Consider the following 72,089-nt stretch of genomic DNA (forward strand, 5'->3'; position numbering starts at 1 on the left):
TGAAATTGACAAATTGGTTACTTTCATCAGTTTCCGCTTCTGTCAATTTCAGCAGCCTGGAATAGTCACACAAACACATCAATTTCAGCCCTAGAAGCTTGTCTCTTTTGAAATTGACAGGAACTAAAATGAAGGAAAGCCAAAATGTCAGGTTCTCTGGAGGCCTTGGGAAGCAGCTGATATTGACTGATCTCTGCAGCAGGCCTGGCGTTCCAGGACCTTGATCCTGCTGGCTTGGTGCACTGGCTCCACACCAAGTTGCTGTCCCTAGGATCCTGCAGTGGGTGTTCCAAAGGGGCCACACATCCTCAAACTTAGGTCTTAAAAGTCAACTGCAGCTCAGGATAAGATTGGCATAGTACAGAGTGTGACGATTTCAGAATTAGAAATACGAGTTCTGGGGCCACCACTTCACAAGCAATGAAATAATTTAAATTTTTGAGGTTCTTTTATGATCTGTAAATTGTAGTTAGTGATATCTGTGCTACTGAATAATAATAACAATAATAGCATTTATTGAGCAAAGTATTTTCCACTCATTATCCTATTTAATTTTAATCAACCTTTTTGGATGGTTTTAGAAGAGAAAACTAAGGAATAGAGAAGTTAAGTTACTTTATGAATGTTGCACGATTAGTAAATCCTCACTTCCAGATTAATTATCCTGTTAAGGGTTAAATAATAGTATAAACTAATTGTGTTAAGGGTTAAATAATAGTATAAACTAATTGTGTTAAGGATTAAATAATGTAATATTACATCATTAAATAATGTAATATTAAATCATTCTGGACACTCAGGTGCTGTGCACTTCAGGTGTTATTATAACTGGTCGTCATAATTTCCAAAGGATTCACTGTATTCACTGCTTTACTTTCACATTAAAAAAATATGTAGTTATTGCCTTGTATAATCCTGCATAGTCAGTATGCTCATACTTGATTTAAGGAGGGATGTGAATAAAAGAATGATCTGATCCAAGTTAAATGTCCTGTACTACCAAATACAGATCCTTATTCCAAACACTTGGGATAAGAACCACAAGACCTACAAGGGTAATTTTAATCTCTCTGGGTATGGCCTCTGAATAGGCTAAAACTCACTCTATTCTGAGATATTTCCATTTTCATTGTCTCTTTTATGAAATTAATTTCAAGACCAAGGATATGCATACTTGTTTATTCAAATGTCCTTGGACATCGTTCAATGATATCCATCCCATTGCTGTCAACAGACGTACACTCTTCCTCCTCATTTTTATTTAGTATATAATTTGTTTAGGCATCTCAATAAATTTAAAGCTTTCATGGAGGCTACTAAAGAAGACATACAGATATAGAAAGGTGCTGAAGATTACTTCTCATCTTCTGGATCCTCTCCTGACCTCTTCCTCCTTTTCTTCCTGCATTATTTATCTTCTTCCTTCCATCTCTTTTTCTTTCTACAGATACTTACTGAGCTACCATGTGGCTGGTATCTTGCTAAGTGCTGAGGCAAGGTGCATCGTTTTTTTCCCTCATGTCACTTAGAATTTAGTGAGGTTTGACAGACATTAAATGAAAATTATTTATAAATGCCAATGTGATGAGTGTGCAGAAAAAATACAAGATGGTTTGAAATAGAATAACATGTCCCTTACTTAGACTAGGGGATGAGGAAGGCTTGAATTGAATCCTTAGATTAATGCCCCTTTGATATGCACATAGTTTCTAAGGTTTTAACATAAATGCAGCCCACACTCATTTCCTGCCTTTGATGACTATACATAATGAGTGACAGCCAGCTTTGGTTTTCCAATGCAGTCATGAAAATGGACAGAAAAAAAAAATAAGGTTTACTATTTCTTAATCTAATAGTTGTCTTAACAGCCAAGGCCAATAAACAATTGTGCAATTCAATTAGTTTATCGGACAAAGATCTGGAAAAAGCTAATCTTATCAATTGCACAAATTTAATTTAAAACTCTGTTTCTGTTTCACTCTGTTTTTGAGGTTTCACAGGTAAGATTTGGAACATAAACTCAGGCTTGGGAAGGGAAGGGAAGGGAAGGGAAAGAAACCAGCCTGACACATGACAAAGCCCCAGAGCATCAGTGTTTACCATGCCTAATGTGCTATGTCTGTCTACGCTGACCTGCCAGTTCAGGTTGCCCCTTCATAATTTGGCATTTTTTCTCTGAAAGCAGAGAGGTGCTTGTACTCTCAGAGCCTTCCTGAGACTCATTTGTTTGAGAGCTAATTTGTTACCTTGAGAATTCTCTTCATCAGTGTCCCCTTCCATTCCCTGCACTGAGAGCCTGTAGCCCTTTGTCACTTTGATGTATGCACAGCATCTATATTCAAGTAATTTATTCACAGACTGAAATCACTAATCCCAGTTTGGGCTGGAGCGTGTTTACTTGGTCACTCACACTCTGTTAAGCTGAGGCATTGAAAGAGGGTCACTCATAGCTGTCCTTCCCTTTACAACTTTTGGAGCCACGTATTGCAAACCATTTTATCAAAGAGCCATGGGTAGCAGTCTGTGAAGATGTATTGGGAATCAGCTAATGGACAGAAAGTACCTGCTCTGACACGTTAATTCCCTTCCCTGTCAGCCTGCATCACTGTAGAGCATGCATGATGGGAAGCAAGGTCCCATCACACCATGGCACCTGCTGCTTTTCCATCTGCCGAGCGCAGTAGCTCCTTTGATTGCCCATTTTTCAGCCTAATGGCTTATTCCTTTTCTCTTTGTAAAGTTTTTACATTTTATTGTGATTTTAATAGTCAGTTAAAAATTTTTCTCATCTGTTTGGCACACCAAGGATGCTGATAAAAGAATAACATAATATTCTAAACTGTACCCAAATTGAGATTGCTCCAAGAGCTGCATTTCAGTGTTTAGTCTGATAAAGTTGTCATGGCAATAATGTCCCCTGAGAATAAAAGTGCCACGTGCATGGTTGATTAAAGGAAATAGCTCAGATGGTACACAAACTGGTAAATATTGAACCTACGAACTATTATACTAGCCACAGTTTTATTTTGCTTTTTTTCTGCTTGGATTTTTTTTTTTTTTTTTTTTTGGTGTGTGGGGGGAATAGTCCAATGATTCACATCTCTATCTTTTTTTACTTGAGGATTTACGTTGTTAAAATCTCTTGGAATAGATATTGGCAGTGCTCCCAAACCGGCCTTTGGATTCTGTGTAAAGCTGTTGATTTGGCTGGATTAGTCAAAGCAGCAGATCATTATTACATATTGAACATCTGTCAAAAATAGCACTAACAATTATCAGATACATTCTCTATCGTGAAGATTTGGTCTTGAGTAGTTAAGAAGAACTTTCTGTAAATCTAAATCAATAGGACTATTTACTCAACACGAGAAAAAATATAGAACTGTCTTTAATTAATGTGAGGATAAAAGAATAGGTATACTGTATTTGGGTATTTAAAATTAGGGTAGGTTGAAGCTACTATTTTCTGAGGGGTCAGAGCCAACCCATCTTCCTAAGTTTCAAGTAAATGAGAGAGAAAAATGGGTGCTTTAGGGGGGGAATGTGAGCCCTGATGTTACCTGGAATCTAGAATTTTTCTTTACTATCTGTAGGAAGAAATGCTTTATGATTTATATGTTTACATATATCACATTCATTGGTGGAGTGAAACATCAGGATGCTGTAATATATGGTAAGAAGATCTCATAGGCTGTGGGAATGAGAGGATAAATAGCATACAAACTTCTGGGAAAACAAGAGTGGGAAGGCACTTCAGAAAATACTTATTTGTGTAGTCATACATTAAAGTTCGAAAAGCTCTCATCTACTAACCACACCCCAGGGAGCTAATCATATAACTATGAACCTAACTAAACCTATGAAGACCAGTAAGATGCCAGACATTTTCAGTAGGATTTGAAAGGAAGTTGGAATATAGCACCCATACTGATGGACAAAATAAAAACAATCTTCAGCTAAAGGGTACCGTAAAGTTCTAGACCCTGAAACTGGAGAATGAAAAAGGGACATTAAAATGGTGAAAGAAATGGAGGAATCTCAGTACAAGCAAGGGGAGAATTCTTCATTTTGAAAATGTTTATCCTTTAGCAGCTCAGGTTTAGACATTGAGCTAAGTACTGTAAGGAGAAGCAGAAAGAAATACAACTTTATCTTTATCCATCAGGAGATTACAATTAAACAGAGAAAGGAGACTATATCTATATCAAGAGAATACATGAAGGAGGAGGCAAGTAGAAGTGCTCTGTGTGTTGAGCCTGGGGCGAGCTAACTCCGAGCTTCTTGTAGTGGAGAGGCCAATGTTAATGAACTATCTTGCAGGTGTTGTCAATCTAAGCAAAGTCTGCCCTGGACTAGATGTGGGAGGGCAGGATCTATGATTAAGTAAAAACCTTAACAGTGTGGAAAGTCAGAGCCCAAGAAACGATGTGACCAAAATTCATAATGACAAGTGGAACAGGTTGAACACAAATTTCTTTCCCAAAGGGAGAAATAGAGAAGTGCTAGAAACAGGGAAGGTCTCCTTTGAGCAATTCATTAGCATCCTTTCCAGATGAAAAGGGAAGAATGAAGGGAGGGAAGGAAAAAGTAGGGAGGGGGCCAGGAAGGAGAAAAGTTCTGCTTTCCACAGTGAAAAGTAATCTTATGGAACTGGTTGCTCTAAGTTGGTATGGATTGATTATGCTGTATGTTCCAGTAGTATAAAAGTGTTTGCATAAATTCACGGGTGGCAGATTCACGGTCATATTTGAGAGAATCCAAAGTACAGAGAGGCAGGATGCTCTAGTTGAAAAGCACTGGGTCGAGAGTCAGAAAATTTAGGATGGAATCTGCCTGCGTCACGAGCTATTTTGTATGATTTGGGGCAAGTTATTATTACCTTAGTTTTCTCATTTGAAAAAAGAACATATAATACCTGTTTCACAGGATGGTTACAGTAAAGGAGACAATGGATGTGAAAGACTTTTAATAAACTTCTTATTAGCAAACACACACATTCCTTGACACTGATGTTAGAAAGGACAACTTTATCTTCCCATTAAATTATTCTTCCTGACTGGTAAATTCTGCTCAAATTTATAAACAGTGCTTTTGGTGAGAAGTAGAAGCAAGCAAAATGGACAAAAAGGTTGTTATTATATCTAATCCTAGCGTGGTACTGTCCTGCCTCCTTTTGAGTCTGTTATGCTTCAGTGAAAATTCACGCCTTATGCAGTGACTCAGGCACAATGCCTGGCAGAAGTCAGAGCACTCAGGCCCAATCCTTTACATGCAGAAGGCAGGCATGCTTTGTGTGCTACAAGGAGACTTGTATAGATTAGCAAGGCCATGCAAAGTATTTTCCTTCTAGTCAGTCAATCATCATTTGTAAAAGCAACTTGGTTTGTGTATAACAATTTGATAAAGTTATATATTATACCAAAAATAGAAATAAAATAAAATCCTGAACTACAGACAGGGACTAGAATTAACTCTACTGAACAAAGACAGCTGTGACCCTACTGCAGTACTGTGATGGAGAGCTACTGGCTTGACAGCTCCAGGCTGTTTCAGATACAATGACATGAGAGACAGCAAATGACTCTCAGCTCTGCCTTTCTCAGGTCGCAGAACAGTGAAAGGAGGAGGCTGAGGTGCTTTTTAGTGGGTACAGGGTTATCCAAGAATAGCAGATACATTTATGTCATTAATTATTTAAAAGAGAATGGCAAAGGGGCTCCCCCTGTCCTTATGTCTACTCTAACATGCTCTTTGACTAAAGGGTGGGAAGCAGGAATGTATAATTTTCCCCTAAAGATCTATGCATGCTCTGGTGTGCAGCTGTATATGAAGGTGGTGTTGAATTGATCAGGGTGCAGTATCCTGACAACCACTGTTTTTTTATCAGAACAGGTTATTCTACCACCAAATATTTTATTAAGTCATCAATTCAAACATTTTATCTGACTGCCTGAAGAGATTTTATACCAGTTCATTTATTTCCCTTGTTTCAGATGATAGGCACTTTGAATTTTCTTAGCTGGCTATCACTCAAGTCCATCTCTTGGTAAGAGTTAGCTATCAGTAGTTTAAGGTATGACCCAGCCATGGCCAAACCCCTTCAGTCTTCTTGGCTGTAACTGAACTCCAAAGTGAGCTATTAGTATATTTGGGGGAAGTATTTTGTTCCTCTTTAACATAGACAACAATTAATTCAGGCTATTGCCCTAAATCTGTTCTTGCAAGGTCACATGAGCCAATTCCTGCTATTAACAGGACAAAAGGGGCAGCTGCTCAGGGCTAACTCTGATAGGGGAAACTACTGCTTTCTGCCTTCTGCTGAGGAGGGGCAGGTAGCTCAATGAATAGGCACTTTTGCAAGAGCCCAAATAAGGGACTGTTTACGCATCCTGAAATCTAATCGTTTTTATACCACATTTTTTTCTGTCATGCTATCCTTTGGGCTGGTCTCCTACGGTCCTCACTCCCTCGATAAGTCAAGGCTATGTCCTCTATACTTGTCTTCATTCTGTTCCCAGTAATAGAACAAATAGTATGTAAGTGACTTTTAAAGGCTAACCTGGAACTGAACTACATCTTACAGGAAACCTCAGAATCTCAAAAATTCTCCTGATGGTTGTAGAAATGCCATTCTAAAACATGAAAGGCAAAAACCTATAGGTTAGCTGGGCTGAGAATTGTGGATAGACAGATGGAATTGAATGCTTAGAGGTTGATAGCCAAAATTTGGCACAAAAAATTAGGTACTTTAAAAATAGTGTGGAAGAAGACATATAGATGGCAAATAAGCTTGCAAAAAAAAAAGATGTTCCATATCCTGTCACAAGGGAAATGCAATTTAAAACAACAATGAGATACAACTACACACCTATTAGAATGGCTCAAATCCAGAATTATGACAACACCAAATGCTGGTCAGGATGTGGAGCAACAGGACTCCCATGCATTGCTGGTGGGAATGCAAAAATGGTATGGTCACTTTGGAAGATAGTTTGGCAACTTCTTACAAAATTAAGCATACTCCTACCATACGATCCAGCAATCACCCTCCTTGGTGTTTACCCAAAGGAGTTGAAAACTATGTCCACACAAAAACTTGCACATGAATGTTTATAGCAGCTTTATTCATAATTGCCAAAACTTGGAAGCAACCACAATGTCCTTGAGCAGGTGAACAAATAAAGAAACTGTGGCATATCTAGATAATGAAATATTATTTAGCGCTAAAAAGAAATGAGTTATCAAGCCATAAAAAGACATGGAGGAAACTTAAATGCATGGGAAGTGGAAGAAGCCAATCTGAGAAGGCTAAATACTGTATAACTCCAACTATATGACATTCTGGAACAGGCAAAACTATGGAGGCAGCAAAATGATCAGTGGTTGCCAGGGATCACAGGGAGGAAAGGGTGAATAGGTGGAGCACAGAGAATTTTTAGGGCAATGAAATTATTCTATATGATGCTATAATGGTAGATATATATTATTAGACCTTTATTCATACCCATAGAATGTACAAGACCAAGAATTAACTGTAATGTAAACTATGGTCTTTGAATGATAATTATGTGTCAGTATAATCCCATTAATTGTAATAAATGTATCACTATGGTGGATGTTATTGATGGTGGGAGAAGCTATACATGTGTGGGGGAATGGAGTAAATGGAAATCTCTGTACCTTCTGCTCAATTTTGCTGTGAATCTAAAATTGCTATAAAAAGTGAAGTCCAATTTAAATAATAGCTTAGAATAAATATTGGTGCTTTTAATACAAAGCAGCAAAGGATAAAGGCCAAAAATGAAAGTTCTAGGAGAGAGAAACTAGTTGAGTTTGGGTTGGTGTAAGAAGAATTTACAGAAAAGGTGGAGTTTAAACTGGTTCTGGAAGAATAGATATGTGGAGAAGAGCTAGTAGGAAATGCACGGCACAGGGATTGGGGTGGAGGGGCACCATGCATGCTTTTGGAATCATTGAATAACTCAAACTATTTTCACAGTTGGGAAGAATCTGTATAAGGGAACATAGCATACTTTCAAGGAGGTGAATGGAAAGACTAACCTGGTCACTCTGAGTAGAATTATTAAGAACCGAGAGGAAGGATGGATGCAGGAGGTATTATGAAAGATGGACTGTCAGACTTCTCACATGGATTGGTTGTGGGGCATGAGTAGCATGGACTCTTAAGGTCAACATTTTGTGGAAAACTAGTAGAGTCATTTACCCTTCAACGGGGAAGGGGTATGCCTCCATCACTGTTGATGTTCAGAAAGGCTACTCAGAGATGCAACTCATTAGGTAATCTCTTATTCTTGCAAACCTTTTTTCATAGTTTGAAAATAAATACATTTTTATAAATGTTAGATTTAGTGACATCATGGCTATAGAATGAAAGAAAACAATCTTTTACTTGTTAATCATAAAATTAGTGGATTCTTATTGAATAAAATTCATTAAAAAATATATTAAGGAAAAACCTCCTACTCAGCCTTATCCCTTAAATGCATTTTTAAAGAATTTTGTCATATTTAATCTTTTCTCTTTACACATTTTTGGTTATATAATTCTAATCAGATTGCATGTGGAATTCTCTATACAATTATATGCCAACAAACTGGACAACCTAGAAGAAATGGACAAATTTCTACAAACATACAACCTGCCAAGACTAAATCAGAAAGAAACATAATCTGAATGGACTGATCATTACTAGTGAAATTGAATTTGTAAAAAACAAAACAAAAACTCCCAGCAAACAAAAGTACAGGAGGAATGGATGGCTTCACAGGGGGAATTCTACCAAATGTATAGAGAAGAGCTAATACCTATTCTTCTCAACTATTCCAAAAAATTAAAGAGGACCGAACACTTCCAAAGTCATTCTGTGAGGCCTCCATTACCCTGACACTAAAACAAGAGAAAGACACTACAAAAAAAGAAAATTACAGGCCAATATTTTTGCTGAACATAGACATAAAAATCCTCAACAAAATATTTGCAAACTGAATCCAGTAGTAAATAAAAAGGATTATACATCAGGATCAAGTGGGATTTATTCCCAGGATGAACGGATGATTCAGTATTCACAAATCAATTGATGTGATACACCACATTAAGAAAGGAAGAATAAAAATCACATGATCATCTCAATAGATGCAGAAAAAGCATTTGATAAAATCCAACATCCACTCATCAAAAAACTCTCTTCAAAGTGGGTATAGAGGGAACATATCACAACATAATAAAGGCTGTTTATGATAAACCCACAGTTAACACCATATTCATCATATTCAATGGTGAAAAGCTGAAAGCTTTCACCATTTTCATGAAAATCTGGAAAAAGACAAGGATGCCCACTCTCACCACTTCTATGTAACATAGTATTGGAAGTCCTAGCTAGAGCAATCATACAAGAAAAATAAATAAAAGGCATCCAAATTGGAAGGGAAGAAATAAAACTGTCACTATTTGCAGATGATACAATACTATATATGCAAAACCCTAAAGTCTTCACTAAAAAGCTACTAGAATAAATGAATTCAGTAACATTGCAGGATACATGACCAATATAAAGAAATCTGTTGCTTTTCTATACACTAATAGTGAAGTACCAGAAAGACAAAACAACAAGACAATCCTATTTACAATTGCATCATAAAGAATAAAATGCCTAGGAATAAACTTAACCAAGGAGGTGAACGACCTGTACTCTGAAAACTATATGACATTGATGAAGGAAACTGAAGATGATACAAAGAAATGGAAAGATATCTTGTGTTCTTGGATTGAAAGCATATTGTTGAAATGTCCATATTACCCAAAGCAATCTATGGATTTAATACAATCCTTATCAAAATACCCATGACATTTTTCACAGAATTAGAACAAACAATTCTAAAATCATATGGAAGCATAAAGAACTCCAAATTGCCAATGCAATCTTGAGAAAAAAGAACAAAGCTGAAGTTGTCACCCTCCAAGACTTCAGACTATACTACAAAGCTATGGTAATCAAAATAGCATGGTACTGGCACAAAAACAGACACAAAGACCAATAGAACAGAATAGAGAGCTCAGTAATAAACCCACACACCTAACAGTCAATTTATCTATGACAAAATAGGCAAGACTATATAATGGAGAAAAGACAGTCTCTTCAGTAAGTGGTGCTGAGAAAATTGAGCAGTTACATGTAGAACAATGAGATTAGAACGTTTCCTCACAACATATGTGAAAATAAACTCAAAATGGATTAAAAAACTAAATTTAAGACTAGAAACCATAAAACTCCTAGAAGAGAACATAGGCAGAACACTCTTTGGCATAAATCGTAGCAAATATTTTTGGATCTGTATCCTAAGGCAAAGGAAACAAAAGAAAAAATATACAAATGGGACCTAGTTAAACTTAAAAGCTTTTGCACAGTAAAGGGAACCACTGACAAAACAAAAAGACAATCTACCGAAAGGGAGAAAATATTTGTAAATGATATGACCAATACGGGTTAATATCCAAAATATACAAACAGCTCATACAACTCAATATTTAAAAATATCCTATTAAAGAATAGGCAGAAGACATGAAAAGATATTTTTCCAAAGAATACATACAGATGGCTAAACAGGCATATGACAAGGTGCTCAATATCACTAATTATTAGAGACTTGTAAATCAAAACCACAATAGGATATCACCTCCCATCTGTCAAAATGGCTATCATCAAAAAGACCACAAATAACAAATGTTGGAGAGGATGTGGAGAAAAGGGAACCCTTGTACACTGTTGGTGGGAATGTAAATTGGTGCAGCCACTATGGAAAATAGTATGAGCTTCCTTAGAAAATAGGATGCATGTATTTTTTCAAATTAGAGTTTTCGTCTTTTTTGGATATATGCCCAGGAGTGGGATTGCTGGATCATATGGTAACTCTATTTTTATTTTTTAAGGGACCTCCATACTGTTCTCCATAGATACATACATCCCAATGTTCATAGCAGCACTATTTACAATAGCCAAGACATGGAAGCAACCTAAATGTCCATCCACAGATGAATGCATAAATAAGTGTATACACACATACACACACACACACACACACACACACACACACACAATGGAATATTACTTGGTCATAAAAATGAATGAAATTTTGCCATTTGCAACAATATGGATGAATCTAGAGAGTATTATGGTTTGTGAAATAAGTCAGACAAAAACAAATAAGGTATGTTATCACTTATGTGTGATATCTAAAAAATAAAACAAACGAATATTTATATAAAATAGAAACAGACTCACAGATATAGAAAACAAACCAGTGGATACCAGTGGGGAAAGGGAAGGGGGGCGGAGCAAGATTGGTGTATGGGATTAAGAGATACAACTACTATGTATAAAATAAATAAGCATAACGATATATTATACAGCACCGGGAAATATAGCCATTATTTTGTAATAATCTTAAATGGAATCTATAAAATTTTTGAATCACTATGCTGTACACCTGAAACTAATAGGATATTGGGAATCAACTATACTTCAATAAAAAATAAAATAAATAAAAATATATATTTCAGAAGCCAAAATAAAAGAAGATATGGGGTGTGTGTGTGTGTGTGTGTGTGTGTGTGTGTAATACAATGGAATACCATTCAGCCCTGAGAAAAGTGGAAATACTGCAATTTGTGAGAACATGAACCTTGAGGACAATATGCTAAGTGAGATATGTCAGACAGAAAATGACAAATACTGTATGATATCCCATACGTGGTAACTAAAAAACAAACTCAAAAAACAGAGTGGAATGGTGGTTCCCAAGGGCTGGGAATGAGGGAATAAGAGAAATGTTGCTTAAGGATACATACTTGCATTTAGTAGATAAATATATCCCGGAGATCTAATACACAGTTTAGTGATTATAGATAATACAACTGTATTATAAATATTAAACTTGCCAAGAGACTAGTTCTGAATTGTTCCCACCACTACAAGAAATGATAATTATGTGATGTAGTAGAGGTGTTAGCTACTGCTATAATGGCAACCGCACTGCAATACTAAACATATAAAATCAATGTTGATTTACTTAAACTTACACTGTTGTTATATGCCAATTATATCTCTATAAAATACCCTACAATAGTTTTATCACACACACACACACAGTCCTCCCTTGGTATCTGCAAGGGATTGTTTCCAGGACTCCTGCAAGGATACCAAAATCTGAGGATACTCAAGTCCCTTATACAAAGTAGTGCATTTGCATATAACCTACGCACATCTTCCCATATACTTTGAACCACCTCTAGATTATTTATATTACCTACTGTAATGTAAATGCTATGTAAATAGTTGACAGCACATGGCAAAATCAAGTTTTGCTCTTTGGAACTTTCTGAAACGTTTTCCAAATATTTTTGAGCCATGATTGATTGAATCTATGCATGTGGAACCTATGGATATGAAAGACCGACTGTACATGTATACATATATTGTGTATAAATGTATGTATATTCCTAATTATAATAGGTTAAGTTTTGCATGGTGATTAGATTCATTTTCTTTTCATTTTGCCTTCTATGAGTTTGGAGGTTGTATTTTCCATATCCATTCTTTTAGTAATTACCACAGATACTTTAACATGGATACTTCAAAAGTCTGATGTTAATCACTATTTTTATCCTCTTCTCAAATGAAAAGACATCAGAATGCTTCAGATCAAATCAATCTTCTCTCAGAGTATATGGTTTTTTTCTTTTCATTTGACAAAATATATATTATTATTTTATATAGCCAATATTTGTTTAGATTTGCCTACATAAGTCTTTGCTCACCATTTCTTTCTGCATCTGTGTCTTTCCATTTGGTATTACTGCTACTTGAAGCTCGCTGTTGAGAATCACCTTTAGTAAGAATCTGTTGGTGGTAAATTCTGGTATCTTTTAGCCTGGATGTGTTATTTTTTTCCCCTCCTATTGTTGAAAGGTAATTTCGCCACGTATTCCATGTAAGTTGATAGTTATTTTTTCTTAGCATTTTAAAATATCATTCATTGTCTTCTGGTTTTCATTATTGTTGTGGGGAAAAAAAATCAATCAAGCTATTTACAATGCCCTTGTAGAAACATCTTTACTTTCTAGATGCTTTACAGATCTTTCTGCCTTTATTGTTTTACAGTTCACTGTAGTTTATATCTAGATGAGAATTTCCTTTTATTGATATTGCCTGGAATTTTTTTGACTTCTCAAATCTGAGGATCAGTTGTTTTTTAAACTTTAGTGTATCTCTTGAACTATTGCTTCTGATACATTCTCTTTATTATTTTCTTATGAAACATTCTCCTTATTATTTCCCTATGAAACTCTAATTAGACATCTTTTAGAACTTCTCATTCTATCTTTAGTGTCTCTTAATCCTGCTTCATATTCTGTCCTTTAAACACTGTACTGCATTATGCATAATTCATTCAGATCTGTATTCCATTTTACTGATTTTTTTTTCCTCAGTCATGTTCAATCAGTTAAGCCATCCATTGAATTTTTTATTTCAATGATTATATTTTTATTTCAGGAAATTCTATTTGGCCTTTTCATATCTGTTTTGTTGCTTTTTATTATTTTGTGTTCCTTTTTCATATTTTTAAGCCTCTCTTATTTCTTTAGATATGTTAAACATGCCTTTTGTATACTCTTTGATAATATCTGAATTCTCTGCAACACTGATTCTGCTGTTGTTTCTGGTTGGCAATTCCTCATGATACATTGTGATACTTGACTGTAAGTACATGTTCCTTGCAACTTTATTTGTAGGAATTATCTGAAAAGTGGTTTAAAGTTGGGTCTCTTCAGATAAGAGTTGTCTTTGCTTCTGATGTTGGCTGGGATACTACCAACCTGCAAATTACTTCTATTTCTCACCTTGAGTTTTTCTGACCATAAACCTGTGTGAAAACTGGCTTGTGGTTATATATTCTCAAGGGAGATTGATTTACCCTCTACCTTGCTATGCTTTTTTCTGCATAGTAAGTTTGTTTCTCATGTACCCTTACAATGAGAATGTCAACCTTTGGGCTCCCAGCTTAATTCTGGAATCTTCCATTAGATTTTCCTCCTTAGGTGTGTCTTAGGCTTTATTTCCTGTATCTCATGCAGGGTGACCCTGAGCAGCTATTAAATCAGAAGCTCAAAGTTACCAGGATTTGGCAAATGCTGTTAGAGCAAATTCTGGGCTACCCATAGGCTTACCTAAGAATGATTGTCTCTTTTACTTGTTTTGGGTATTGGAAGATTCATCAAAACAATACATAGCATTTTTATTGTTTTCAGTGGGAGGGTTATGGAGAAAATCTCAGTACACCATATTGCCAGAATCAGAAGTCAAATCAGAAGTCAGGTTTTTTTAAAATCACTCAATATTATATCAAAAGTATTCCACATAATATTTGTAATCATTATTGTAATAGCAAATGGAGTTTCTTTGCCATTCCCTAATTTTTTACTACTATTTTTTAAAGAGCAATGCTATAAATACATTTAAAAATAACATTTTCTGTATATTTGAAGTTATTTTCGTAGGCTATATTACCAGTGTAGTATTGCTGGACTAAAGGGATGCATATTTTAAGGTTGTTGATATACTTCACAAAAGTGCTTTTCAAAAGCATTGTAACAATTTACATTTTCATTAATTAAAATGAGAGGGCTCTATATCCTCATCATTATTTGGTTTTATTGTTAATACTTTATATTTTCCAATTTGATAAGGGAATTTTCTTTAAAAGCAAAAACATGTTTGTCTTAAAATCTATTTGTGATTAAAAATTTTAAAGTTTAAGAAGTTCCATTTGTTCTGTGTTTACATATTTATACATATGTTTATTATTGGAAGTAAATACAGAACGGCTAACCTCTGAGATGGGTGGTAAAAATAAACATTTGTCAGCTCTAGAATATTTTGGTTCTTATCTCTCTCTTTACTCTTCCTCCACTCCCTTCCTTCTGACATTTAGGGAAATGTTTTTTAAACATATAATATACCCTATCTCTAGAATGCCTTCTTCTGGAGGTGCCCAGAGGCCACCCAGTGTACTCATATAAATCCTGATAAACTCCTTCCTTTTTAATCCACTCTATCCTCAGAATAAACCAGTTCATTTATGGTCACTAGTTTTCCAGCTTAACAATGACAGCAAACAGTAAGAAAACACAAACCTTAGAAACACAAAAACTACATTTTTCCCTTGGGACTTTTTTTTTAATATATAAGGTCAAATAGTTTGTGAATACACAAAATACTTTGTACATGTGGAGGACAGTCAGGGAAGACAGAGCAATCAATATTCCAGATTTTTTTTCCCAGAAAATAAACATATTTTTTCCTACTTAGAATAATTTTTATGTGCAGACAGTGCAAAACATCCCCCTTGAAGGCAAGTCTTCTGTAGCAGTAGCCAAAGGAGGGGGTTGCCTCTGTGCCACCAGCATTTATAGGCTCAGCTTCCTGAGGACCTGCTCCCTCTCAGCATCACCTGAACCTGTCTCCCCACAGCCTCAAAACTTTGTTTCCAATATGGTGCCTCTTGCCTCCCAACTCCCCCCAGGTGACTGGTCACCTCTCTCAAGCAAAGCCCCTGGAGTCCTGATGGGTGCTTCTCTCTGAGAGCTCTCCAGGAAACCTGGCTGCTGATAGCTTTTCAGCTTTCTTTGTTTCCCTGGCGAGACTTGTTTCAAATCAGCAGCTGCCTGCCTGGGCTTGCATTCTTTGTGCCCTAATTGGGACAACCAGGATCTTGAATGATTCTCATGCAAGGTTGCAACACATGCAGAAAGGGTCACCAATTCTCCTAGTGTTGCTCTTTGAAGTAATTATTTTCTATTTAAATTCTTTTTTTTTTTTTTTTTTTACAATATCCTGAAGGTTGTTCAGATTCTGTCTGACAGATTGACTTTAAATAATGGAGAACAATTAGCCAATCATTCTGTTTTTAAAGGTCAGGTTTGACTGATTTTACCCAGAAGGATATCTGCACATCTTCAGAGGGAAATGGTTTGTAGTTTGAGTTGTTTGTAAATGTTCGATTTATTTTCTGACGGCCTGTAGCTCCCTATCCACAGCAACTGGCTGTCTTTTGGTTTTCCTAATTTGTTTCACTTCAGAAGGAAGGAGGTTATTTCAATTCACTCCTTCTGAGACTATGTGAATCATTTAACAACTCCCAGGCATCAGTCATAGGCTTCCCAGTTTAATTCCCAATCCCATATGCTTCAGCCTTTCTATTCCCAACTCCTTTCCCCATGGTTACAGCCAACCAAACATCCTATTTTTTCTTTTTTTTAAGAGAGGAATAGAAGTTTGTTTTCTAAGAAAGTATAGAGCATGGAATAAGGTAATTCAGATTTCTGACATGTTTTAAAACATGCTTCCTATGGGATATGCCACAGAATACTCAGTGTAGTCAGAAAACATTAGTAAAGGGCTTTTACGTGGACAGAGCGGAGTTGAAGTTCGAACTCTGCTACCTCTTAGCTTTGTGACTTTGGGCCTGTTTCTCCATCTGTAAAATGAGATGTGCCTACTGGGTTCTCTGTCACTTTCGTATCCACAAATGTATGGCCACTACTATATGTGTTAGACGATTAAGGTCTTTGGAATGTCTAATGGCAAGAACACTTTAAGATACTTTGTCTTGTAAAGGTAGTTAGAATATTAACTAGCATTCTCAAAGTGCTTCTTATGCATTCGGAGAAACTTTTAGTTAAAACTAACAATTTTTTTTTTTTTTGCATTAAAAAAAGCCTTGAAGTTATGAGCGCTTTCCATTTTTTAAGAGCAATAAAAAGTCCAACTAGAATATTCTGATAAGAAGTGATCTAGGGACTTCCCTGGTGGTGCAGTGGTTAAGAATCCACCTGCCAATACAGGGCACATGGGTTCGATCCCTGGTTCGGGAAGGTCCCACATGCTGCGGAGCAACTAAACCTGTGCGCCACAGCTACCGAGCTTGTGCTTTAGTGAGCACACCATGGAAGCCCCCAAATCCTGTTTTTATCTCTATCTCCCTAGAGTCTAGTCTCAACATTAGAGCTAGCATCTTTCAAAATACTGTCAGTTCATGTCACACCCTTGATTACAATCCTCCAAGAATTTCTAACCCACTCCAAATAAAAGTCAATGTCTTTACAACGACCTTCAAAACCCTATGTGACCTGGGCCCCTGTTAAAAAGATAAAAGACAATTATCTTTTACTGTTCCCAATGTTTAGATCACTTCCCAGCCTCCCAGCCCCCAGGGACCTGCATAGCACCTTCCTCCTCTTCCTTCCTTTGTTGCTTTTTTTTTTTTTTTTGCGGTACGCGGGCCTCTCGCTGCTGCGGCTCGTTGTGGAGCACAGGCTCCGGACGCGCAGGCTCAGGGGCCATGGCTCACGGGCCCAGCCGCTTCGCGGCATGTGGGATCTTCCCGGACCGGGGCACAGACCCGTGTCCCCTGCATCGGCAGGCGGACTCTCAACCACTGCGCCACCAGGGAAGCCCTCCTTTGTTACCTTTATAGTGAGACTGTCTTTTATCATACCAGTTGAAGTGAAGCCCATCCCCCTCCTTCCAGGTTTCATTTGTCCATGTAACTTTGATCACCTTCTGATACACTACATAATTTAATAATTTATCTGTTTTGTTATTTGCCCTTGCCTAGAAGTTTCCTGAAGGCAGAGATTTGGTTAATTTTGTTAATGGATGACTCCACAGCTCCTTGAATCATGCCTGGAGTGCAGTAGGCACTTAATAAATATTTGTTGAATTAATAAAGGAGAAAATTTAAAAGCATACGATGGACTTTAGAAGGTGAACTTATTTCAAACTTTTCAGATAAAATAATTCCTTTGGTAAAACTTCAAAGGGGATTTTACTTAAACTCAAAGGAAAAAGGAAAAAGGAAAAGATGTGGATTAACAGAGAAAATACAAGCAACGCACGAACGGATGAGTTAGTAAGCGAAAGGTTTCTGAAATGATGGAGGCCTAAGATCAGGCATGCTTTTCAATTCAGTTTTCACCATATTTGGAAATATGGTGCCTTCTCAGATTGTAAGTGATGCTCCCTTTGGCTTTTGCCCTCTCTTTTATAGTGAGGGGTTGGGGCAGAAATTGCCGGTAGAAATGCTGGTTCCTTTAAAAATACAACAAAGCCTTCCACATCCTGTGAGTACTATACAATTTCCAACAACCTGAGTTTACAGCTAATATCACATAGAAAATAAGGACCACACACTCTAGGCTTTGCCAACCCCGAGTTTCTGGTTTGAAAGCAGTTCAGTCTGCATGTTTTCTCTTTCTCCCTTTCAACTGCCACTTATAAGACCCACATTTCCTACCTCACAACGTCCCAGTTCCCAGGAGAGAACAGGTGCTCAACTTGCGGAGGCTGCTTCCAAGTCTATGTCACTGTTTTCTAGGAAATGCTGTAAAAGACGCTGCTACTCCTGATCCTGGGAGACTGTTTCTCCTCTTTTAAAAAGTGATCTCAGCTCACAAAATAATTAGCTCCTTACTGCTAATCCATGTGCGTTTGCAAAAGTGCTTTCAGGTTAGGAGAAATAAAGACTTGATTAGGTCTTCATCACTGAGATGTAACACCAGGGAGCTCTCACCTGCTAGTTGCATTGGCATAAGGAGACCCAAGGCTCCTCAGGTTTTCTCACTAACCTGCTCTCTCTCCTTCCCTGCATTTTAAAAATATGAAAAACATGTGGAGCTTGCAGAAAACTCTGGAGCCATGGGTTGATTTCGTCTAGAATGTTATTTACATTACTTTGATTGGGCTTTTGGCATTTCTCCCTTTGTTCTTAGCAGTCCTTTGGGGTACAATCTAACAGCCTCACAATCCCTCTGTATACATTGTGACCAAGACATTTTACTTTGTAATCTAGGCTGCTTCTTTCCAACTCTTCAAATCAAAGAGATTTGGTATGATTCCCAGGCTCTAAGATATTAAAAGAGGAACTGAGAAAGCAGAAATGAAGACAAGAGAGGACAAATTTATGTCAATGAAATCCCGTGACAACTTACTTGCATTTAGAGATCATGCACATTTTTTTCCTTGATGAAAGGTTTCTTTTTTAAAAAAAAAAAAAAACTGTTCTAAAAATGCTAATGAGACAAGTTTCAAGAAATTGACAGTAATGGAAAACTTGAATGTTACAATGATATCTTAAAAGAAAGAAATTATTTCACTCATCTTAATCTTGCTGGAGAGGAGAAAAAAATGTGAGCAGAGAAATGAGACAGCTGGCAACTGAAGCCTCGGGATTCCTAAACCTTCTCTTTTGTGCTCCCAAATGAACAAGGTTTAAGCAGCCTTCAAGAGAAAGTCAGTCGAAAGTCCATGATGACTTTTCAAAATGAAACCTTGGGGGGTTTTTAAAACTACAAGCTTCAGCTCACCAAGGTCACTTTCTAAAGTGAAAATTCTTTTTAGGATAATGATTGTGGGGTTAGAAAAGGAAGGGGATGGGGTGGCCTGGCGAAGTTTGAGTTACAAGCCATGTCAGGAATCTTCACCTGTAGAAACACTGTACTGTCTCCCTCAACAGATCATAGGGAGGGATACTGCCCAGCGGGGTGCTAAGCCCCCTGTGGGCTTCTTTTGCATACCACCTGCTAAGAGCATACACACCTGTTCATTGGTAGTTAATTGGTTAATCTCTATTAGAAGTTAAAACTCTGGTCATTGGGGAGACTGCATTGCTCTGGGACACCAGCAGCCCGAGGAATGCTCAGCTGTCACCAGAATTCCTAGAAAATAACCCAGATTTATGTTTTTTGTTTTTTTTGTTTTTGTTTCTTTACATCTTTATTGGAGTATAATTGCTTTACAATGGTGTGTTAGTTTCTGCTTTATAACAAAGTGAATCAGTTATAAATATTCGTAGTTTCCCATATCTCCTCCCTCTTGCGTCTCCCTCACTTCCACCCTCCCTATCCCACCCCTCTAGGTGGTCACAAAGCACCCAGCTGATCTCCCTGTGCTATGCGGCTGCTTCCCACTAGCTATCTATTTTACGTTTGGTAGTGTATACATATATGTTGAATTCCTTTACACTCTCTGCTGCTTTTTTTTTCAGTCTTTACACCCACTCTGCTTACAGGCTGTCTTGCTGTTGTTATCTATTGTTTCACAAATGTGTGTTTTGAATTCCTGGTTACACTGTGGCATTCTTAGGGCAAGGGAACAACTTTCAGACCCCACATTCTCTGCCCTGCCCTGGAATAGGGAAGGGAGTGTGAGGGAGGAGCAGTGGCCTAGGGCTGGACTGGAGCCTGAGTGAGTGGGCAGCATCAGCATGGCTATCTGGAACCCAGAAAAGTGAGTGGAGGCCACAAACTGAGCTAGCCCTTCTGAGGACTGGGATGGCAGGGAAGGTGGGGGGAAGCTAGGCAGCCCAAGCAAGTCCAAGTTCATAATCAAAGTTAAACTTACAATAAGAACAAGAGAATGCAACAGAGGACTGTATGGAATCCTGCCAGATGTTTGCCACAGCTGCCTGTACCTCAGCCCTCTCCCAGAAGGATGTCCACCTGCTATTCAAAAAAAAAAAAAAAAAAAAAGAGGGAGGCATCAAGAGGCTCCTTCTCTTGTGTTTCTGTTGGTATCAATATCCCAGATGGTGCCTAGATGCTGACTCCATTACTTCCTAACAGAGTCATCTTGGGCACATCCCTTAATTTCTGCCTTTCTATTTCTACAAATAAAACAATGAAACAGCAATCAAAATAAGGATAAACTATGTCATTAAATTTAAGTTAATATTGTAGGTATGCAAAAAGGATTTGTTTCTTTTCTCTTCCATTTCACATGCCCAGAGTAAGTAATGAATACATATTTGTCAAGAAACCGTAAGGTGATCTTGAGAGTACTGTGTAGTAGTAGCTGTAGAACCAGAATATCTGGGCTCAAACTCTTAAAAACTAGCGACGTGACTTTGGACGAGCTATTTAGACTCTGTGATTCAGTTTTCTCAGGATGCAACACTAATAGTGACAATTTGATAAGGTTATGGTGAGAATGAAATGACATAATGTACACAAGATGTTAAAAAGACGATGATGTTGGTGATGATGGTAGCTTTCCCCACCCTCAGGCTTGCTGAGTACAGCTACCATCTCTCCCTCACATACTTGTATTGCTCAAGGCCAGATATGACACATCCCTCCCCCAAACAATTAAATGTACTCTATTTTTCATGGAAAAAAGTCAGAACAGGAAAGAACATTTAAAACAAATGTCATTCGATTTTATAAATGACATAGTTTTAACGTTACCTGGGGAGATGTTGTCAAGGTAAAAAGCTGACACTCTGGAGTGTGGAATTTCTTCCATAATAGCTTTATGGGGAATAGAAAGAGAAGTGTTGAGTTGTGTGCTGCTGAAACCCTCCTTTTTTTGCATCCATAAAATCTACATAAGAACGAGCCACATGCAACCCAAAAACTTCTGGAAGGAAAGTTAAGATCTCAGAATCCCTACTCTGGCTAGGACCCCATTTGGCACCATCCAGCAGCCTCATGCCTCCTCCAGGGCACTGTCCTCGGGCACGCAGTCACGTCCCTGCAGATGTGCCTTCCAAAGCATCCTTTCTGTGGAGGGAACATTCCAAGGAGTGCTCACGGACTGAAAATTGCTGTCTATGATGGCCGTTTTGAGCAACGCTTTACATTTACCCCATGTGTAGCTCTTTCAGCAGCAGGTTTCCCTGTGGGTTATGGAAGCGGTTTAAATTTCCTTTCTAAGAGCTCTGAGCTGCCAGCTCTGGAGGAGGCTCTTTGATTTCTGAAGTTGGATGACATTCACCAAACCAGACTCACTTTTAAGAATGAAGCAGCAGTACATTCTGAACGTTCATGCTGTTCTCAGCAAGGAGTAACCTGGCCAGGGTGATGGAAGGGAAGCCTCACGGGCTGGTGGGAGAGTGGAGAGTGCTGATCTCCAGGCTTAACATTTTCAAACACAGCCGGTCACAGGTCACATAGAAATAGGGTAAAAAGGGGGGTGCGTAAAAGCGAGGAATAGGAAATTCCATTTGGGGTTTCTGTATGTGTGCCTCTTGAAATATAGCTACAGTGTTAGGAAAAAAATGTATAATTGAGTCATACATTCTAAAGAATGCTAAACGTGGACCATTGTTTTCTCCAAAGTGGGAGTTTTAAATTTGTAATCCACAGACCTTTAGGGACAATATGAAATTTTGTGTTTACTTAGGGAAGAAGGTGTGGTTTAGAGCGTGGACTTTAGAACCAGACTGCCTGGGTTGGAATCCCAGCTCTTCTTCTTATTGGACAAATTGCCCAACTTCTCTGAGCCTCATTTTTCCCATCGGTAAAGGAGATGATAACAGTACTTACCATAGAGTTGTGAGGATTAATGATATAACACATGTGAAACCTATATAACAGTGCCTTTCATACAGTTAGCACTAACAGGCAGTCATTATCCTTATTGTTGTTTTCCTTATTATTATTTTCACCTATATCTGTGGGTTGGCCAAAAAGTTCGTTCGGGTTTTTCCACATGATGTCACGGAAAATCGCGAACGAAATTTTTGGCCAACCCAATATAACCGAATGAAGTTCAGATTCACTGCACTAGAGTGTGATGAAACAAAATGTCAACGACGAATTTCTGTAACATCACCAATTAGCAGTTGAACAAACTAGCCTGGTAGTGACGAGGCAAAAACTATCGTACCCTACACTTACACGGTGGTTGAGCGTTTACAAAATGTTTCTGTCTGTATTTTATAGATGAGATTTTCTGGCTCAGGGAGAGTACGTGACTTGCCCAAGGTCGTGCGGACAGTTAGCTGCACGATCCAAGTCTAGTCCATCCCTACACTGATGTGCTTCCCTTCACAGTATACAAGAGGTAAACATCCTCATAATCAGACTATTGGCTGCATATTATGTATAGTGTAACAGCTCATCGAGGAAAAGCTGAAGGATTTAAGAACACCACCGCAGGTCCCGGAAGCAGCATCAGCAAACCTGTACATGACTAACAGTCAATCATTGTTCAGCTTTGCTCTCCAGTCACTCATTAGCTGTAGATTCCACAGAATGCTCCATGCTGAGCCAGACGAACACGAATTGCTGTCTGGAGAGCTTTTAGAAATATATGCTCAGAGACCGCATTCGAAAAATTCATCAAAAATGGGGGATGAGATGACAAACTGCAAATTCAAAGGATTTATTTATGTCTTTATAACCTAAGTATATGGCAATATTGGGCCTTGAACAAATTGCTTTGGCCCAGCCCCCAACTTGACCTTCAGGGTAGTTTTGGAACCCTGCTTGTCTGGAATAAATCCTGTCTAAAGGATTTATTCACTGCTCCCTTAAACCCCACCAATTACCCTTTTTGCCACTTTGCCTATGTTTCGTTGTCCAGGATATATTCTCCAGGCCATTGACTAAATGCTACTCATCTTTCAGACCCTTCTCAAAATTTTACGTCCCCAGATAGAACCCATGTTTGTAATATAATACTTGCTTTTGAACTCCTGGGGAAATGTTTTTCTAAATTACTTAATTTGCCTTTAGCTTTAACTGCTGCACATTTTCTTTTCATATACATGTACCCTGTCTTTCCCACAGAACCATTTTTTCTTGAGGGCCAGGAACACATCCTTTATTTCTTCATATGCCACATAGAACCTCAAATTATGCCCTGTAACTACTAGAAGCACAGCAGACACTCAATTATCAATTGATTACATTAAAAGATCAATTTATACATATCAGCTATGTACCTGATTAAACTTGGACAAAAACAAGAAGATGCATAAATCAGCCCAAAAAACCAATTTTTTTTAAAATTTAAAAGCTCCTATAATGGATAGCATTTTTTCTCCCAAAGTTTCACTGCTTCTGCTGTCACCCAAAATCTGAATCTTGGCTCTTTTCTGAGGATCATACCCAGGATATGAAAGGGGTATGTGAGATATCAGTTAGTTGATGCTGTTATCTAATGGAATAACACCAAAAAGAATGATAAATTTATCTGTAACCCCCACCTCCAAGGGCTATCATTCAAAAAGAAAGCTAAAGGAAAAAGCCAAAAAGGAAATATGATTGTCACTCACAACTTTTTCAAATGCCTCTCCTGGAAAGTAAGTTCTGAGGGGCGGGTTAAGGTGAGAAAGGAGATTAGGAAAGTTGCTAACTAGAAGGAGTGAGAGTCCCATCAGAGGTTCATGTAGTTGGTAGGGGAAGGAGGCATCCCGTGGAGACCCCAGTGTCCTCATAAAGAGGAACTGATAGAGGAGGAGCTAGGGTGGAAGGGAGGTGAGGTGGATTCTCAATAATGAAGGAAAAGTGGGCCTGAGCAATGACTGTCCTTTGTGCGGGGTGGAGGGAAGCTTTGCCAACCTGGGGCACTAGAACACTGACAGGAAGCCTCTGACATCAGCACAAAACACATCCCCAGAACTGTATCTGGGGTTTCAGCCTATCTGAAATTGGTTTATCCTTTTTCTTCCATTAGATGGTACCCACTTCATAGATAGGAATTCTATTTCCTAAGCCTCTGTTTCTGCTTAGCCTGGACCATTGTGTGTGTGTGTGTGTGTGTGTGTGTGTGTGTGTGTGTGTGTATAAATACAATGCCATAATTTTAATTGGCATATGTGTATACCCCTCAAAATTCATTGCTAAAAGACATTTCTGTCAATGAGAATGCATGTGTAGGTGGTTGTGCAGTGGTAGTGGAGATAGCAGAGATTGGTATGTAAAATATAAAATCTCTGGCAGCAAGAAGAAAATACTACTTCAGAGTTGTCTGCTTACAGCAAAGTTGGAAAGCCAAAAAATGTTGGCAGCAGGACTTGCACACCTCACCAGTCCTCCTGGTACTCTACATGAGTGTTTTACACACTGTGGGTAGCAAGCCGTTAGTGACTCATGAAATCAATTAGAGGGCTACATCTAGATTTAAAGAAATAAATTTAATAGTATATTCATTTAAAATATACATTTAAAATGAAATAGAACAGAAAATGTCAGAATATGTTACACACTGTAAGAGTATTATTTAGTGAACTTTTTGTTATATAAAAGTACGTTCTGATTCATGATTTAAAAAAATGTATTACTTAATGAGGGTCATGGTCAAAAAAGTTTAAAACTCACTGCCCTAAAGTATTGCAAGGCTTTCCTTGATTTAATTGGGCAGTCTAGGATGAAGGATATGCTTTAATGGGTTGTGAATGCCACTTTTATCTAGTAGGAAAAGATTTTTAAAAGACATAAAAACTACTAAGCAAGTGAGAAAGAGCTTCCCTCACGGAAAAAAGAAGTGTGCGCAAAGGCAACATCCTGGAGAAGCCATAGGCCATTGGGGGAGACAGTCAAATAATAAGCAATTGCCCTATGAGGTCTATCAATTATAACGTTGCTTATAATAGCTAATGGAAACAGCTTCAATGGCCCACAAACAAAGGCTTGATTAATATATGAGTACATATTTACAATCAAATATATCCAACCATTACACATGAAGGTAAGGATCTGCATTTACTGGCTTAAAAAGATGGGTGTGAAATATTGTTGAGTAAACAATAAAAGCAGGTTATAAAAATAGTACAGTAGGCTCATTAGGAAGGACCTTCAAGATGGCGGAGGAGGAGTAAGACATAGAGATCACCTTCCTCCCCACAGATACATCAGAAATACATCTACATGTGTAACAACTCCTACAGAGCACCTACTGAATGGTGGCAGAAGACCTCAGACCTCCCAAAAGGCAAGAAACTCCCCACGTACCTGGGTAGGGCAAAAGAAAAAAGAAAAAACAGAGACAAAGAATAGGGATGGGACCTGTACCAGTGGGAGGGAGCTGTGAAGGAGGAAAGGTTTCCACACACTAGAAGCCCCTTCGCGGACGGAGACTGTGGGTGGTGGAGGGGGGAGCTTCGGCGACACGGAGGAGAGCGCAGCCACAGGGGTGCGGAGGGTAAAGCGGAGAGGTTCCCACACAGAGGATCGGTGCCGACTGGCACTCACCAGCCTGAGAGGCTTGTCTGCTCACCTGCCAGGGCAGGCGGGGGCTGGGAGCTGAGGCTTGGGCTTCGGTCGGAGCGCAGGGAGAGGACTGGGGTTGGCTGAACACAGCCTGAAGGGGGCTAGTGCACCACAGCTAACCAGGAGGGAGTCCAGGAAAAACCTGGACCTGCTGAAGAGGCAAGAGACCATTGTTTCAGGGTATGTGAGGAGAGGAGATTCCTTGCCTGTCTGCCCACAGAAGGCAGAGAACCGACTGAACAAGCTCCAGAGATGGGCACGAGCCACAGCTATCACCTCGGACACCAGAGACGGGCATGAAATGCTAATGCTGCTTCTGCAGCCACCAAGAAGCCTGTGTGCAAACACAGGTCACTATCCACACCACCCTCCCGGGAGCCTGTGCAGCCCGCCACTGCCAGGGTCCTGTGATCCAGGGACAACTTCCCCAGGAGAAAACACAGCACACCTAAGGCTGGTGCAACGTCACGCCGGCCTGTGCCACCATAGGCTTTCCCCGCATTCTGTACCTATCCCTCCCCACGGCCTGAGTGAGCCAAGCCCCCTAATCAGCTGCTACTTAAACCCCGTCCACTCTGAGTGAAGAACAGATGCTCTCAGACGACTTACGTGCAGAGGCAGGGCCAAATCCAAAGCTGAACCCCAGGAGCTGTGCAGACAAAGAAGAGAAAGGGAAATCTCTCCCAGCAGCCTCAGAAGCAGCAGATTAAATCTCCACAATCAACCTGATGTACCCTGCACCTGTGCAATACCTGAACAGACAATGAATCATCTCAAAATTGAGGCGGTGGACTTTGGGAGCAACTGTAGACTTGAGGTTTGCTTTCTGCATCTAATTTGTTTCTGGTTTTACATTTATTTTAGTTTAGTATTTAGAGCTTATTATCACTGGTAGATTTGTTTATTGAATTCGTTGCTCTCTTCCTTTTTGTAATATATATATATATATATATTTTTCCTTATTCTTTTTTGTGAGTGTGTATGTGTATTCTTCTTTGTGTGACTTTCTCTGTATAGCTTTGCTTTTATCATTTATCCTAGGGTTCTGTCTGTCCAGTCTTTTTTTTTTTTAAGTATAGTTTTTAGCACTTGATATCATTGGTGGATTTGTTTTTTGGTTTGGTTGCTCTCTTCTTTCTTTCTTTTTCTTATTACCTTTCAATTTTTTTATTTTTAATAATTTTTTATTTTAATACCTTTATTTTATTTATTTTTTTCTTTCTTTCTTTCCATTTTTCTCCCATTTCTTCTGAGCTGTGTGGCTGACAGGGACTTGGTGCTCTGGCCGGGCATCAGGCCTGTGACTCTGAGGTGGAGAGCCAAGTTAAGGACATTGGTCCCCAAGAGACCTCCTGGGCCCATGTAATATCAAATGGTGAAAGCACTCCAAGAGATCTCAACTCAATGCTAAGATCCACCCCCACTCAACGAGCAGCAAGCTACAGTGCTAGACACCCTATGCCAAACAACTAACAAGACAGGAACACAACCCCACCCATTAGCAGTGAGGCTGCCTAAAGTCATAACAAGGTCACAAACACCCCAAAACACAACATCAGACGTGGTTTTGCCAACCAGAGAGACATGATCCAGCCTCACCCACCAGAGCACAGGTACCAGTCCCCTCCACCAGGAGGCCTACATAACCCACTGAACCAACTTTAGCCACTGGGGGAAGACACTAAAAATAACGGGAACTACAAACCTGCAGCCTGTGAAAAGGAGACCCCAAACACAGTAAGTTAAGAAAAATGAGAAGACAGAAACACACAGCAGATAAAGGAGCAAGGTAAAAACACACAAGACCAAACAAATGAAGAGGAAATAGGCAGTCTACATGAAAAAGAACTCACAGTAATGATAGTAAAGATGATCCAAAACCTTGGAAATAGAATGGAGAAAATACAGGAAACATTTAACAAGGACCTAGAACTAAAGAGCAAACAAATAATGATGAACAACACAATAAATGAAATTAAAAATTCTCTAGAAGGGATAAATAGCAGAATAACTGAGGCAGAAGAATGGATAAGTGACCTGGAAGATAAAATAGTGGAAATAACTACCAGAGAGCAGAATAAAGAAAAAAGAATGAAAAGAATAGAGGACAGTCCTAGAGACCTCTGGGACAACATTAAATGCACCAACGTTCGAATTATAGGGGTCCTAGAGGAAGAAAATAAAAAGAAAGGGACTGAGAAAATATTTGAAGAGATTATAGGTGAACACTTCCCTAATACGGGAAAGGAAATAGTCAATCAGGTCAAGGAAGCCCAGAGAGACCCATACAGGATAAATCCAAGGAAAAACACGCCAAGACACATATTAATCAAACCATCAAAAATTAAATAAAAACAAAAAATATTAAAAGCAGCAAGGGAAAAACAACAAATAACATACAAGGGAATCCCCATGAGGTCAACAGCTGGTCTTGCAGCAGAATCTCTGCAAGCCAGAAGGGAGTGACAGGACATATGTAAAGCGATGAAAGGGAAAAACATACAACAAAGGTTATTCTACCCAGCAAAGATCTCATTCAGATTTGATGGAGAAATTAAAACCTTTACAGACAAGCAAAAGATAAGAGAATTCAACACCACAAAACCAGCTTTACAATAAATGCTAAAGGAACTTCTCTGGGCAGGTAACACAAGAGAAGGAAAAGACGTACAATAACAAACCCAAAACAATTAAGAAAATGGTAATAGGAACATACATATCTACAATTACCTTAAATGTAAATGGATTAAATGCTCCAACCAAAAGACAAAGACTTGCTGAATGGATACAAAAACAAGACCTGTATACATGCTGTCTACAAGAGACCCACTTCAGACCTAGGAACACATACAGACTGAAAGTGAGGGGATGGAAAAAGATATTCCATGCAAATGGAAATCAAAAGAAAGATGGAGTAGCAACTCTCATATCAGACAAAATAGACATTAAAATAAAGACTATTACAAGAGACAAAGAAGGAGACTACATAATGAACAAGGGATCAATGCAAGAAGAAGATAAAACAATTGTAAATATTTATGCACCCAACATAGGAGCACCTCAATATATAAGGGAAATGCTCACAGCCATAAAAGGGGAAATCAACAGTAACACAATCATAATACGGGACTTTAACACTCCACATTCACCAATGGACAGGTCATCCAAAATGAAAATATATGAGGAAACACCAGCTTTAAGTGATACACTGAACAAGATGGACTTAATTGATAATTATAGCACATTCGTCCAAAAACAACAGAACACACTTTCCCCTCAAGGGCTCATGGAACATTCTCCAGCATAGACCATATCTTGGATCACAAAACAAGACTTAGTAAATTTATGAAAATTGATATCATATCAAGTAATTTTTCGACCACAACACTAGGAGACTAAATATCAATTACAGGAAAGAATCTGTAAAAAATACAAACACATGGAGGCTAAACAATACACTACTAAATAACCAAGAGAGCACTGAAAAAATTAAAGAGGAAATAAAAAAATATATACAAACAAATGACAATGAAACACGACGATACAAAACCTATGGGATGCAGCAAAAGCAATTCTAAGAGGGAAGGTTATAGCAATACAGTCCTTCTTCAAGAAACAAGAAACATCTCAAATAAAAAAAGTAGCCTTAAAGCTAAAGCAATTAGAAAAAGAGGAACAAAAAACCCCCAAACTTAGCAGAAGGAAAGAAATAAAAAAGATCACATCAGAAATGAATGAAGAAGAAATGAAAGAAACGATAGCAAACATCAATAAAACTTAAAGCTGATTCTTTGAGAAGATAACCAATATTGACAAACCATTAGCCAGACTCATCAAGAAAAATGGGAGAAGACTCCAATCAATAGAATTAGAAATGAAAAAGGAGAAGTAACAACTGACTCTGCAGAAATACAAAGGATCATGAGAGATTACTACAAGCAACTCTATGCCAATAAAATGAACAACCTGGAAGAAAGTGACGAATTCTTAGAAAAGCACAACCTTCTGAGACTGAACCAGGAAGAAATAGAAAATATAAACAGACCAATCACAAGCATTGAAATTGAAACTCTGATTAAAAATATTCCAACCAACAAAAGCCCAGGACCGGATGGCTTCACAGGCGAATTCTATCAAACACTTAGAGAAGAGCTAACACCTATCCTTCTCAAACTCTTCCAAGATATAGTAGAGGGAGGAACACTCCCACACTCATTCTACGAGGCCACCATCACCCTGATACCAAAATCAGACAAAGATGTCACACAAAAAAGAAAACTACAGGCCAATATCACTGATGAATATAGATGCAAAAATCCTCAACAAAATACTAGCAAACAGAATCCAACAGCACATTAAAAGGATCATACACCATGATCAAGTGGGGTTTATCCCAGGAATGCAAGGATTCTTCAATATAGGCAAATCAGTCAATGTGATAAAGCATATTAACAAAATGAAAGAGAAAAACCATATGATCATCTCAATAGATGCAGAGAAAGCTTTTGACAAAATTCAACACCCATTTATGATAAAATCCCTCCATAGAGTAGGCATAGAGGGAACTTACCTCAACATAATAAAGGCCATATATGATAAACCCACAGCCAACATCATCCTCAATGGTGAAAAATTGAAACCACTGCCACTAAGATCAGGAACAAGACAAGGTTGCCCACTCTCATCACTATTATTCAACATAGTTTTGGAAGTTTTATCCACAGCAATCAGAGAAAAAGGAATAAAAGGAATCCAAATCAGAAAAAAAGAAAACTGTCACTGTTTGCAGATGACATGATACTATACATACAGTATCCTAAAGATGCTACCAGAAAACTACTAGAGCTAATCAATGAATTTGGTAAAGTAGCAGGATACAAAATTAATGCACAGGAACCTCTTGCATTCCTATACACTAATGATGAAAAATCTGAGAGAACAACTAAGGAAACACTTCCATTTACAATAAAATTTACCCTTCCATTGCAACAAAAAGAATAAAATACCTAGGAATAAACCTACCTAAGGAGACAAAAGACCTGTATGCAGAAAACTATAAGACACTGATGAAAGAAATTAAAAATGATACAAACAGATGGAGAGATATACCATGTTCTTGGATTGGAAGAATCAACATTGTGAAAATGACTATACTACACAAAGCAATCTACAGATTCAATGCAATCCCTGTCAAACTACCACTGGCATTTTTCACAGAAGTAGAACAAAATATTTCACAATTTGTATGGAAACATGAAAGATCCCGATTAGCCAACGCAATCTTGAGAAAGAAAAACTGGGCTGGTGGAATCAGGCTCCTGGACTTCAGACTACACTACAAAGTACAGTAATCAAGACAGTATGGTACTGGCACAAAAACCGAAGTGGGGAAACACTCTGACACTCATTTTACGAGGCCACCATCACCCTGATACCAAAGCCAGAAAAAGATGACAGAAAGACAAAAACAGAGGTGTTCTCTTCTTGTTTTCTCCTCCTCATCATCACTTGCTTGATCTATTTGAACACAGGCTTGGTCTCTCTTGGTTCACATTAGGTGGGTAATTCCAAGAGCAAAACAAAGCATTTTAATAGAACTTCCAGGCCACCATTTTAAAATAAATTTTTTCTTATTTCTGAAAAATAGTCATAAAAAGTATCTTTGAACTTCATATCATCTTTATTTTTTTTTTACCATCTTTATTGGAGTATAATTGCTTTACAATAGTTTATTGGTTTCTGCTGTATAACAACGTAAATCAGTTATACATATACATATATCTCCATATCCCCTCCATCTTGCGTCTTCATCACACCCTCCCTCTCCCACCCCTCTGGGGGGACACAAAGCACCGAGCTGATCTCCCTGTGCTATGTGGCTGCTTCCCACTAGCTATCTATTTTACATTTGGTAGTGTATATATGTCCATGCTACCCTCTCACTTCTTTCCAGTTCACACTTCCCCCTCCCCGTGTCCTCAGGTCCCTTCTCTACGTTTGCTTTTTTATCCCTCTCCTGCCCCTAGGTCATTCAGAAACTTTTAATTTTTTTTAGATTCCATATATATGTGTTAGCATGCGGTATTTGGTTTTCCCTTTCTGACTTATTTCACTCTGTATGATATTCTCTAGTTCCATCCACCTCACTACAAATAACTCAATTGAGTTTCTCTTTATGGCTGACTAATATTCCATTGTATATATGTGCCACATCTTCTTTATCCATTCATCACTTGACGGACACTTAGGGTGCTTCCACGTCTTGGCTATTATAAATAGAGCTGCAATGAACATATTGGTACATGACTCTTTGAATTATGGTTTCCTCCGGGTATATGCCCAGTAGTGGGATTGCTGAGTCATATGGTAGTTCTGTTTTTACTTTTCTAAGGAACCTCCATACTGTTCTCCATAGTGGCTGTATCAGTTTACATTCCACCAACAGTGCAAGAGGGTTCCCTTTTCTCCACACCCTCTCCAGCATTTACTGTTTGTAGATTTTTGGATGATGGCCATTCTGACCGGTGTGAGGTGATACCTCATTGTAGTTTTGATTTGCATTTCTCTAATGATTAGTGATGTTGAGCATCCTTTCATGTGTTTGTCGGCAATCTGTATATCTTCTTTGGAGAAATGTATATTTAGGTCTGCTGCCCATTTTTGGATTGGGTTGTTTGTTTTTTGGTATTGAGCTGCATGAGCTACTTGTATATTTTGGAGGTTAATCCTTTGTCAGTTGCTTCGTTTGTAAATACTTTCTCCCATTCTGAGGGTTCTTTTTCATCTTGTTCATGGTTTCCTTTGCTGTGCAAAAGCTTTTAAATTTCATTAGGTCCCATTTATTTATTTTATTTCTATTTCTCTAGGTGGTGGGTCAAAAAGGATCTTGCTGTGATGTGTGTCATAGAGTGTTCTATTTCCCTCTAAGAATTTTATAGTGTCAGGCCTTACATTTAGGTCTTTAATGCATTTTGAGTTTATTTTTGTGTATGGCGTTTGGGAGTGTTCTAATTTCATTCTTTTATATGTAGCTGTCCAGTTTTCCCAACACCATTTATTGAAGATGCTGTCTTTTCTCCTTTGTATATTCTTGCCTCCTTTATCAAAGATAAGGTGACCATATGTGCATGGGTTTATCTCTGGGCTTTCTATCCTGTTCCATTGATCTGTATTTCTGTTTTTGTGCCAGTACCATACTGTCTTTTTCGTTTTTTCATACTTTCCTGATTACTGTAGCTTTGTAGTATAGTCTGAAATCAGGGAGCCTGATTCCTCCAGCTCCGTTTTTCTTTCTCAATATTGCTTTGGCTAATCGGGATCTTTCATGTTTCCATGCAAATTGTGACATTTTTTGTTCTACTTCTGTGAAAAATGCCAGTGGTAGTTTGATAGGGATTGCATTGAATCTGTAGATTACTTTGGGTAGAATAGTCATTTTCACAATGTTGATTCTTCCAATCCAAGAACATGGTATATCTCTCCATCTGTTTGTATCATTTTTAATTTCTTTCATCAGTGTCTTATAGTTTTCTGCATACAGGTCTTTTGTCTCCTTAGGTAGGTTTATTCCTAGGTATTTTATTCTTTTTGTTGCAATGGAAGGGTAAATTTTATTGTAAATGGAAGTGTTTCCTTAGTTGTTCTCTCAGACTTTTCATCATTAGTGTATAGGAATGCAAGAGGTTCCTGTGCATTAATTTTGTATCCTGCTACTTTACCAAATTCATTGATTAGCTCTAGTAGTTTTCTGGTAGCATCTTTAGAATACTGTATGTATAGTATCATGTCATCTGCAAACAGTGACTATTTTATTTCTTCTTTTCTGATTTGGATTCCTTTCATTTCTTGTTTTTTCTCTGATCGCTGTGACTAAAACTTCCAAAACTATGTTGAATAGTAGTGGTGGGAGTGGGCGGCCGTGTCTTGTTCATGATCGTAGGGGAAATGGTTTCAGTTTTTCACCATTGAGAACAATGCTGGCTGTGGGTTTATCATATATGGCCTTTATTATGTTGAGGTAAGTTCCCTCTATGCCTACTCTATGGAGGGATTTTATCATAAATGGGTGTTGAATTTTGTCAAAAGCTTTCTCTGCATCTATTGAGATGATCATATGGTTTTTCTCTTTCATTTTGTTAATATGCTTTATCACATTGACTGATTTGCCTATATTGAAGAATCCTTGCATTCCTGGGATAAACCCCACTTGATCATGGTGTATGATCCTTTTAATGTGCTGTTGGATTCTGTTTGCTAGTATTTTGTTGAGGATTTTTGCATCTATATTCATCAGTGATATTGGCCTGTAGTTTTCTTTTTTGTGTGACATCTTTGTCTGATTTTGGTATCAGGGTGATGGTGGCCTCGTAGAATGAGTATGGGAGTGTTCCTCCCTCTACTATATCTTGGAAGAGTTTGAGAAGGATAGGTGTTAGCTCTTCTCTAAGTGTTTGATAGAATTCGCCTGTGAAGCCATCCGGTCCTGGGCTTTTGTTGGTTGGAATATTTTTAATCAGAGTTTCAATTTCAATGCTTGTGATTGGTCTGTTTATATTTTCTATTTCTTCCTGGTTCAGTCTCAGAAGGTTGTGCTTTTCTAAGAATTCGTCACTTTCTTCCAGGTTGTTCATTTTATTGGCATAGAGTTGCTTGTAGTAATCTCTCATGATCCTTTGTATTTCTGCAGAGTCAGTTGTTACTTCTCCTTTTTCATTTCTAATTCTATTGTTTTTTTATTTTTTAGGGAGTAATATGTATAATTTATTGAATGGCCGATATGCCTTAATAAAGATGTTTCTGAAACAGCAAATAATTTTGGCCCTTAGGAGCGAACATTTTATTTGTATATTATATTTTTTCATTAATTCATTTATTTATTTATTTTAACACCTTTATTAGAGTATATTTCCTTTACAATGGTGTGTTAGTTTCTGCCTTGTAACAAAGTGAATCAGCTATACATATACATATATCCCCATATCTCCTCCCTCTTGCATCCCCCTCCCACCCTCCCGATCCCACCCCTCTAGGTGACCACAAAGCACTGAACTGATCTCCCTGTGCTATGCAGCTGGTTCCCACTATCTATTTTTTTTTCTTATTAGTTATCCGTTTTATACACAGCAGTGTATACATGTCAATCCCAATCTCCCAATTAATCACACCGCAATCCCCACTCCTTTCCACTTTCCCCACTTTGTGCCCATACGTTTTTTCCCCTACTTCTGTGTCTCAATTTCTGCTTGGCAAACTGGTTCATCTGTGCCATTTTCTAGGTTCCACATATATACGTTAATATACAATATTTGCTTTTCTCTTTCTGACTTACTTCACTCTGTATGACACGCTCTAGATGCATCCACGTCTCCACAAATGACCCAATTTCAATCCTTTTTATGGCCGAGTAATATTCCATTGTATATATGTACCACATCTTCTTTATCCATTCGTCTGTCGATAGGCATTTAGGTTTCTTTCATGTGCCAGCTATTGTAAATAGTGCTGCAATGAACATTGGGGTGCATGTGTCTTTTTGAATTATGGTTTTCCCAGGGTATATGACCAGTAGTGGGATTGCTGGGTCATGTGGTAATTCTATTTTTAGTTCTTTAAGGAACCTCCATACTGCTCTCCATAGTGGCTGTATCAATTCACATTCCCACCAGCAGTGCAAGAGTGTTCCCTTTTCTCCACACCCTCTCCAGCATTTATTTTTTGTAGATTTATGATGATGGCCATTCTGACTGGTGTTAGGTGATACCTCATTGTAGTTTTGATTTGCATTTCTCCAATAATTAGTGATGTTGAACAGCTTTTCATGTGTTTCTTGGCCATCTGTATGTCTTCTTTGTAGAAATGTCTATTTAGGTCTTCTACCCATTTTTGGATTGGGTTGTTTACTTTTTTAATATTGAGCTGCATAAGCTGTTTATATATTTTGGATATTAATCCTTTGTTCAATAGTTTTTTGCAAATATTTTCTCCCATTCTGAGGGTTGTCTTCTCATCTTGTTTATTGTTTCCTTTGCTGTACAAAAGATTTGAAGATTCATTAGGTCCCGTTTGTTTTTGTTTTTATTTCCATTATTCTAGGAGGTGGATCAAAAAAGATCTTGCTGTGATTTATGTCAAAGAGTGTTCTTCCTATGTTTTCTTCTAAGAGTTTTATAGTGTCCAGTCTTACATTTAGGTCTCTAATCCATTTTGAGTTTAATTTTGTGTATGGTGTTAGTGAGTGTTCTAATTTCATCCGTTTATATGTAGCTGTCCAGTTTTCCCAGCACCACTAATTGAAGAGACTGTCTTTTCTCCATTGTATATCCTTGCCTCCTTTGTCATAGATTAGTTTACCATTGGTGCATGGGTTTATCTCTGGGCTGTGTATCCCGTTCCATTGATGTATATTTCTGTTTTTGTGCCAGTACCATATTGTCCTGATTATTGTAGCTTAGTAGCATAGTCTGAAGTCAGGGAGTCTGATTCCTCCAGCTCCATTTTTTTCCCTCAAGACTGCTTTGGATATTCAGGGTTTTATTTGTCTCCTACAAACTTTAAGATTTTTTTGTCCTAGATCTTTAAAAAAATGCCATTGGTAATTTGATAGGGATTGCATTGAATCTGTAGATTGCTTTGGGTAGTACAGTCATTTTCACAATATTGATTCTTCCAATCCAAGAACATGGTATATCTCTCCATCTGTTGGTATCATCTTTAATTTCTTTCATCAGTGTCTTATAGTTTTCTGCATACAGGTCTTTAGTCTCCCTAGGTAGGTTTATTCCTAGGTATGTTATTCTTTTTGTGGCAATGGTAGATGGGAGTGTTTCCTTAATTTCTCTTTCAGATTTTTCATCATTATTGTATAGGAATGCAAGTGATTTCTGTGTATTAATTTTGTATCCTCCAACCTTACCACATTCATTGATTAGCTCTAGTAATTTTCTGGTGGCATCTTTAGGATTCTGTATCTATACTATTATGTCATCTGCAAACCGTGACAGTTTTACTTCTTCTTTTCCAATTTGTATTCCTTTTATTTCTTTTTCTTCTCTGATTGCTGTGGCTAGGACTTCCAAAACTATGTTGAATAATAGTGGTGAGAGTGGACATCCTTGTCTTGTTCCTGATCTTAGAGGAAATGCTTTCAGTTTTCCACCATTGAGAATGATGTTTGCTGTGAATTTCTCGTATATGGCCTTTATTATGTTGAAGTAGGCTCCCTCTATGCCCACTTTCTGTAGAGTTTTTATCATAAATCGGTGTGGAATTTTGTCAAAAGCATTTTCTGCATCTACTGATATGATCATATGTTTTTTATTCTTTAATTTGTTAATATGGTGTATCACATTGATTGATTTGCGTATATTGAAGAATCTTTACATCTCTGGGATAAATCCCACTTGATCATGGTGTACGAACCTTTTAATGTGTTGTTGGATTCTGTTTGCTAGTATTTTGTTGAGGTTTTTGCCTCTATATTCATCAGTGATATTGGTCTGTAATTTTCTTTTTTTGTAGTATCTTTGTCTGGTTTTGGTATCAGGGTGATGGTGGCCTCATAGAATTTGTTTGGTAGTTTTCCTTCCTCTGCAATTTTTTGGAAGAGTTTGAGAAGGATGGGCATTAGCTCTTCCCTAAATGTTTGAGAGAATTCACCTGTGAAGCCACCTGGTCCTGGACTTTTGTTGGAAGATTTTTATCACAGTTTCAATTTCATTACTTGTTACTGGTGTGTTCATATTTTCTGTTTCTTCCTGGTTCAGTCTTAGAAGGTCATACATTTCTAAGAATTTGTCCATTTCTTCCAGGTTGTCTATTTTATTGGCATAGAGTTGCTTGTAGCAGTCTCTCAGGATGATTTGTATTTCTGTGGTGTCTGTTGTAACTTCTCCTTTTTCATTTCTAATTTTATTGATTTGAGTCCTCTCCCTCCTTTTTTTTATGAGTCTGGCTAAAAAACCGCGGTGCGGTGGGGATGGTAGTTGCTGAATTGGGCGATTGGGATTGACATGTATACGCTGATGTGTATAAAATTGATGACTAGTAAGAACCTGCAGTATAAAACACACAAACAAACAACTAATACTAAACTTTCTTTGGGTTATTTGTATGTAAATATGTTAATATAAATGTTTCAGACATTACATGAAATTTCTAAAAATCTTATATGTTCTGGTATAATGTTATAAGTCATAATTCTAGTTATTACTTTAAAATGTATATCTCAGAAATAACTAAATTTCCTTGTCAACTGCATTATTATGAACATTCATCAAATCTTTATCTGTGGTCATTTTTAAGTCTTTTGTTATTTACAGACAGTTCTGGGTGTACTCTGATGCTTTTGCAAATATGTTCCTATAAAAGGGTTTCATCTTCAAGGAATTCATGGAAAAGACTCTGACAAGTACAGGTTTCTGGTAACTGACTATACTGCTAAACTGAATAAATAAGCATTTTCAGAACTCTAATGGAAAACTGATGAATTCATAAAAGTGCTAACAAAAGATCAAGATGAAAAAAATAATTAATTATATGGGACTGAGTGAACTGATGAGGATGATTATAATTCTTGTGATTTTCTGTTTGAATAAAAAAAAAAAAATCCCACAAGGACTCAGAGGCAAAAAATATGCAAATCAATTTTCACTGCAAAGTAAAGGAGTTGTTACAGTGGAGGATTCCTGGACTGAATGTGAATATTATGACATAGTATGGGTGTGTTTCGTGTTTGGTAATTGCAATCATTGTTGCTTTTGTTGTGGTCATCCATTTACAATGCTTGGTGTCAGTTTATCTCTTGTAAAAATAAAATACAGTGTTTGTGTGTGGGGAAAAAAAAAAAAAAGAATAAAGGCAGTCTCTGGGCCTCTGGGAGGAAAGTCAGAGAGGCAAAGATCTGGCTCAGGGCTCGCCCCGTACATGAAGTAGACAATTGCTCTTAATATTTAAGACATTACTATTCCTGGAGGTATATGTTTAGTCCAACATAGTTTAAAAACTACAAAGCCAGAGGAAACAGTTTTGAATTAACATAACTTGAGTGACTTTACAAAATGATTTACTCAGAACACTCAGAAAAATCAATCATTTGAAAAATTGTAAGGGATTGGGGTTTTCTAAATTTGAAGTTACTGCTAATGATTTAACTTAGCTGGAGGGAAAATGAAGTCTTTCTGTCAACTACAGGTTGTTCAGCCAGGGAAGGTCAAAAAAGAGCACACACAAAGAACAAACTCTGATATTCATGAGAAGTGATGGTCTTTTCTAAAATGAAGTTCTAACTGAAATGTAAGAAGTCAGCTAGAGGCAATGATTCCAAGGGTTTTTGAAGAAGGCATCAGAGAAGAGTGATAGAGATGCAAATTTCAAGCTTTCTGTATAGCTTCAGCCCAGCAGAGATCTGGAGTGAAGAGAAACTATTTCCTCAAGACTTCAGTGCCTGTCCATCTGGAAGTTGAAAAAAAAAAAGGAGGCAGGAAAAATAGAGACAGCCCAATCTGGTGTATGGTTTGGTTTATGGCCACAGAAAGTTCAGCTAACTCCATCTTCCCTGTTCACATACAGAGAAGTTTCTCCCTTGTCCCTTACACCCACCTTTGCTTTCTTCCTCAGGTAAGTTAAGTCCTCAGACAGGGCCACCAACACTCTTTGGTTCGTGACACTAGATGTTTTCTAAGGAATTCCGTTTTGGAGCAGACAGTGTGTAAAGTAGATTTAAAAATGTACCACTCTCCTCGCTCTTCCTTTATATGATGCAATAAACATACTATTCCTTTTCTTTTTAAGGAGTTTTTTGTGAAACACTATGAAAAACAGCTAGGGAGTAACAAAAATAACCAAAGTTAATCTTCAAGATATCTTCAAATTGTTATAGTGTCTGTCCCTGTTCTGAAGTAAAAAGCAGGGGGAGGGCTTCCCTGGTGGCGCAGTGGTTGAGAATCTGCCTGCTAATGCAGGGGACACGGGTTCGAGCCCTGGTCTGGGAAGATCCCACATGCCGCGGAGCAACTAGGCCCGTGAGCCACAACTACTGAGCCTGCGTGTCTGGAGCCTGTGCTCCACAACAAGAGAGGCCGCGATAGTGAGAGGCCCGCACACCGCGATGAAGAGGGGCCCCCGCTTGCCACAATTAGAGAAAGCCCTCACACAGAAACGAAGATCCAACACAGCCAAAAATAAATTAAAAAAAAAAAAAAAAAAAGCAGGGGGAGCTAGCCAGCTCTGGGCCATAAGATGCATGCTAAATTTTGCTTTAAGAATCAGTCCCATTAAACCCTACCTGCTAGACAGATGGTTCCCATCCAGTGCTATGCACTGTTGCAACTGCTGATTCACTCTCGTGTTCACCAGTAAGGTGGCCTTACCTGTTGTTTATTAGCTGTTTGATACCTTAGGCAGGTTCTGAGTTACAGTCAAAGGTTAGAGCACTGTCTAGCATGTGAAGAGAGCCCAAAGGAGGAGGTGGGAAGCAAATCTGTTGAGTTGTAGGAGAAAGTCTATGCCATCGTGCGTGTGTGTGTGTGTGTGTGTGTGTGTGTGTGTGTGTGTGTGAAAAGGACAGAAAAGAAAGGAAACTGCAGTTTTCCCCTTTTCTTTCCTTTGGACTTTCCTTTTGTCCAAGGTCACCCGTGGGGCCACCTGCAAGTGTCTATGAATATGTCATCCTACACCCCCGGAACTCTGACCTGCGCTTCTCTCGGACTATTTCCTTTGGTTTCTTAAAAATGTCATCCCAGTGTTATCTACATGTTAAATGATTTGCTGGTGCTGTGACATTTGATCTTCCTTGCTGAGAGAAAACCTGTGTAGATTCACAAGTGGTTAAGTCATTAATATAGCTGGCACGTATTGAGCACTGACTGTATACCAGGCATTCTGCTAAGTGTTTTATCTATAATAATCCATCGAGGTAGGCTTTGTTACTGTCTTCATTTTATAAAGGTTAAGTGCCCGAGGCAGCTCATAATTGGCCAAAACCAGACCGAAATATAGGAAGCCTGAGCCTACAGCTGTGTCTTCAGCACTACATCCGTGCCCTTCCCTCCAAGACTCCCACAGCTTCCTCTCCTGAGCTTCAGTTTGCCCCAACTGTCCAGCACTTTCCTCCCCACACCCCTCAGGACCTTCTGGCTCCAGTCCTGGCCCTGTTTGCTGTGTTCTTTTTATTTTTCCTGTAACATATTCAACACGTGGTTATTTTCCTTGGCTTCAGTTTCTATTATTCTAAGTCAATATCTCAGTCAAGTACAGCACACTGCAATATTTTTAAAAGTGCCCCCATAGCCATCAAATCAATTTTTCCATCTGTAAACCTGGGCTAGGATAGTGTCTATCTCCTGTGGGTATTAAGAGGATTAAAAGGTGAAATATATGTGACATTCAGCACAGCGCCTGGCACAATATGAGTGCTAATTATTTTTGTTACGTGCTTACTAAAATAGTCTAGAGGTATAATTATGCTTACTTTGTGGATGTGAAAAACGGAGACTTGGTGTCTAAATAACCTGGCATACGGAAATAACACGAGTTGCTGGCAGAGCTGGTGGAGCCTGTGCCTTAGAATTCATCTCCCAGCTCAGCTGCCCTGCAGAGGCACGTCCTGCGGACCTTTATCCACTTCTCACATTGTTGGGTATCCCATTGCCTTTATGTTTATGGTTTGGGGTCACTTTACATTTTCAGTTAATTTGAGGAGAAGAGATAATTTGTATTCCATTTCAGATGATCAAATTCTCAGGTTCATTTTAAGATTATTCAGGGGCTGTCAGACTTGGGAGTGGGAAAGCAGAGAGGGGAGAGATGAAGGCTCACTTCTAGTGTTCCTGGTGTGATGTTCCTGTCAGAGAACATGGGAAGAGGGCAACAAAGAGCCTAAATCAGGGGACGGTTAAGGATGTTCACTTGGTTGTGCGGTTCACTTGGATGATAGGGGAAGCCTGACCCTTGGGATGGGGGAACCCTGATGCATAGGAAGTGTAAGGCCAACTGGCCCGAAGCAGGGGAACGCAATCAGACTCACAGGTTGCATCAGACCGAAACCTTCCGGACCACCCAGTTCCAGAAACTGACCTGGAGACTTTCCGGACCACTCAGTTCCAGGAACTGACCTGGGGACTTTCCACCCGGCCCAGCCTTCCCGCCTTTCGAGGGGTGGGACTAACGGTCCCAAGCCTGATGCGACCAGCACCAGATATTGCCACGATACCCGAACAGACCACCAAATAAGGAATACCCTGCGCCCTCCCGGATATGCCACACCCCTTTCCCCTCTTCCCCTATAAATTCTGCCCAAACCCCCGCCCGGGCGCGACTTCTCTGGCCCCTTTCTCTCGGACCAATGAACCTCGCCCCAGAGCGTTCCCAGATAAAGTTTGTTTAAGCTCTCCTCCGTTTCTTGGTGCTGTTCCTTACAGGAAGTAAGATTGTAACAGAAAGCTGGAAGGCATATCAGCTCCATGTAACCATCACAGAGCTCGGGTCTTCCCAGAGTTGGGCAGCTTAGCCAAGATCAGATTTATCCACGTAGAGAGAAAGTAGACACCCTATTCCAGGGTCAAGGACATATTATGATGGACAAGAATTACAGGGGAAGAGCATCACGGAGCTGAGAGGAACAGAGCAAATTAAGTGCACAGCTTCCCTTCCCTCTGGAAGTGTACACTGGGCAAAAGCTGTAACTGAATTTAAATGATGCTTGTTTCTAGAAGGGGCTTAGAATAAGGAGGGTTTTACCCTAGGAGAGCCTTTATTTTCACCTTAAAAATAAATGGTAACGTTTCCATGTAAGGAAGAAAAAGCAATATTGCTTCGTATAAGATTCTCTAAGGCTTAGGGATTTTTTTTTTTTTTTTTTTTTTTTTTTTTTGAGGTACGCAGGCCTCTCACTGTTGTGGCCTCTCCCGTTGCGGAGCACGGGCTCCGGACGCGCAGGCTCAGCGGCCATGGCTCACGGGCCCAGCCGCTCTGCGGCATGTGGGATCTTCCCGGACCGGGGCACAAACCCGCATCCCCCGAATCGGCAGGCGGACTCTCAACCACTGCACCACCAGGGAAGCCCAGGGATGTTTTTTAAAGGTGAAGAAAAGCAAATTACCTTCTTATTTACATTTACGCTGTCACCATACACCAAGTAGTAGCTTAAATGTAAGAGGAACTCTAATAATAGAGTAAAAATCCAATGCAATGCTGATTAAAAATGCAAATTTGAATTTGTCAGTGATCTTCTAGCTAAGCAGAGTAAATACAGGGAAGGAGAAAAGGTAGACTGAGGTTGGTCAGATAATTGAAATGATTGTGTGTGCTGAAGGAGGTAAGAAACGTGGAGTCTGGCTTCTGAAGAGTAAAGGGAGACTGAATAAGCCCTGGTAAATCAGGAGGGGAAATCAAGTCCCCCAGAATGATGCTTAGCAGGGTTTAGATTTTATGTCCATGGACTGAGCCAGTGATGCTTGGAGGAAATACAATCAGCAAATTACAACTGAACATCCACTATGTGCAAGGCAGCCTGCTATGCATTCCCAGTGTAATAAAGAAGTGTAAAGATGAGATAACCTGGGCTTCCCTGGTGGCGCAGTGGTTGAGAGTCCGCCTGCTGATGCAGGGGACACGGGTTTGTGCCCCGGTCTGGGAAGATCCCACATGCCACGGAGCGGCTGGGCCCGGGAGCCATGGCCGCTGGGCCTGCGTGTCCGGAGCCTGTGCTCCGCAATGGGAGAGGCCACAGCAGTGAGAGGCTTGTGTACAGCAAAAAAAAAAAAAAAAAAGATGAGATAACCTTGCAATATAACAGCTAAACATACAAAATGGTAAGTAAGATAGAGAACGTACGCACCTTGAAGAAAAGAAAATTATAGCACGTTAAATGCAAAATAATGGTACATGATAGCAGCACTAGGGGACTTTGAGCAAGAGGTGGGGTGGTCAGGAAAGTCTTTTGGGAAAGTGTGATGATTATATTGCATAAGATAGAAAGGAAAGATGGGAAAGATCATGGCAGAGGTGAGAGACAATCGCTTTTATGGAATCATAACATTACGGGGACAACATTAGTGGTGACAATAGTTCACAGAGCCCCGTTGTGTTGCTCGTTAGTTTAACTCCACTTGTCTCTCTCACCCCAACCTTTCACCCTCTGAGTCTGCCCACAGAGCAGGGCACACTGGCTGAGGGGAGAGGCGTGCTACTTGTATAACATGAAGCTGGACGGGTCTGAGACCGAGTTGGTCTGAGACTGCACTGCTGAGATGGAGGGGCAGCCCCAAAAGGGATGTTTATCCTCCTTGTGGGTCACATAATGTGGTGGAAGGTTGAGCAAGTACAGAGATACAGGGTCAGGCTTGAGAACAACGTCCAGTTGGAAGGTTCAGGAACTAGTCTGGAAACTGAAGGTATATACTCCTGCATGGGCTCTGCTGGGGACAGCTCCTTAAAAGAGATTCAATAATTCTCTACAAATTACAAATATCTCATTTAATATTTTCCACAGTAAGACCCTGGTTTTAGTCCACAACTCTCTTACACTTTACAGTCTAACCAAGGCACTTTTAATATTCATTGAAATCACCAGGGAAGGAAGTATAAGTAATCAGAACCACCTTCAGAGATTCTTATTTAGTTGGATTGCAGTGGCACCCAGAAAACAATATGTCTTGATATCCTTCCAGCTAGCACTGGGAGCCACAGGTACAGCCAAACTGGGGTTGTCTTTCTTCTTTAAATATGCTCCAAAGTTTCCCACCACCCCCCTTTTTTTTCCTCTTCAACTAACTTTATTTTTTTTAACATCTTTATTGGAGTATAATTGCTTTTACAATGGTGTGTTAGTTTCTGCAGTATAACAAAGTGAATCAGCTATACATATACATATATCCCCATATCTCCTCCCTCTTGTGTCTCCCTCTCACTTTCCCTACCCCACCCCTCTAGGTAGTCACAAAGCACCGAGCTGATCTCCCTGTGCTATGCGGCTGCTTCCCACTAGCTACCTATTTTACCTTTGTTAGTGTATATATGTCCATGCCACTCTCTCACTTCATCCCAGCTTACCCTTCCCCTCCCCGTATCCTCAAGTCCCTTCTCTACGTCTGCATCTGAATCCCTAGGTTCTTCAGAACCATTTTCTTTTTAGATTCCATATATATGTGTTAGCAAATGGTATTTGATTTTTTCTTTCTGACTTACTTCACTCTGTATGACAGTCTCTAGGTCCATCCACCTCACTACAAATAACTCAATTTTGTTCTTTTTATGGCTGAGTAATATTCCATTGTATATATGTGCCACATCTTCTTTATCCATTCATCACTCGATGGACATGTAGGTTGCTTCCATGTCCTGGCTATTGTAATTAGAGCTGCAATGAACATTGTGGTACATGAATCTTTTTGAAATATGGTTTTCTTCAGGTATATGCCCAGTAGTGGGATTGCTGGGTCGTACAGTAGTTCTATTTTTAGTTTTCTAAGGGACCTCCATACTGTTCTCCATAGTGGCTGTATCAATTTACATTCCCACCAACAGTGCAAGAGGGTTCCCTTTTCTCCACAACCTCTCCAGCATTTACAGTTTGTAGATTTTTTGATGACGGCCATTCTGACGGGTGTGAGGTGATACCTCATTGTAGTTTTGATTTGCATTTCTCTAATGATTAGTGATGTTGAGAATCCTTTCATGTGTTTGTTGGCAATCTATGTATCTTCTTTGGAGAAATGTCTATTTAGGTCTTCTGCCCATTTTTGGACTGGGTTCTTTGTTCTTTAGATATTGAGCTGCATGTGCTGCCTGTATACTTTGGAGATTAATCCTTTGTCAGTTGCTTCATTTGCAAATATTTTCTCCCATTCTGAGGGCTGTCTTTTCATCTTGTTTATGGTTTCCTTTGCTGTGCAAAAGCTTTTAAGTTTCATTATGTCCCACTTGTTTATTTTTGTTTTTATTTCCATTTCTCTAGGAGGTGTCTCAAAAAGGAGCTTGCTGTGATGTATGTCATAGAGTGTTCTGCCTATGTTTTCCTCTAAGAGTTTTATAGTGTCTGGCCTTACATTTAGGTCTTTAATCCATTTTGAGTTTATTTTTGTGTATGGTGTTAAGGAATGTTCTAATATCATTCTTTTACATGTAGCTGTCCAGTCTTCCCAGCACCACTTATTGAAGAGGCTGTCCTTTCTCCACTGTACATTTCTGCCTCCTTTATCAAAGATAAGGTGACCATATGTGTGTGGGTTTATCTCTGGGATTTCTATCCTGTTCCACTGATCTATATTTCTGTTTTTGTGCCAGTACCATACTGTCTTGATTACTGAAGCTTTGTAGTATAGTCTGAAGTCAGGGACCCTGATTCCTCCAGCTCTGTTTTTCTTTCTCAAGATTGCTTTGGCTATTCAGGGTCTTTTGTGTTTCCATACAAATTGCGAAGTTTTTTGTTCTAGTTCTGTAAAAAAATGCCAGTGGTAGTTTGATAGGGATTTCATTAAATCTGTAGATTGCTTTGGGTAGTAGAGTCATTTTCACAATGTTGATTCTCTCAATCCAAGGACATGGTATATCTCTCCATCTGTTTGTATCATCTTTTTTTTTTTTTTTTTTTGCGGTATGCGGGCCTCTCACTGTTGTGGCCTCTCCTGTTGCGGAGCACAGGTTCCGGACGCGCAGGCTCATCAGCCATGGCTCACGGGCCTAACCGCTCCGCGGCATGTGGGATCTTCCTGGACCGGGGCGCGAACCCGTGTCCCCTGCTTCGGCAGGTGGACTCTCAACCACTGCACCACCAGGGAAGCCACTGTAACATCTTTAATTTCTTTCATCAGTGTCTTATAGTTTTCTGCATACAGGTCTTTTGTCTCATTAGGTAGGTTTATTCCTAGGTATTTTATTCTTTTTGTTGCAATGGTAAATGGGTGTGTTTCCTTAATTTCTCTTTCAGATTTTTCATCATTAGTGCATAGGAATGCAAAGAGATTTCTGTGCATTAATTTTATATCCTGCTACTTTACCAAATTCATTGATTAGCTCTAGTAGTTTTCTGGTAGCATCTTTAGCACACTGTATGTATAGTATCATGTCATCTGCAAACAGTGACAGCTTTATTTCTTCTTTTCCGATTTGGATTCCCTTTATTTCTTTTTCTTCTCTGATTGCTGTGGCTAAAACTTCCAAAACTATGTTGAATAGTAGTGGAGAGAGTGGGCAGCCTTGTCTTGTTCCTGATCTTAGCGGAAATGGTTTCAGTTTTTCACCATTGACAATGATGTTGGCTGTGGGTTTGTCATATATGGCCTTTATTATGTTGAGGTAAGTTCCCTCTATGCCTACTTTCTGGAGGGTTTTTATCATAAATGGGTGTTGAATTTTGATGAAAGCTTTTTCTGCATCTATTGAGACGATCATATGGTTTTTCTTCTTCAGTTTGTTAATATGATGTATCACGTTGATTGATTTGCATATATTGAAGAATCCTTGCATTCCTGGGATAAACCCCATTTGATCATGGTGTATGATCCTTTTAATGTGCTGTTGGATTCTGTTTGCTAGTATTTGTGGAGGCAAAGTTTCCCCTTTCTATGCTTCTTGTTCTTTTGATTTTCATTCTGTTAGCTATGAATATTAGGGTTGTTCTCTTTCCATATCTCTGTTGAAATCCTTATTTAAAAAAATACTGATAAAGGTAGTATATGTCCAGTTCATCTTACTAGTTTGATCCACTTTCTAGGGCTCTTAGATCATTCAGGGTCTGTGTGTAACGCTGTGGAATTATTTTTGGTGCTCAACTGATGTCAGCATAGTGCCATAGGAGACCAGGAGAGGGCAGCAGAGAGCTGAGAAGCCCTCTAATAGAGGACAGAGGAAGCAGGAGGAGCGGAAGAACCTGTAGCAGGTGGAGGAGGAAATATTGGATCCTTCATGAAGCACAGGGTATGCCAGAGTTTGTGCTCCTTAAATCAACCAAAGCCAGAGTCATTACTCAGACAAGAAACTGGAATCAATAGGCGATGCCATAGGGAGTAGCAATTTTAAAACAGGAAGAGATGAAAATAGGCTCAGATATTGCGGGAAGCCTGCAAAGGAGAGCCAGCTTGTGGGGTGATGGTGGACCCATGACTGCTTGTGAGAGCCATGACCCTAGTGAGTCTAGGCCTAGATATAAACCCAAATCAAGAGAAACATGCTTTATCTAAGGGCTGAGCAAGTCTTAACTTAGGGATGCATGTGAACAGGATAGAGCAGAACATTTTAGGTAAGATTCCAGGGAACTGGAGAAGTCCTGACTTTTAGGAAGGGCAGAAGAGATGCCTGCAAGGTTAGTGCCTACTCCACAAGGAAAGACTCTTTAGAAGGCCAGGACGGGGCCAAGGGGTGTTATGCAGATGGAGGGCATACAGGAACTACCAAAGGCATAGGCCAGGACCGGGAGAGTGTGCTAGAGCACCCCATCTAGAGAAGGTATTTCAAAACCAATTCTGCAAGGTTTTGAAAATTCCACAAGACTTTGTTATTGATAGTGCCAGTTTGAATCTACCTTAGGCCCAAACTGTCAGAATGTGGTTTAGCACCTCACTACTTAAAGTGTGGTCTGCAGACCAGCAACACTTGCATCACTTGGGAGCTTATTAGAATTTTGAATTTGGGTCCTACCTCAGACCTATTGAATCACAATTTGTATTTTAACAAGATCCCCAGGTGATTCCTATGCATATTATGCATATTAAAGTTTGAGAAATACCAGTCTAGCAGGCAGTCCAGAAAGGGCTGGGTGGCACTGATGCCTATAGAAGATTTAAGGGCATCGGTAATGAGGAAGTGAGGGAGAACAGCTGCATCTGAATGAGAGTAGGTGCACCTCTTACCAATATGTAAACTTGGTACTTTCTTTTGCCTTATTTTTGTTAATCCCTATTAGATTCCTTATAGTTACATGCAAAATCAACCAACCAATGTCTATTTCAGAGGCCCCATAGTGGGGAAAACGATATCCTTTTGCAGTCTGAATGGTGGTGGGAATCAAAGTGGAAGGTGCTGCCTGAGATGAACAGGGTTTCTTAGAAGGTTTTTGCTATGTGTGGTCCAGGGTCTGCATATCCAGAAACTAGATTTTTGGGTTTTATTTTTTAGGCTAGCTAAAAGCAGTTAGACTATAAGACCAGGGACCATTAGTACTAACATTACAAGGTGGTGTATATTAGTTTCTTATTGCTGCTGTAACAAATTACCACAAATGTAGTGGATTAAAACAACACAAATGTATTCTCTTACAGTTCTAGAAGCCCTAAATCAGTTTCACTGGGTCAAAGTCAAGGTTTAATCAAGACTGGTTCTGTCTGGGGGATCCAGGGGGAGAATCCATTCTCTGTCTCTTCCAGCTTCCAGAGGCTGATGCTGGCATTCATGGTCCTCTATGGCTCATGGTCCTTTTCCTCTGTCTTCGAAGCCAGCAGCATAGCATCTTGTTTCTGTCATCACATTGCCTTATTCTTTTGTGTCAAATCTCTCCCCATTTCCCTCTTGTAACTACATTTGTAATTACATTTAGGTTCCACCTGGGTAATGAAGGATAATATCCCCATCTCACTATCCTTAGCTTAGTCACATCTTCAAGCTACTTCTTCCATATAAGGTAACATTCATAGGTTCTGGGGATCAGGGCCTGGATATCCTTGGGGGCCATAATTCAGCCTACCACAGGGTTTAAATCAGAATCCTAATTAATTAACAGATAACATAAAATATGCTTTTCCATTGATTAGAGCAACCTACCCTGTTTCTTGGTATTGGGAAGTCACATAAATGTCATAAGAACTGGACATTGGAAAAATAGAGAATGAGTGCCCAAGGAAGTGGCTATTTTGTGTAAGCCAGAGAGAGCCTTGAGAAAGCACCCTGACCCACAGCAATCCCTCATGACTGCATTGCTCCCGTGAACCAGAGCTTCTCTCCTCCACTCTGGCCTAGTTCATAGTGTCATAATTGCTCTCACGCTTCCTTGTCCTGCACTGCTCCCCTCCTTCAGTTGGCAAATGCTTTCTTTGGACGCATAATATTATAGTTGAAGTCCCAGGTTTGGGGGTTCATGAACCCTCCTAGGTACCTAAGGGTACCCTCCTAGCTGGTCCAGGAAAGAGCAGCTCAGACAGAAAACCAGGTCATTCAGGTAAAATGCTGCTGGCATAACCTTAGGAGATTCTGGAACTTGAAGGCAACTTAAAAATGATCTAGTCCAACCCCTCATTTACTGATGGGGAAAAAAGTCTCAGAGAGACAGCTGCGTGTTCAGGGCCACACTTTGATTTATTATGTAGTCAATGCAAATTCATAAAGCAGCTGCCACGTACAAGGGTTACAAAGAAATGGAATGTGAAAGAAGGACATAAATGATGGTGACCATGGATCTAACTGGCAGGAGGCCCCAACATGTGCACCAGAAACCAGGCTTTGGGCATTTCTGAGTTCAGACTCTAATGCTCTGTATGGGCAAGTTGGAAAACCTGATGCTATTACTCCATCATTGATAGAATAGAAATAGTAGTATTTATTTCCCAGTACATATCAAAAAAATAAAATCTGGTTCTCGCTTTTCAAACTAGAGCATAAGTGTGTTTACCTCCCCAGAGGCAAGCTCTCTCATGCTTAGGTAGCAACCCGTTGCCAGCCCAGCCCTCTGGGAAGCAGCAGAGTAGCAATATGACAGTCCCCTCCACTCCCATGGGCATCCTGCAGGGACACATATTGGAGATGATGGATGTGACTGCCACAGCAATGTGGATGAGGATGGAGGAAGCTCTTTTTTCCTCACATGGAGCACCAATGTGCCTGAGCTTGAAGGAGAACTGACTGCTCCCAAGAGGTTTGGAGCTGAACAAATGATGCCATTGATTCTCTCCATATGTACCCATACATATCTTTTACTATATGTCTGCCAGCCCAGTGTTTGTTATCATATGTCAAACATGTTCAAATTCTTTTTTGCAGCTCTCAGAATAATATGCTGAGCAGAATATGATCATGGTGGCAAAAAGCTGTGAAATTCTGAGTCATCTTTCTCGTGTTAATTAAAGTCATAATCCAGTGATCTTAGGTTTAAATAAGGAATATACATACATTTCAAAATACCTCAGCTAGAAAGAGACTATTTAGGATTTATTTTTCTTAGGAACTCAAAGGAGATTAAAGCCTTTTCACAGGAACAACAAAGACATCTAGGTAGCCGAACAAAATCCACAACCAAATATGAAAATGAAAGTTATGCACCCTGTCTTGGGGTTGACAATGCAGGCTTTCCATTTACTTTTGGGGATACTGTTGGCTAGCTAGTCTGCTCTCTGGTATGATTGAAAGACCTGCTCTCTCAATAATTTCAAAACTGGCTAACAGGTCTCATCAGCACAGAGGTCAAAAACAATGACTTGATGGCTCAGGAGGTCTGCAGACATTGGCTCAGCTTCTCAGAGGTGCTGGGACAGGATGGTTCCCAGTAGTCCCTTGATCCTCACATGACTGCCCTGCACATGGTCCCTCCAATCCAGTCATCTGCTCACCATCCCATCCCACCCATGACTTGTCCCAATTCATGTCTGCCCCACTCTCGAGTGACCGAGTCTCCCAAGGGGTGGGTAACTCAGACCTATTCTCTCCTCAGTCTATCATCTTGTCATAAACTCTATGCCTGGCTCCCCTCAGGTCTTCTGCTTTCATTCTAACTGCATGTTTTATAGGTCAAGCAGACTAAAGTTTGCTAGTTGACTGTGTCTTTCCCTTCCTGCTGTAAGAACCCCAATTCTAATGGAGGCTATGTGGATTTCTCTAATTAAGGGAAGGCTGAAAAATAAGAAAGCACAGGAAAGGAAAGCTCAAATTATTATCAATCTACATAAAGGCCAAGAAAAAAGAAGGCCAGATATCAAAGTATTAACAGTAGTTTTGCTGAGTGTTGTTGTTTTTTCTATTGTTCAAGCTTATTTTTATCACAGTGAATCAGAAAGAAAATGATACATGTTGTCAGTCAGAATAATTGTGCTTCTCTTTGTAACTATAAGGTAGAGTGCAGAAAGGCAAACCACAGGGATCTCTTTGGTCATTGCAATGGGCCAGGATCAGGTTAGGTAAGTAAAGGAAAGACATTGCTCATATGCCTTTTTGAACTAAGCATAAGATCAACTAAATTTGACTTGGTAAATAAGATGCCCCAAGGTCAACCCTACTTAGGCTTACTTTATATTACTTCACATAGGCATGGCTAAATGGGTCCTCCATCACCCTCCAGACGAATTACATTTGATTAAAGGGCTTCCTTAAAAGCTCTTCTTTCACATTGAATTAAAAATGACTACTAACCTTCATTGACGGATGCCAGGGGCGTCACCTATGAATTGATTAGGTAGTGCTGCATTATGCCTTTGGGATACTAGTTCTATGTGGCCCCTGGAACCCTGACACCATAAATCAATGTATGGGATGGTAATTACAATATTCTGTTGCTATTTCTGTGCTACAGTCCATCTGTGTAATGTAGTCACCATTATCTAATTCCAAATTGGCATATTCTCTGCTTATCCAGTTTTTCTTTACATTTCTTAAAGGTATCTTGCTGATAGCTCTTTGCTCAACCTGAAGCCATTATCTCCCCTGTGTTTTGTACCAGAGAGTTTTACTTTATAGTTTTATGCCTACAGAATGGGATGGCAGGAGAGGCTAAGGATGGCTGAAAAGCAAATGGGTTCAACTATTCAAAATGTCAAAAAGAGAAGAAAGGAATCTCAAGTTCAGTCTGTGGCTGACCACTCAGAATTTGTTTTTGAACAATATTGATAACATAATATGTATTCTAAATGGAATGGTGTTGATTTCTGGGAATAGTAATTTTCTGGGAATAGTAATAAATCCCTATCATCTATCTATCTATCATCTATCTATCCATTACATGCAATTACATTTCAAATATAAATACATTTCAAAGGTAAACGAAAGCTTCAACCTAACAGGCTTTGAAATAAAGATGGTCACTTTTTTGGTATGTAGATCTTAATCCAGGTTTAGCCTTCTCTCTCCCTTAGGTACTCACTGCAACTGTGACTGGCATGCAGCCCAAGAAGAGAGAGTGCAAGAATGGGAGAGGAAGAAAGAAACCAAGGGTCCCATCAGTAAAGCTCATGGAAACAGAGTTTCAACTAATGAAGCCCAAAGGAAAACAGGTTATAGGAAAGACTATCTCCCCAATAAGTGTGGTCTTCTGGGATGAGGAGAAATTTACATTTTACTTCGTTAGAAGACCATAATTCTCCAAGAGGGTTTAGTTTTTAAACAAGCAGCCTCCGCCACTTCATGCCTATGCTTTTGATCCTGGCTCCCCTACAAATTAGCTGTATAAGCAAGTGACTTAACCACTCTACTTTTCATCAGAAAACTGGGTTGGTTATAGTAGTACCTACCTCATAATATTATTATTAGGAGTCAATAATCTCATAAATGTAAAATGCTTAGAACAGTTGTCTGGCTCAGAGTAAGTATGCGATAAATGCTAGCTCATTATTTTTGTGCCCTTCATCTTTAACTGAAATTTTGTTAAAACTTTCTTAAGATTGGTTATGTGTTGGTATTAGAAATGTCATCTTAAGATTGAGATTTTTTTTATAATGTGTCCTAGGTTCACAGTTGTTACCCAGATGCTGTGCTGCATTTCAAAGTTTCTTTTAAGAATTCAAGATACTCTGCCTATCATCTTTTCCAAACATCAAGCCATTGCTATTGGAATATTAGTAAAAGCAAATATTTACTGAGCACATTTTATGTGCTAGGTAGGGTGCTAAGTTTTTTACATGGATTAATGCATTTGTTCTTCATAATAATCCTATGGCATTATCCCCATATGACAGATAAAGAACTTGAGGTACATGAAGGCTGAAGTATCTTGCCGGAGATTGTCCAGCTAGGAAATGGCAGAGCAGCAGCAAGTCCAGCTCGCTGCTCAAAAGGCACACCTCACATTCTTGGCTATAACCCAAACTAACTACCATATCATTGACTGCCTTTGGTTTTCCTTTGGCCCATATAAAAGGTACAGACTTACTGGAAGATTGATAACTAACCAGAATTTTTGAGTCATTGGCTCATCAATGACTCTAAGAGATGTATTAGTAATATTGGTCGAAAGTGTGATTCTTTCCAATAATCAAATTAACTAGAGACACAAATGTTTCTCTAATAGTGGTTCTTGCTCATTTGTCTCCGCCTGATTTATCTGTGAGCTGCTCTCTTACAGTATTGATGGCTTCACAAATAAGAAGCCATTAATATCTCACATTTTAAAATGACTTTTGGTGCCTACTAGAGCCTTGGATGAAAAGTTGTAACGTTGGAACCTTCTTTGTTTCTCTCATTCCTTTGTTTCCCCACATTCAATTAGCTGCTGAATATTCTGAATTCATCTCCTTATTTTGTGTAGGAGAGACTTTGCTAACCTGTAGAACCTAGGTAGAAAAATTGGCTGGAATTGTGCCACTGGAACTGTTTGTCAAATATGTAAAGAAGCCCAGGTGTTGGAAATGAAAGCCTTCTTCCTAAAGGACAAATCTCTCAGGGTTTCCTCATCCGAGTACATTAGCCTGGGGCCATGTACTCACTGGTGACCCTCCGGAGTGAAGCCCAGCCTCAGGAAGGAAGATGTGTAGCAGGTGACTGCTGGAAATCGATACAGCTCGATTTGCCCCAAGGGTTAACTCTGAGTTCTGCAGGACTTTTTCATTTTTCTACCCTTTTGAAAAGGGTGTTCTTTTAGTTGAATTCTTCAACTTAAAAGTCTACCTTCTTAGTATACTCTTTTAGTCAATATTTACCTATTTACTTTAAACTTCTTTAATCTTTTTGCTTTATTGTCCTATCTTTTTACTGTATCTAGTCTGAATTTTTAGCTTGCTGTTTCATCTTCTTCATTTTATACTATGCTATCTCCTTTTATCTAAATTGTATGTATTTGCTTTATATGTGTTGTTTCAATTTTATTTACACCTCATTTTATCTTTAATGGCATGAGGTGACCAGCTGGCAGACAGCCCCTAAACTAACCAAGAGCAATTGGATTCCTTGTCCTTCTAAATATCTCACTAAACAGCTTTTTAAGTTTTCCACTGTATGTTCTTCTTTCTTCCAATAATGAAATTTCAACATAAAATATATCAAACTAATTATGTAGATTCACCTGTTAACTTCATTTTCTCACCTCATCTTTCCAGGACAATAATAATTATTTTTAGTGCCAGTGGTTTTGAGTTAGAATGGTACCATCTCTTCACAGTATTGGCCCAAACTTTCCAAATGCTTCCTGACCCAAATTTATAGTTTCTATTTTTTCCAACTGCTGTATATTGACTAGGTCTTACACACAAATCATGAGCTATTGAAGAAAACACAGGTGAGAAGATCTTCAGAATAACCTCCTGGTCCATGTTTAATCTTCCTCCAGCCTTACTGCTGTTTCCTCCCTTCTTTCCCATGGTTTCAGTCCCGTTAAAAGCCTTCGTTACCACTCCTGGATGATTGGTCTCCCTATCTCAAGTCTCCTTCCCTCTGTTTCCTCCTTGTGACCACTTCCACATTGCTTTTCTTGAAATACATCTCTCTTTTCAAATGCCTCCTCTAGTTCCCCATGGCCCACACATGAAGTCCAAACTCCTCAACCCACATTTGAGTCCTCCAGGTTATCCCTAGCCTCCTTTTCCAAACATATTTCTACTTCCCTCCCTCACATTAGACAAAATAACCAAACTTAATGGTTTGCTACTCTTCATTTATGGCTCAAGCATTTCCACAGCTGTTTCTTCACCCATACTGTGTTTTTTCATGTATTTTTCTACATCTGTGAATGTCAATATTATCTCCTCTTTAAAGCCCCTTTCCTATTTTTTGACTTCTCTAGATGAAAATAATCAACCTTTGTATGACATTCCCTGGAGAAATAGTATTTTAGAGAATTAGTGTGGGTTTTGGCTCTAGATAGCCCTCAGTTCAAATCCTGACTGTGCTAGATATTATTTGACCTGAGATAAGTTATTTAACTTTCTGAGCCTTGTTTCTACACCTCTAAAAATGAAGCTAATAGAATCCATCTCACAGTGCTGTTAAAAAGAATAAATGAGATGAAGCATGAAGTTCTGAGGTCTTTTTGTATTAAAAAGCTTGAGACTCTGATTTGGTATTTGAGGAGAAGGGGAAGGAGAGGGAACCTCTGTTATGTTAAGAGTTATAGAGTCATGGATTATGGGGGGTGTGAGAGATGTGCGCACGTGTGTGTGTGCCCGCGCACGCGCGCGCACACACACACACACACACACACACACACTCTCAAGAAGTTTCAACTCCTGAACCTGAAATTCTCATTTGGTATAGTCAGGTTTTCTACTTTTTCTCATTCTATCTGGATTTAAGGGGCTTTAAAAAAATTATTTATTTACTTATTTTTATTTTTGGCTGTGTTGGGTCTTTGTTGCTGTGCACGGGCTTCCTCTAGTTGCGGTGAGTGGGGCTACTCTTCGTTGCAGTGCATGGGCTTCTCATTGTCGTGGCTTCTCTTGTTGTGGCTCACGGGATCTAGAGCGCAGGCTCAGTAGTTGTGGTGCACAGGCTTAGTTGCTCCGCGGCATGTGGGGTCTTCCCGGACCAGGGATTGAACCCACGTGCCCTGCATTGGCAGGCGGATTCTTAACTGCTGCGCCACCAGGGAAGCCCTTTTATTTACTTATTTTTAAAATTTATTTATTTACCTGTTTTTATTTTTGGCTGTGTTGGGTCTTAAGGGGCTTTATGTGTATGGAAATACAACTCCTTTTGTCAGAGAAATGCCAAAGCGATCCTAGATAGATCATCTTGAAAATAAGTCAATTTGCATAAACACTTTATTATTGTGGTCTATTTGTATCTGCAGTAATTTCAAACTGTGCAAATATACTGATACCCAGTATATTAAGTATCTAAAATGAGTTAAAAATATTAAAGTATTCAACTAAAAAAGGCTTGGAAGTGATGTTAGTTGAGCAGGAAATTCCAACATGCACAGGGAAATTGAGGGGACAAGGGTCCTCTTGTGGAAGATGTAGAGAGGATAACAGTTAATAGGCTTGTGAAATAAACATATCCATCAGTGCAAGGAAAGCAAGGATAACTCTTACCTGATTTTTCCAATTTTATAATGGGGTTATGTCCTTCAAGGAATTCAGATGATGGGCATGAACTGATATGAGCACAGTTGTCCCTGGGGCAGCACAATCTGCCTAAACCTATAAAGACAGAGTGAAGTTTGAAACACTGCTAGAAAGAAAGAGACAGTAGTATTTCAAGTGAGGGTTAGTCAGGGGTGAAAGATGGTTTTAAGTGAAAAGATACCTCTCTCTGATCTTTCTAAGTTAACATCACTTTAGGTTCAATAAAAACAGCCTGGAAGGAACATGACATATTCTGAAACATAATTATTCTTCACATACACGCACACACACTTAACAGGATGTATTAAAGAGGGTGGAGATTTCCTTATTTCCCTCTCTTCCTTCACAGGAATTGAGGAACCAGATAGGCTTTCAGCTTCCTTAACAAAGGGAACATAGAGGAACTTATTATGAGCTGAGAGGAGAAGGAGGACATAAAGCAAAGTGCCAGAATGCCAGACATTGTGTCTTTGTGGGGGAAATCCACTGTTATATTTGAAACCTTACTTTAATACCACCAATTATAGTACTTGTATACTGTATAAGTACTATATACTTATATATACACATATATACTATTTATAAATATATTTATATATATACATATACTATATACACACATATACAGTATGTATATACACATATATATGTATATATAGATATAATCAGAGTGATTATAAGAATGTTACATACATGAATACTTACATATATAGTATGCTGCAGTAATTTTAGATTTATCATAGTATATATATTACTAAGTGCCTAGGGTATACTAGTGTATTAATGTTATTTTAAATACTTAAAGTGACTCTGCAGCATAGATATTATTTCAGTTTCAGTGATGTGGAAATTGAAGCTCAGGGTGTTTAAGTGACTTAATCAAGAAGGCTCTCAGTGGCAGAGTCCTAAGGCAGATTCATTATTCTGCCATCTCTCTGATTTAAACAAACAAATCAACCAAGCTAAACAACAAAACCATGCACTTTGCACAACACCAAATTATCCAGAAAAGTTTAAATAGTGTAAACTTTATAAATATTCTGTGTGCCTGGCAATTTTGTGATTCCTCTTACTCAAAATTTTAGGTTTAATTGTCATCATGTGCATTAAATATTATTGGTTTGTAAATTGTCTAACTTTTGTTTGTTGACTGAAACTATTCTCTCTTTAACTTGTGTTTTCCTTGTGAATCTAGTTCATGCAAATGCTGAAGCCACCAGGCTGCTCTATTTCTGCTACTGAAGCACCTGGCTCCTGCTAGCACTTGGTGATGGCAACACCCAAGTGGTCAGGAATTGTTTTCAGTCTGGCTTCTGAAACTTTAGATAGCAATAAGCACAAAAATGTTCAAAATAATAATAAATGATGCAGTAGTTGGCCCTTGCAGTAAGCAGTGCTGAATCTTAACGACTGAGATTAAAGGTCAGAGAGTCTTGCTAGCTCAGCAGTTTCAAGCTGGCACTGGAAGAAAACATCCATAAATCTGGAGCCAGATAGGTGGTGAAAAGGGCCAAAAAGGAGAGGACCAGCATCAGGGAAAGAAATCTGAGTGAAGTGAAGAAGCTAAAGGAAAGCAAAGACTCAGGAGAATAACAAACTGTGTGCAGGTCCCAAGAGGATAAAATCGCTGTCTGCAAACTGTCATGGACATACCACAGCTTCTTTGTGATCTCAAATTGTCAGGGCAGTGACATGAAACTCTGAATGAGTTGAATGCTTTCCTGGCTTGATTTTCTTCATCTTAGTCAAATTATTCTATGAGTAGAGACACACCCTTTGTGTACATCCCTGTGACATGAATATATGCTATATACTCTAAAATTGACTAATTCATCCCTTTTAGGATTGGTGTCATTTATTTTGTCTTTGATACAACCGACATCCTTCATCTTCATTACACTGAAATGCAGTTCTCCCAACCTCTCTCAAAAACATGTATCCATTTATGTTTTCAATTTACTTTGTGCTATTTTTCAAAAAGTCAGGTCACGACCTAATTTCTAAAGCAATCTTAACAGTGCTTTATTGTTCAGCAGTGACTTATACGATTAGAGAATCCATCAGGATTCTGTGGTTGTTTTTGTTCTTTCTATAGCATCTCCTTTGCCAATATCTCATTCTTTGTGGTTTGCAGTTCAGCATCTTGAATACAAATTCACACAAGGAATGGGTGTTAGACTTTGGAAAATCGCAGCTCCATTTCAACAGCCACATCATTTCTTAGAATTTGTGCTCTCTTATTGTGAACTTCAACCATATAAATATAAAAAGGCATTCAAATACTTAAATACAACATGTACCTGAGATTAACAATGCACCATGGTTTTCTTTCAGCCATGACAATGGTATCATCATTCCTAAAAAAAAAAAAAAAATTCAAATAACTCATTAAAAAGCAAGTGGACTGAAAGGTTGATACTCAAATGATTAGATTAATGAATAAGCCACTTTTCTGGGAACATTATGGACATTACTAAGATGTGAGGAAAGAAGCCTAAGAGTGTGACACAGCCATAGATCCCATCTACACCTGGAATCCCAATAAAGAGCAATTCAGTTCCAGAAATATGAAGTAAAAATCTTTTTAAATCCTCAGTTTACTTGTTGCCCACATGCCTTGCAGCAGGTTTAGGAAGGAAAATAGGCACTGAAAGGGGCAGTAAAGGGACAGAGAAAATGAACTTCTTATTAACTTAAATGGCATTCATTTAGCGTGAATGTTAATGGCACCAGGACGCGGGGGATCAGAAATGGCTGTGCTAGGTCTCTTGTTAGATCTTAAGTGCTGAAGTAACACTGATGTGGAAAATGAGAATATTTTCACACTGGAACAGACAATGACCTTGATATGTGAATTGAAATGAACTGACAATAAGACCAAACTATATATTAATATTTTTCTCAATTTCAGACATTGTCTTAAACCATATCATGTAATATTCCAAAGCTGAGTAATACCTAAAAATTAAAATAAATTTGCTGTAGATGAGGTAAAGGCTATGGTGTCATAAATTGTCAGTGCCTAGAATTTACCTTCATATAGATAATCTATTAGTTGAAATAATTATTTTATGATTCTATGGGAAAGAAACATAGACTGTTGATATAGGAAAAGGTTGAGTGTTAAATATATATTTACTATCAAATATAATTTTATCATGCCTTTTAGAATACTTTGTTCTAAGTGAAAAAGATTAGATAAGATGGTCTCAAGGGATTAAGATTCTTTACTAATAATACATTTAGTGAGCAGATATATATATTTAGTATTAGTAACAGTATAAATCAAGTCATTTATATTGGAATACTCATTGGGAAAATGTCTATTAAATTTGCTTGCTTTTCATTCATTCATATATCAATTTCTTTCTTTTTCAATTTTTAAAATAAATATTTCTGGTAGCTTATATCATAGTTTGGAAAAATATAATTCATTGCTATAAAAAGACCAGGAAAATATAAAACAGGGAGAAAAATGTTTTCTAAAATTAATTTTAAAAAGTGACTTAGTGCTTCAAAGTGGCCAGAGCAAAAGAAATGGAGATATGTTTCATTACATAATTTTTGTTTTTAAGGAAAAAATTGATGTAAGTTTCTGAAAATAAACATTTTTCCCTTTGGACTTTGGTCTGAATTCTATTTCTTGAGTGCATCTTCTCAAATAGTCATAGACTCATGTATTGGAAAATACCATTAGCTATATAAACATGGCAAATGCAATACCAATTTTTATAGCATGTAGTGATTTGATTTCTAGATGTTTCACCATAGTCGTGGCCCTGTGGTCACTCTTCCCTAGTGACACTTATCACTTGTCCTATGTCTCCCATCTTCAGAGCAGAATATCAAGTATTCTCCCACATTTGCTCTCTCCTTTTCTAACTATTTTTAAACTATCTTTTATCCAAAGATTATATTGCAACACATTAAATGCATGCTAATTTTTCAAATGATAAAATGACATCAGAGAGTTGTGAAATCTCTTCCTGGCTGTAAAAAAGGGTTTTTACTATATAATTAAATTAATAAAATTGTTACATTATTAACAGCAGGTCCCTAGATTAAAAATATATATATTGATGGTAGAGGGACATTTTAGGTCAGCTGGGTTGGCAGTTAGGAGGGAAAGCTGGATGTGAAATGAAGGGAGTGAAGAGAAGCAGGAAACCATGAGGGCAAACTGGAACCCACATCTGTCTCTCTTCACTTCCAGCCTCATGATGCTGGTGACCTATGGGAGAAGCTAGTGTCTTATGATACAATGTTACATGTGCATCTGGACCAGGGCTTGGAGAAGCTAAGGAAAAAGATCTGGGGGGAGACTGAGGAGTTGTAGGTTTGGGTACTACCCATAAAGTAAGCCAGTAGATAATGAAAATGTGCATGAATGGCCTTACTGCCTAGAGTTCTGCATGAGCCTTCAGAACATAACAATTACTGCTTCTTCACATCTGCTTTCCTAATCCTGTATAGATTATTTATATAAGGTAAATGGCTAAACCTTATGTAAGTTTTTACGCAAGATTTTTACATGAGGTAAGTGTCCAATCCTGACCCAGAATTATACAAGGAAGAAAATTCTGGGGCATTTGATTCTAATTTATTTACATTGACACAGCATAAGGATATCAGAGACGACTCTTCGTCAATTTGGTATCCATGTGCACCTCTTTTATTCATACTTAACTTCTTCACTAGCCTTCTCCCAAAAAATAAGATATAACTATCAATATTTGGGGGATGTTTTTTCCTCTTCTAACTGAGCATACTTGTATTTAACTACTGAGATATAAGGTTAACTACTTTTAATCTATCTTAATGGACATGGAAAAAAAGAAGAAAAATGATGACTATATCCACACATTTGTTCATATCAAAATAAGGCCAACATTAATAAAAATGACAGTTCTTGTTTCTATCTCTGGTCATATGGTCTTAGCTGGTGTTTGAAACTATCTTCTACTATGCATTCTGTTCTCAGAAAGCACCTCAGCTGATAGTGGTCCCTTGCCTGGTGGGGTGACCCAAGACTTAATTCTAGAACGGTATAAACCAGTAGAAGTTCAGCTTTTACTAGATTGTTGTAGTTTTACATTAACTTTTATCATAGGCCATGGAATTATTAAGATGCTCCTCTGGGTATTACCTGTATTCCAAACATACTCATTCACATTCCCTTTGTGGAATAGCAGCCCATTTACCCCTTGAAAGTCAAGAAGATAAGTCCCTTCTTTGCCTGTCAATTCATTGGAATCAACATGAAGAGCCCAAACTGGCCTGGTGGCAGTATCAACTTCCAGTTTTAATAGAACCATGGCTGTGTCCTCTGGTGGAAGCATCCTTCTCTTGGGAACTAAGCCCTCTGGACCAGCAGACACAAAGTTGTGGGTTTGGGGTGAAAACACTTTGCCAGTTCATCATTAGAAATGAGAGAAACTACTTCATTTTTATCCTCAATTCTCAGGTATATAATATGATATAATTCAATCTATCTCTAAGATGTATTTTTATTTATTTAACTTTATAGAGGTACAATTTGTGTATAAAAATGCATAGATTTTAATTGTATATTTTGATGAGATTTCACAAATTTATGCAGTGTGTATCGACTCCTAAAATCAAGAAATAGAACATTTTCCATCACTTTTCATTTCCTAAAAGTTCCCTTATGTCCTTTCGCTGCCAATTCCCGTTCCCTAGCCCTAGGCAACCACTTATCTATTTTATATAAATATAGATTATTTTTGTATTTTCTACACTTTCATAAACATGGATCGTAGGGTAGTTATTCTTTGGCATCAGGATTTCTCAACTCAGGAAATTTTGTTTTTTCTTTTTCAGGGTTCATCCATCTTGTTTTATGTATCAGAAGTTCATTCTTCTTTTGAGTATTATTCTGCTGTATATCACAACTTCTTTATCCATCTCTCCATTTATTGACATTTATGTAATTTCCAGGTTTTGGTTATTATAAAAATGTTGCTAAGAATATTCTTGTACTTGTCTTTGTATAGACATGCTTTCATTTTTCTTCAGTAAATACCTAGGAGTAGACTTTCTAGGTCATATAGTAAGTATACATTTAGCTTTATAAGAAATTGCCAAACTTTAAAAAAAGCGATTTATTATTTTACATTCCTACCAAAATTGTATGAGCATCTTAGTTGCTCTATATCTTTGCAAGCACTTGGTATTATTGCCTTTTTAGTATTACCCATTTTAATACGTTGACGGTAGTCTTTCATTGTGGTTTTAATTTGCATTTCCTTAACACTAATGATGTTGAGCATTTTCCTGCACTCATTGGCCACTTGAATATCTTGTGAAGTGTCTGTCCAAATATTTTTACCCATTAAATTTTTTTCCTTTTTATTGAAAGAATTCTTTATATATTCTGGATATCAGTCCATTATCATATATAAGTTTCCAGGTTTTATATATATAAATATATTATATATATTATATATGTATAACCTATACACACATATATGTATGATATACACATATATTCCATTCTTTGGCTTGCCTTTTGATTTCTTAACCATAATATTTATAAAGCAAAAGTTTTTAATTTTGATGAAGTTGAATTTATCAAATTCACGGCTCATGATTTTTTGGGTTTTACCTAAATAATCTGTCTATTCTGAACTCACAAATTTTCCTCTATAATTTCTTCTAGAAGTGGTAGAGTTTTAGTTCCACATTTAGTTCTATTTTTAGATAATTTTGTTTATAATGTGAGTTAAGGATTGATGTTCATTTTTTCCCATAAAGAACATTAAGATTCTCCTTTTCTTATTGTGTGAAATATCAATATTGCCACCTCAATATTATTATCTGGACTGTACACACTTGTTTTATTTTATTTTCAACTAGTGTCTGTATTTAAAGTGTACTTCTTATAGACAGAATATACTTGATCTTGCTTTTTGATCTAGTCTGACAAAATCTGCCTTTTGATTGGAATACTTAGTCTAACAATAGAAAATTTAAAATAACATTTACAATCACATTAAAAATAGAAAATATTTGGGAATAAATTTAATACAATATGTGTAAAATCTGTGCAATAAGAACTATAAAACTATGCTGAGAAAAAATGGAAATACTGAAATAAATGGAAAGATGTACCACATACATGTACATGTTCAACTAAAATCATGCATTTTTTGTGTATGTGCATGTGTGTGTAAAGGAAACAATTCCCAAAAAGAAAAATTCTTATCTCATATAAGCAATTTTTTCACTGTGCCACACAGCAATTAAGTGGTAGATTTGAATCCCGAATCCAGGTTCATCAGAATCGCAAACCCATATTATTTCCAATACATGAAATTACCTTTCTGTGTCTACTTATAATGCTGAAATATTGCCTAATTGCCAATAACTTCTGTCTCGTTGAGCTGAAAGAGAATGATGCATTGGTCATATTACCTGGATCAGGGTTGGTGCCCAGTGCATTGACCTTTGCTTGGTTTCTTCCTAATACCATGTGCTCCCAGCTAGGTAGGAGATGAGTAAGTATCATCTCAAATCTACCTTGAATTTATTTCTGGCCTTTCTATCCTGCTCCATTGATCTATATTTCTGTTTTTGTGTCAGTACCATACTGTTTTGATTATTGTAGCCTTGTGGTATATCTGAAGTCACGGAGCCTGATTCCTCCAGCCCCATTCTTCTTTCTCAAGATTTCTTTAGCTATTCAGGGTCTTTCATATTTCCATACAAATTACAATTTTTTTTGTTCTAATTCTGTGAAAAATGCCATTGGTAATTTGACAGAGATTGTACTGAATATGTACATTGCTTTGGGTAGTATAGTCATTTTGACAATATTGATTTTTCAAATCCAAGAACACAGAATATCTTTCCATTTGTTTGTGTCATCTCCAATTTTCATCAGCATCTTATAGAACCACACATCTATAGTCAATTAGTCTATGACAAAGGAGGCAAGAATATACAATGGAGAAAAGATAGTTTCTTCAGTAAGTGGTGCTGGGAAAACTGGACAGCCACATGTAAAAGAATGAGATTAGAACATTCTCTAACACCATACCCAATAACTCAAAATGGATTAAAGACCTAAATGTAAAACCAGATACTATAAAAACTCCTAGAGGAAAACATAGGCAAAACACTCTTTGACATAAATCGCAGCAATATCTTTTTGGAGCCACCTCCTAGAGTCATGGAAATAAAAACAAAAATAAACAAATGGGACCTAATTAAACTTAAAAGCTTTTGCACAGCAAAGGAAACCATAAACAAAACACAAAGACAACTTACAGAATGGGAGAAAATATCTGCAAATGATGTGACTGACAAAGGATTCATCTCCAAGATAATAAACAGCTTATATAGCTCCATATCAAAAAACAAACAACTCAATCAAAAAATGGGCAGAAGACCTAAATAGACATTTCTCCAAAGAAGACATACAGTTGGCTAAAAGGCACATGAAAAGATGCTCAACATGGCTAATTATTAGAGAAATGAAAATCATAACTACAATGAGGTATCACTTCACACCAGTCAAAATGGCCACCATGAAAAAGTCTACAAATAATAAATGCTGGAGAGGGTGTGGAGAAAAAGGAACCCTCCTACACTGCTGATGGGAATGTAAACTGGTATAGCCACTATGGAGAACAGTATGGAGGTTCCTTAAAAATCTAAAAACAGAGCTACCATATGATACTACAATCCCACTCCTGGGCATATATCTGGAGAAAAACATAATTGGAAAAGATACATGCACCCCAATGTTCATAGCAGCACTATTTACAATAGCCAGACATGGAAGCAACCTAAATTTCCATCAACAAATGAATGGATAAAGAAAAAAAATATATATATATATGTGTGTGATGGAACATTACTCAGCCATAAAAATAATGCCATTTGCAGCAACAATGGATGGACCTAGAGATTATCATACTAAGTGAAGTAGCCAGACAGAGAAAGACAAGTATCATATGATATTGCTTACATGTGGAATGTAAAAAAAAAAAAAAAGATACAAATGAACTTATATACAGAACAGAAATAAACCTGCAGACATAGAAAACAAACTTATGGTCACCAAAGGGGAAAAGTCGGGAGGGATAACTTAGGAGGTTGGGATTAACATATACACACTACTATATAAAAATAGATAACTAACAAAGACCTAATTTATAGCACAGGGCACTATACTCAATATTTTGTAATAACCTATAAGGGAAAAGAATCTGAAAAAGAATATACACACACACACACACACACACACACACGAATCACTTTATTATACATCTGAAACTAACACAACATTGTAAATCAACTATACTTTAATTCAAAAATATGTAAATAAGTAGATAAATAAATATATAAAAGAACTTGGATGGGGGAAGAAAATCTACCTTGGATTACACTTTAAACTGCTTTTTATCAGATTTCAGAAGGATCCCAGGAAGTCTTCCTTGAATCACTTAATAAGAAAACTAAGAATTATAAACTAGGAGACCTGAGAGCTTTGGAAACTTCAAGGATATCTGTAGCTTCACCACAGTAGTTACATCTGTCACTCCCAGTCTATTTCCATAAGAGTTAGTGGGAAGCATTTCCCATGAGATAGTCCAGAAGGCTTTTTTAATGGATTAAGGCAGCAGAGGAACTGAGAAAACGGTCTCCTATTGTGGTGGTAGACTTGGAGGGAAATAACCTAAACAATAGCACAAACAATAACTTTAAAAAGCAGAAGAAAAAATAGCTTCAGAAAAAGAAGAAAGGGGTCCAAAGTAAGCCAAGACGGGACTGTGCAGACTTTAGGTTTGAGGAGAATTCTTACCCAAGGCCAATTTATGATTACTTAGCAGCTGGAAGAAACTTCAGACTGACAAAATTGTAATAGGACTGAATATTTCTCAGGCTAAACTTAATTCTAAAAGATAGGAGTAAAAAAAATGGTCAAGTGAAGAATATTATCATACTTTTTATGGAAATTAAGATTATTTACTTTTTATTTATTTATTCTATAAATACTATTTGACAGCCTACTAAAAACTGTCTTGGCAAGATACTATAGGTAAATAAATGATTCAGATATGACCTCTGCCATTAAGGAATGCACTGTTTAAGGAAAGAAATACATAATAAGATGTTTATAAAGTAAGTACTATATCAGGTTATGCTAAGTTATGTAGTAATAAAACAACAACCCTCAAACCTATGAGGCTGTGCACAACACATTTTTATTTGTTTCTCATGCATTGCCTGCTGTGGGGCAGAGTGCCTCTAGAAGGTAGGCATCCTCCACATGTTGGTTCAATGTTCTAGCTACTTTAATCTTATGACAATCCCACAACAACAGGTGATTTCAAGATGAATCATAACAGAGGAAGAGGGAGCTAGAGAGTACAGCATCAGAGTTAAATATCACACCAGGAAGTGATAATTGTCACTTCCACTCATTTCATCATTCAAATAAGTTGTATGGCCTTGCTTCATTTCCTGACAGGGATATATGCCCCATGTGCCTGTAAGTAGGGGAGAACCGGGTATTGGTGAATACCTACAGTGTATAGGTATTCACCAATACCCAGTGTGAATACCTACAGTGTTTTATATGATAGAGGTTTAGTTAAAGGATTATGGTCACTAGTCAGTTAATAACAGAGGGTAAATTGGCCACTGTTTGCCTTTTCTTCTAGTTGCGGGAGTAGGTAAGACCTGAACAATATAGGAAAGGGAAAAGATAGGAAATCATTCAAATGAAAGTCTCCCTGTGCACTCTAATCTCTAATCTAACGGTAACAAATATGAATTTTGCACCCATTTGTGTAAAGTCTGTGTGAAATGCAAAATAAATAGAAGGTACGATTTTGGCTCTTAAAGATCTTAGAACATAATGGGGAGGTAAGGCAAACCTAAAGAAATGCAGTAAAAGCTGATCAATCTGATAACATATAACTGGAAATAACTGGAAATCTTTCTTCTTTCCCTACATATATAGGATGATGATAATGGTAACCTTGAGACTCTGCAAAACCCTAAAGTGCTTTCAGAATCATTAAAGGAAGATTAAAATATTTTCAGTATCGTTTAGGTTTGAGGCTATTACTGAATTTTAATACTACACAATGGGCCATTCATGCAGTGTATACTACATATCTCTATTAACTTGAACCTGTGACGAACTAGAGTAGCCCATTCTCTGATCATTTATAAACAAAATTAGAGAAACAGATAAACATTTGCTTCTAGCAACATCTGCACAGAATTGCCTATGCATATTGAGCAATCATGGTGATTTATAATGGGAGTGAGATGGAAGTGGGTTAAGTAGGAGTTTATATAAAAAGGCTATCTGAAGAAGATGAGTACGTTTTTACTGGAGAGGTGGGAGATATTTTGGAGCACAGTGAGCTAAAGGTGGGTAGAAGCATTTTAGAAAAAAATGAGATTTGGAAACAGATGTCACATTAATTTTGTTTGTGTGGCTGGAGAAGAGTATATAATGGAAAGTAGCAGGGGCAAGAAAGGTCTAATAATGGGTAGAATCTTCACGCTTATGACCAGGAGTTTTTATGTGGTCAAAGTGCAAATTAAAGTCCATTCACGTTCTCAGAAGGCAGGCTTGGAACTTCAGTTCCTGGATTTGTTTTAAGATAGGTTGGATAAGGAGAAGCTGCTAAAATGGTTGATGCTGGAATACAGACATGGATTCCCAGGAACTGCCAGAATAGAAGGTGAATCCTAAAGACTACAGGGAAGAATCAGTATATTTGGTATTCCTTAGGTTTCTGTCTTAGGTACTCTTCCTCCACTATTTAAGTGATCATATCCATTGGAATGATGTCATCAACAGGCTTATAACTCTTATCCAGAAACAGGAAAAGCATCATATAGTAGTAAAGTGTGTACTCAACAAATGTTAGCTATTAGTATATGTCTATCAAAATCTATTTATTTGAACCAAAATTTGTATATCCATCTGCAGTTTGGTTATCTCCACTTGAATACCTAAAAGAAAACTCAAGCTCAACCGGTCTAAAAGTATCCTCTCCCCATCCTGACCCACTCTTGTGCTGTGTTCCCTTTTCATTCAGCCAACTGAATATATCTCCAACGTGTATATCATTGTATCTTCACATTGTTTGCCTCACAGTACATGTCCAAATATATGAGTATGTGAATATTTCATATGAAAAAAGACTAGATAAGAGCAACAAAGAGGCTTAAGTTTTTAATGTGACTCCAAGCTTGTAAACTTAGGCAGAAATGAGACTGGGAATTGTAGGGGAAAGAGTATGGGCATGAGAATCAGGTTTCAATTGTTGACATTACTTGAAAGTTACTTAACTTAGCAGATACCTTGTATTAACAAAGCACAAATCATCAATAAGGCCTCAGAAAAGGCAATTTTTTCTACAAGCAGTCCTTCATGGCTTTCAAACATTTCCACACCTCACCAATTTTGCCCTCCTCTCCTCTAAAAGACAGCACATCATTGTGGCAAAGAAAGATAAAACTCTCTGCCATCATAGAAACCCAGGGTCTTCTTGGCTTAAAAATAAGAGGTGACATCCTCTAGAGAGGTTCCTGAAGGACACAAGTTGGCATCATTTCATAGAAGAAAAAAGGGCATGCTTTGATAGATGGATAATAAAAGCATGGGGGAAGAAGATATTTCAGATGAAAGAAATAACCGACAAAGAGGGTTAGTGAAGGGTCAAAACAATATATGAAGATATCAACATTTCTTGCACAAACATTCAATAAAAGTGTCAACAAACAAAAGCCTGGCTGGCAATAATACAGCCAAAATGGGTAATTAAGTGAAGAAAGTAGTCTAACTGAGCTCAACATGGCTATTAACACTTATTTACTGGTCTCAGAAAAATAAAATACTGAAAGACAAGAGTTTGAAGTGAATCAAACGTATCCAATTTACAATCAAATGGAAAAATAGTGGGCTCAGAGCCAAAAAATATTCCTCAATTAAGCTTCTTTCAATGGCTTTAATTTAACTAGCTGGATTTTTATTTAAAGCTGTAAAAAACTACTATTTTATTCAACCTTTTGAAAAGCAGGATTCTCCTTTTAAAGGGTAATCTATTTCTTTTTATAAAATGAAAGTCAGCAATAACTGGTTTTCTGCACACACGGAAACATAATAAAATTGACACAGAGAAATAGAAGGCACAGTCCCTATTCTCAGAGTGAAGACATTCTATGAAGAAGAAATACATGGCAAATGGGATATATAGCTCATGGGAATGCAGCTTACTGGACTTGCCTCAGTTTTCAATTCAGAGATGCTAGTCAACTTAGGTGTAAGGTGATAATTGAGGTTCTTTGTTTAATATAACATTATAATTTTGAGGATGACTCCTCAATAAACTGTAGCTTAAGGTCAAAATGTTCCAATTAAGTAGTCCTCTTGTCATATACTAATATACGCAGTATAATATAGTAAAATTTTCATTCCTAAATACATAAAAATTATTTAAAATTCTGGAACTTGAAAAGGTAAGCCTTTATCATCTGGAAAATTCTCTTTCATAAGAATAAAATCGGATGTTACTATACCAGGAAATATATTTCATCTTTCATCTTTTAAATTTTAAGATAAAAATCACAGTATAAATATATAAATATATATGATGTTCCTTTTTGGGGGGGGGCATGAGTTTGTTTTTTTTAACATCTGTATTGTAGTATAATTGCTTTACAATGGTGTGTTAGTTTCTGCTGTATAACAAAGTGAATCAGCTATACATATACATATATCCCCATATCTCCTCCCTCTTGCATCTGCCTCCCACCCTCCCTATCCCACCCCTCTAGGTGGTTACAAAGCACCAAGCTGATCTCCCCGTGCTGTGCAGCTGCTTCCCATGACAGAACATTCAACATGAAGGGATAGTTTAATAGGTTAAAGTTCTGATTTTTTAAATGTTGAGTAATAATGTAATGTTTTATCTCTATACATGCATATGAAGTTGAAAAACTGTGCACTTGACAGATAATTCAATCCAATCAGCAAATATTTGAATCCCTACCACTGGCAAGTTTGAATGCTGTAAATGTCATAGAGTGGAGTTATGTACAGTCTCTGCTGTCACTCACTCAGTGGATGGCCACTGCGATGGCCCTAGATGGAAAGAAGACAATATAAACTTATAGATAACTAATACAAAGCAGAGTCAACTGCAAAGCAAAGCAGGGGGTGGGGGGAAGTACATTTAATTGGAGAAAATCAGCATTGGCTCCACAGAGAAGACCGCATTTTATAAGAGCTTTGAAAGATAGGTAGAATCAACCTATAAACAGATAAGGTAGTAGGGCATTTTAGGGACTGTAAAAGGACAAGAAGGAGGTAAAGAATCAGATGGATTTGGGTGAAATGCTGAGTAATACAGTTCTAAACAAAGGATATTAAATAGAGAAACTGGTAGATAAACTTGGGTTAGCTTGAAGGCCCAAGAACAGGGAGTACTTATGTCAAAAGGCAGAAGATAGATGTCCAGCTCAAGAAGAGAGGGAATTCACCCTTCCTTCACCTTTTGGTTCCATTAGAACCCCCAATGTATTGGATCATGCCCACCCACATGGGTGAGGGTGGATCTCTTCACTCAGTCTACTGAATTAAATGCTAGTCTCTTCAGAAACACCCCACAGATATACCCAGAAAGTGTTTTACCAGCTGTTGGGGTATCCCTTAGGCCAGTAAAGTTGACACAGAAAATTAACCATCACAGTGGCCTTTTGTGTCTGCCTTCTTTCACTTAACATACTGTTGTCAAGGTTTAACAGTACTTCATTTCTTTTCGTGGTCAAATAATATTTCAC

Source organism: Grampus griseus (assembly GCF_964374135.1).
Source record: "Grampus griseus genome assembly, chromosome: 2".
NCBI classification, from domain to species: domain Eukaryota; kingdom Metazoa; phylum Chordata; class Mammalia; order Artiodactyla; family Delphinidae; genus Grampus; species Grampus griseus.